Below are 60,948 nucleotides of genomic sequence, written 5' to 3' on the forward strand. Positions count from 1 at the left end.
TAAATGATAGCAGCTGTCTCCCATCAGAAGAGATGTTTTAGAACATAGAGCGAGAAAGATTAGCTGTGGCTTGTTATCAATCTCAGCATTTACAACATTATTTATCCTTTTAACACATCCATGCAGAACAAATCAGCCTGGAGACAATTAACACTGCTCTAAGAAAATGTCACCATTACCGTTTATACATGCATTTTAAACATTGCAGCTATTTTACATATTCATTTTTCCAAGCAATTTGTTAACTGTATTTGAATACTGATTTAGCACATATACAATCCTTATGGGATGCTCAAAATCAGTTCAAGTAAGGAATACTAAATGTCCTGATTCAATAATCTCAAGTCTTTGATTTTCTTTCTAATTAACAAATAAGGACTGTATAACATTTGTGCGTGTAGTGTGCTGACTTCAAAATATCAGCATGCCCACAAATTAAACCACTCATGTTCACTGCACTACAAACATAAATCTTCCCTACTTGCATGTTACAAACCAGAAGGTCTTTTCCCACCAAACGATCCACGTGCTGGGAGGTGGTTTTAACAGCCCAATTCCCTCTCCGTGTTGCATTGCGGGAGGGCTAAAATGAGAGCCTAAAATTTAATCTAGCAGAATAATCCACATTTCATGAATCCTATGTAGTCCATTATCTGCAAAACTAACAAATGTTGTACACTAAACATTTGAGACATCCTATAGGTATGTATTAATTGGCAAATATTTACATATTATGAACATTAGCTATCTATATTCTGTTAATTATAAGCCCAGACTCAAAAAGCATGAGTATCTACTGTTGAAGATACAACTACTACAGCTGGGTGAGGAGGGAGTAGATTCAGTATTTTGGATGGCCTGCAGCAAAGGCAGTAAGTTGTTTGCTTGAGACTTGTATTTAACTCCTGGCCTGCTAACTATTGCTGAGTGTTCCTGAAATGCTATTTATTGGATTAACAGACAAAAAACCAAGAAAGTAAAATTGTAATATTGTGATAATTGAATCTGTTCTGCTGTATAGCAAAGGCCATTAAAAATACCTGGATTAATTATTCTTCGAAATACGGAACTAAAACGGTACTTTTAAATGGCTGTTACAAATTGTTGCATGAGTAATTACAAGTCTGGAAGCCCACCAACTTTTACTTTTGAGATTAGTTTTTATAACCTTCATCTGATTTTGATAGGTCTTTGCGCCTAGATTTTCAAAAATAAGAAATTTGGTGCTTAAATAAGCATAAACCTAACTATTAATGTAACTTTCTTGAAATAAAGGTAGTAAAGATGAAAATATGAGGCAAAGTAAGTTTCAGTCAATTAAATAGGATATTTAATTTTGTTTTTGTAATTTCTATCAGTAGTGAATTCTTAGTGAAAGATATTGGAAAATCGTAAGTTGATGCAAAGAACAAGCATTGCAGGAACAGGCACCATAAAGTCACTGTTAATGCCTCGGTAATGTTTTTTAAACTCCAAGCAAGGAGGACAGCTACTATGTGAGAAAGTAATAATATATCCATGCTCTGTTGAGAAAGTGCTTCATGTACTATTACTGTCATTGGTAATTTTCTGCCAAGATATATAGATATAGATATCTATCTCACACAATCAGCTCTGTTCAGACGATCCACTGTTGTGAGTTAAGAGCAACCTGAGCTGGCTGCAAGAGCCCGTGCGCTAGAGGCAACCCCTTTTATCCCATCACTGCCGTTCTGAACCGTCTACTGACCCAGGCTCGGGTTCCGAGTTTTGGGGGTTTTTCCCCACTCAAATGATGAAAAAAGATCTATATTTTCCCACACACAGGCCAATTCCAGACCGCAGCTCTGGAGGCTTTCAGCGTGGTCGAGTTACCCTACCTGGGGGAGAAACTCAGCATGTTCCTAGTGCTTCCCAGCCACAAAAGAACATCTTTGTCCCAGATTGAGTCTCACCTTTCTGCCAAAACCCTCTGGGCCAACAGCTTAAAGAGAATGAAGATGGACATTTTTCTACCTAGGTAAGCAATATTAATACTGCAAGGTGGCTTCGCTACTTCGGTTGTTGGAATTTTGTGTGATAGTGCTGACACATGCAATGTGTGAGACAAAAATCAAATGAGATACTTTCAGTTTTGGTATTCATCACGTGATCTGAAAAGCTCTAACCTTTTCTTAAGTCATGAAGAGATGAGCTGGGAATGCCAAAACTTTCTGGTGTGCTCTGTACTGTTTTAAAAAACAAGTATTTCAGTTGATCCTACAGCTTTTACTTAAAATTTGTTTGGGGTATAACAATCCTTTAAAGATCTAAAAAGAGAAAAATATTCCCTTGCCCTTTCCCACACTCTGTTTTTCTCTTTGCTTAAGAAGGAGTAAATATATAACCTTCAAAAAAAATTGCAATAGCTTATTTTTACAACTTGCTGGTATACGACAAAAGTACTCTACAAAGAACTTGAGGCCCCCCACCGGTCATACCCATCTTTCAGCACACAGAGCAAGTTTCAGCCATTCATTTTCCACATAAGTCATTTGCTGTCGCTAGCAAATGTGCACGTCCTGGAGGTATTTTCTATCATCTATTCAAATGAAATTGCATAGCAGGAGGAATCAGGTGCTGGAGGGCCTTTTGTGGCTCTACCTATTGTATGGATCAGCATGGAAGGGCTTTGTTACACATCTCTTACAATACCTTCCCCACCTTAATGAAGCGCTGGAAAACAATTTGTACATTAATATTCTTTTTCTCCAAGCTAATCTTTTGCAAATGTTTCAAAGGGCCCTTTGCTACAGATTGTTAAAAAGAGGACACTTGGGGAAACGCAGAGTTCATGTGTCAAGAAGACTGAGAGGCGGTCTGATTGCAATAGATGGAGGCGAGGGATTCCTTCTGTTAACGTCTTCAGGTGAAGATGAGTCGCTTTTCTGCAAAGTACACTTAATCAAACGGAAGGCATTGGGCTCATACAGAAATAGATGGATGAAATGCAAAGGCTTGAAATAAATTACATCTGTTCCACCTTTTAGCTCTCTGAAACTATGAATCCCACATTTAAATAAAATCTACCATATTAATTTCAGGTTCAGTATTCAAAGTCTTTTTGACCTAAAGACAGTTTTTTCTGCCTTGGGAATTAGAGACGCATTTGATCCCATCGCTGCTAATTTTAAAGGTATTTCAGGTAAGAGGCTTGACTGAATAAAAAATGATCACTGGCCCAGTAGCTGTAGACTCTTTGAATGATTCAGTAGACCTAGACCTTCTGAACTGATTGTACTTCCTCCTCTGTGAAACTAAAATACAATTCACACCCAACTGTTCTACTTTATTATCAGCAATTGTATTTTGAGCTCTTGTTCTGTAGGAAAGAGGAATCTGAAAGGGATAGGGTTGGGTTTGGTCTTGCTTTTTTTCCTCTTTTTTTTCTTCCCTTCTTTTTTTAAGATTAAAACTGTAAAGACAGCATAGGCCCGGGAAAATGGTTATTGATTCAGAAATTTAGGATACTTTAGTAAAACTTGCATTCCTATTTATGTTTTTAAATAGTCATTTAACAGTTAGAAATGCTGGTCCAACAAGTCAGTACTCCAACTCCTGACACCACAAACAATATTGATGCTAACAATATTGGCAATGCCTGTGCTATGTTGTCTTGCTAATCCAGTGGCCAGTGATCTAAATTGTATTTTCCCTTCGTTATTGTTATGATTGTAAACTGTCTTGGTTTTGAAAGTCTGAAATTATCCCGCTCCTTGGAAAATTTTTATCCCTATTTAGTATTAAGTACTAAAATAATCCAAATTATCTTCTTTTTTTTTTTTTTACTACTTTAAGCAACACAAATTATTTCAATTTAGTCATTTCTCCTCAAAGCAAAGACTCATAGTGGTAGCTGCTCCTAGAGATGCAGAGAGTTCATGCAATTCTTGCACATGTCAGAAAATAAATGGAGGTATGACAAGAAGTTCCTCCAATTTAGACAAATCTGCTGTCATGGTTTTGCCCCAGTTGGTAACTGAGCACCATGCGGCTGGTCACTCACCACTCTCCCCTCACTGGGATGAGGAAAAAACCTCGTGGGCTGAGATAAAGACAGTTTAATGTGATAATAAAGGATAATAATAATAATAGATAATAATAACAACAACAACAACAACGTGAGGCACAAATGCAATTGCTCACCACCTGCAGAAAAAAACAACCCAATGCCCAGTCTGTTTCCGAGCAGCGATCCCACCGCCCGGCTCGCTTCCCCAGTTCTGTCCGGAGCATGACGCTCTGTGGTGGGGAATGTCCCTTTGGCCAGGCTGGGTCAGCTGTCCTGGCTGTGCTCTCCCAGCTCCCTGTGCACCTGGCAGGGCCTGGGAAGCTGAAGTCCTTGACTGGGTGTAGACACTACAACTACCCAGCAACAACTAAAACACCAGTGTGTTATCAACATTATTCTCATCCTAAATCCAAACCACAGCACTGTACCAGCTACTAGAAAGAAAACTAGCACTGAAACCAAGACACCTGCTTTTACAGAAAAGTTGTTTTTCTGGAACAAACCTCACACATTACTTATGGGGGTTTTATACCCCCTTTAAAATTGAACATAGCATTTTTTTATTGCAGTACATATCTCAGACTGCAGAGATGCACGTTAAAAATAATTTGTTACTGCCCACTTATTTGTTACATGTCTATTGCAAAAACAGTGTTAATACAGTGATACAGTGCACAAGGATGCATTTTATAAAGTTAACATCTATTTAAATAAGATAAATACTTGGAGGAAATTGACTCCATCATAAACAATCTCATTTAGCAGCTTCTTTCCTATGCAACTTGGTGGTTTTCTGCTTCACATCATACAGGATAAGACTTGTAGAAGTATTTGATCCTGCCTGTGGCAGGGTTATGGATTAAAGGATATGTTGAGGCCCTTCTCAGTTTTACTCTTACACAGCCCCACCGCTTCTTCCTGAAGAGTGGGTTTTCTGCAATTTCCCTTCAAACAGTTCCTCAGTTCATTCATTGTCCCCACTACGTTAATTAATTTCTACTCTCATCATGTAACCTTGTCATCCACCACAACCTGGAGACCTCTCAAACTATGAATTCCCATTCAGCATTCAGTCCACTGTTGTCCATAGAGTGGGAAAACAGTCATAAAGATGAAAGAATAGCTAAACGTGGGTAAAAATAAGGGAGAAGAGAGTCACAATGGTGACTTAAGGCTCACTGAAAAGTCCCTCCGTAGTCAAAGAATCAATCAAATGTGTGCATTCTCACTCACATGAGCAAAGGACCTGCCTCCCTCTGTCAGCAATACAGAGATCTGAGACATGCTGTCTTCCCTAGACTAAAGCAAACTAATGTCGCCTTCCTCATGTGTCATCTCCCTTTAAGGATATTCCTATATTGTGTCAAAGCAATGCTCTTCTGTAGCCTGAGTCTGACTCCTGCCACTGGACGTCAGTGGAAATGGGCCAGATTGCACCTGGGTCCATCAGCAGAAACGTGAGGGCACCTCACAGCTCTTCCAGGTTTACACCGATACAAACATGGTCAAAATCTTGTTGTTCCCCCTCCCCCAGATTAGAAAGCAGATTTGAATTACAAGAAGTCAACAGCAGAAATACCTTTAAGCAGAAAAATATTGTAACTTTGCTTTCACAGTAGTGATTCTTTCCCAAGAAATTCACTGCTTGTCTGAAAGTAGGATCCACATTTCATATAGAAGTCAGAGGAACCTGGGCCATCAGGCAGATCCAAGACACACACAAGCGTTTTAGCTTATTCTCCAAGTTGCCTGCATATTAGGTCACGCTGGTCCAAAAGGCATGTAGTTATACTGTCTCAGCTATGTACTGACCTAAAAAGTCCTTAATGTCAAGCTAGCTTAGGTGTTCAGACTACCTATGCTCATCCATATTAGGCATGTGTATGAAAAATCAGGAGCCAAGTAAAAATTAGAACTGAGGATCTTCTAACGTGGAAGCCAGATATAGAAAAAGCAATTAAAAGGCAGGTTTATACTGTGCTGCCTTTCCAAACATGATGTGGTGAAGGAACCAATGGAAGGAATTTGCAACACAAGAAAAGCTAATAAGGTGACATACATTATACTTAGTATGCTGCTATTGAATTAGTAGCCTGGGTGAAATACCTAACAGTTATGTCATTCTTAGATTCTGCAGAAAAAAAGGTAAAAGCATTCTGAATTAAGAAGGAGGAAAAAAAAAAAGGTGTTCTGAATGGACTTCAGAAAATAACTATTAATATTCATTTCTGGGTTTTTTTGCAGAGCAAGGTAGTCTTTATATTTCAGAAGCTATTCACAAAGCAGAAATTGAAGCAACAGAAGATGGTACAAAGGCATCAGGAGCTACAGGTAAATCAAACAAACTTTACTTTTCACTTCTGAAGATTACCACTACAGAAACAACTACTAGTGTTTTATTTAAAACAAACAAACAAAGAAAGCATGGTAGCATTTAAATGTATGCCTAACCTAAATTTAAACTTCTATGTTTAACACACTTCCATTTTGTAATTGTTCATAAAAACTCTTAAAACTCTTCCCTTTCCATGTTTGATCTTAGACTAACATATAAAACTCAAGTGAAAACCAGCTTTACTAGCCCAGAGAAAATCCAGATTAAGAAAGTAAACCACTACTTTTTCTGTTGGTCAAATCTGCTCAGATCATAAAAGCAAAGAATGAAAAAAGTTTACTAATGTTTTGTCCATACCTCCTGAACCATTATGGGGTTTGGTTTTTGAAGATGATCTCTTTGGTAGCATTGAAGGTCATGACAGGGAAGTTTTGTCTTCATGTAGATGAAGACAGGTTTGTTTCCTATGTAGTTTGAGGTGTGACCTTTGTGTGCAGTAGTTTCTGCTAACAGATCATTTCCACATGAGCAGCTGGGGCTGGCTGAGTGGGCACATTCAGAGTAAAATCTCAGCTATAGACTACAGAGCCAATAAATGACCTGCATAAGGTGAATGACATCTCAATAGAAATCCTTCATCACAACTTGCAAAAAACAGGGGAACTAAAATTACTGAACTGTGCAATCCTCATATTTCTTTTCATCACACAAGCTTTATCAAAGGCAGCCCCTGCTTTTTTGTTTCCCTCAGAAGCTTCAGAGATTCTACAACCCTGTGTGAAAGACAGCAGTAGGCCTAGACCTCTGCATGGATTACATAGGCATCACTGCCACTTGCTTCTCTTCAGAAGCTGCGCGTGTCCTCAAGCTGTTCAAAGATCAGCACAACAGAAGGGTGATCGTTAAGCGCATCTCGCATTTCCGCTTCCCTGGGCTGTGCTGACTTGTAGACGTGGCTCCACATACACATTGCAAACGCTAGTGTTTGCACTGCAGATCAGGGCAAGGTCTGGGTCTCTCCCATTTCTCCTGCTTGTCTTCCTTTCTTTCAGAAAGGAATCCAAGAGGCTTGTAGGGAGAAAACCACAGTGCAACTCACTGCAGGGCCCAGGACGTTGGGCTGCTGTAAGGCGCACTTCCCCTCATTGCAGACATCCCATGGTCATGATGCCAAAAGGAATCTGAGCACACCTCATTTGGTGTGGTATTCCTCTAGTAGCAACTTTGAGTAAGACACACACTGTACGTCTCTGGGTGTACAGTGAAAATTTTACATAACTAAGTCAACGTTGCTGCAGAGCTGTACAGTTTTACATTTATGACAATTTTCATCTCTACTGGGGCATTAATATTTTTAGTAATTATTCTGGTAATTCCCACACAAAATAAAAGCTTTTAGGTGGCTTCAATTACATACCAAAGACTCATCATAGAATGGTTTCTGTTGGAAGAGACCTTAAAGATCATCTAGTTCCAATCCCCCTGCCATCGGCAGGGACACCCTCCACTAGACCAGGTTGCCCAAAGCCCCATCCAACCTGGCCTTGAACACTTCCAGGGAGGGGGCATCCACGACTTCTCTGGGCAACTTATTCCAGTGCCTCACCACCCTCACAGTAAAGAACTTCCTTATATCTAATCTAAATCGACCCTCCTTCAGCTTAAGGCCATTACCCCTTGTCCTATCACTACATGCCCTTGTCAACAGTCCCTCTCCAGCTTTCCTGTAGGCTCCCTTTAAGTATTGAAAGGCCACAATTAGATCTCCCCGGAGCCTTCTCTTCTCCAGGCTGAACAAGCCCAACTCTCAGCCTATCTTCACAGGAGAGGTGCTCCAGACCTCTGATCATCTTCATGGCTCTCCTCTGGACTCACTCCAACAGCTCCATGTCTTTCTTGTACTGGGGACCCCAGAGTTGGACACAGTACTCCAGGTGGGGTCCAAGTCCTTCTCCTCAGGGCTGCTTTCAATCCATTCCTCACCCAGCCTATAGTTGTGCTTGGGGTTGCGCCAACCCACATGCAGGACCTTGCACTTGGCCTTGTTGAACTTCATGGGGTTCGCACAGGCCCACCTCTCCAGCCTGTCAAGGTTCCTCTGGATGGCATCCCTTCCCTCCAGCATGTTGACCATACCACACAGCTTGGTGTTGTCGGCAAACTTGCTGAGGGTGCACTCATTCCCGCTGTCAAAGATGTTGAACAGTGCCGGTCCCAATACCAAACCCTGAGGAACACCATTCGTCACTGATCTCCACTTGGACATTGAGACGTTGACCACAACTCTTTGAGTGCAACCATCCAGCCAGTTCCTTATCCACCAAGTGGTCCATCTGTCAAATCCATGTGTCTCCAATTTAGAGGCTGTGTGGGACAGTGTCAAATGCTTTGCACAAGTCCAGGTAGATGACATCAGTTGCTCTTCCCTTATCCGCCAATGCTGTAACTCTGTCACAGAAGGCCATTTGTCAGGCACAATTTGCCCTTAGTGAAGCCATCACCTCCTTATTTTCCATGTGCCTGAACATAGTTTCCAGGAGGGTCTGCTCTATGCTCTTGCCAGGCACAGAGGTGAGACTGACCGACCTGTAGTTCCCTGGGTCTTCCTTTCCTCCCTTTCTAAAAATGAGGGTTACATTTCCTCTTTTCCAGTCAGTGGGAACTTCACCAGACTGCCAGGACTTCTCAAATATGATGGCAAGTGGCCTGGCCACTTCATCCGCCAGTTCCCTCAAGACCCACAGATACATCTCATCAGGTCCCGTGGACTTGTGCACCTTCAGGTTCCTTAGATGGTCTCGAACCTGATCTTCTCCTACAGTGGGTGGTTCTTCATTTGCACAGTCCCTGCCTTTGTCTTCTGTGACTTCGGCAGTGTGGCTGGAGCACTTGCCGAGGAAGACTGAGGCAAAAAGGTCACTGAGTACCTCAGCCTTCTCCATGTCCTGGGTAACCAGGTCTCCCGTTTCCTTCCGGAGAGGGCCCACATTTTCCCTAGTCTTCCTTTTATCACTGATATACATATAGAAGCTTTTGTTGCCCTTGACATCCCTGGTCAGATTTAATTCCACCAGGGCTTTTGCTTTCCTAACCTGATCCCTGGCTGCTCGAACAATTTCCCTGTATTCCTCTCAGGCTACCGGCCCTTGCTTCCAGCCTCTGCAGACTAAGGGCAATAGCAATCAGACATCAGACCTTTATCCTATTGAAACCAATGCCAAAACTTCCCTTAACTTCCTTAACTTACCTTAACTCCAGTCAGACCAAGCTAAGAAGCTGATTTAAAAAGGTATAATTATGTTTTTATTGTTTACTTTAAAAGCTCTGGATCTAGTCACACAGCAGCTTGAAAGCTGAAGTAGGCACTTTTTTTAGGAGCACTGAAATAGTACCACTCAAACTAGTTGTACTGAGTCCTACTTGAATTTTCAATTGAATTCTATTGTTTTAACTGCTCATTAAAAAATAATCCAAATCTGGGTTTTTTTAGTATTGGGGGTTTTTTTTGGACAATGTATTCTTAATACAAGGAAGAATTTTTGTAAACAAGATGTATTTTAAGAATAGCTAAGCCATCATAATTCTTAAGGACTCTTTATTTAAAAATCTAATAATTAACCCACAGCCAGAGAGGGGAAGGACAGTCATAAATTGAGATTGAGGATACTTAGGTTTTGTTGAGAACTCTGACAGAGAAATTCCAGGATGACATAGATATTTCTCTGCTGTTTGTCCCTCATTTAGAAAAGGGACTACATTTGTGCCACGCTTATCTTTTTTACCAGAACAGCATAGCTAGGAATTGTCTAACAGGTTAGGCCATAGCGTGGCATGACTTCAGCAGAGTTAGGGCTGTGATAACAACAGTTACATTACCTTTGAAATCCAAAGCCAGCCAGACTCACTTCAGCAATGAAATACACATGAATCACCTGCATGTAGTCTCACAACACTTGACTTGTTCGTTCACCCAGACTGATTTCATTGTGGGATAAAATTCTTGTTTTACTCTTCAAGCAGAGGAGCAACTGAAAACTCAAGGTACTAAACATCAGAGCTTGAAGGCACTGTACAGAAGATGGAAAGAAGACAGACACATTTTACTAATGTTTTCTTTGTTGCATTACAGCAATGGTATTACTAAAAAGATCTCGAACGCCTATTTTCAAAGCAGACAGACCTTTCACATTTTTCCTGAGACAAGCTAACACAGGTATGCATGCTCTCCGTTTCATTAGCAGAATCCTTCACAGGTAGCACTGAAATTAGTAAGTTCTTTGTGAATAGCATGCCATTCTTCAGTCCAGGAAATTTTAACCATGGAAACAGTGGGGTTACATTTTTTAAAGCATAAAGAATAGTTTAATTTCTTTACAAAGAATGCTTGACAGTCATAGAAGCCAGGGAAGCCAGATTAGCCTCTTCTATGTATATGCAGTATGCGCTCAAAAAGATTTCTACCATAATTACAAGCACTAGAAACATCTTACAGATCTGAAATGCCCCAGGATTAGGGACCAACCTCTGCAGGGCGTTTCAAATTAGATACTAATCCAGCTGATCCAGACCATTTGTAAAGTTAAAATAGAAATCTTCCCTAGAAATGAAACTTATTCATGCCTACACAGATGGCACACAGCAGACTTCTGCCTGTAGGCACCAGGACTCCAGGGCCGGAAACTCCCTGTATTAATTTCTACCTCAGCAATTTCTAGGGGGATGGCTCAGAAATTCTGAAGACCAACAATTTTGCCCAGCCACAGCTCAGAACATGCAGAAGCAAGTTCCTCTTCCCTCACATCTTGAATATCAACACCTTTGAGGAGATAGTTTTACACATCTGGACTCTTCACGACTTAGTATCCTCAGGAGACATTCAGGTTATCAAAAGCCATGGATATTCACTGTATATAATCTGGTACTTTAGCTCGACAAAAAGCCTAACTTGTATCTCCATTTTTGCAAGGAACTGCCAAAAAAAGTGTGTTTCTTTTGCAACTGATAACTTCTTCTTGCAAATGAACTCCCCCAGCCCCCAAACCAAACTGCGGAGTATGTCTGAAAGGATGAAGCAGTGCTCCTTTGGCTTCAGTATTAGACTATAGTCTCATTTCAGATGTCCAATCACAGAAGTTACTCCAGAATATCTGCCAAAGGAAAACACCATATAGCTCCTTGGCAATAATAAAGAATTCATTATGCACCATTCAGCAGGTGTTTGCTCCTTCAAGGCATCAGGCCATCTTTAACAACCTTTACCATTAGCAATGCAGTAAATTTGCACCTTAAGTATTTTCCTAAAATTCCTTCGAACCACCAAGTTTCTCTCTAACTAGGGTCATGCCCATTTAGATTTCCAGGGAACATATAGCCATTTATAGGGTTCAGTAAAACACTGGGGCCTGGCAAGAAGACCAAAGAGAATAATTTTCCTTATCTGCTTCCAAGCAACACACCTTGTTATCTTAGTTGGTGAATAACTGTGTAGGTAACACTGCTTTAAAAACCTGTATCTTACATTTTGACCAAAATGCAAACCTGTCTTTTTAAAGGGAAAAGCACTACCTTGGTGGGGGTTTTGTTTTAAATATGCTTTGGCAATCTAATGATTGTTCAGTGAATAAATACATTTTCACTTAGCAAATGCAGATTAAAAAAGAAGGGCACTAAAATCTGATCTATCCAACCAGAGCCACAGACCCTTCAGGATCAAGAACGTGTGATTTCTGTGAATAAAATTGCTCAGTTTACAGTAAAATATAAAGTATATAAATAGGAAGGAAATCGGATTTTTATATGAAGCATAACAAAATACATACCTTCCAATCAACTCAAAATCAGAAGTACACTTTTGTAATCGAAGTTTTTTACTGCAAAAAGTGAAAACTGAAAACATTCAAAATAATTGTTTGTTCAGACTTAATGACTGAAGTTCTTCAGGTATGAAAAGGGGAAAGGGTAAACAAGATCTACTTTTAACCTAATTAGATGTAACCTAATTAGATGTACTTAAAACTTAGTATCCCCATAAAGCTCACAATGAATCTCCATGTAGACCAAAAGTCTTCACTGCATCAGTCTTCTAGTGATAGCAGAAATACATTTCCCAAGACTTAAAGCAACATAACTCTGTCTGAAATAACTGAAAAAAAGTTCAGAATTTTTAATCAGAATTTCAGTTTTGAACACATCCTCTCTGAAGGACAGGCAAGCTAACAGTAATACAAACAACTGAACCACAAATTCAATCAGAGACAGTGATTTCAGTCAAGGGATTGTAACGATCTCTTCTGTAACTACAACGTCAACACGAATAAATTTAGGCTCTGTTTTGCTTAGTTCAAAAGTGATTCTTTAGCCAATGGTTTGGGTAAGTGTCAGGTTTTCGCAAGTTTCCAACTATTTGGAAAGGCCTTTTTAACACAGAAATACTCAAATTATTCTAAGGCAAGCATGCAGTTGCAGTCAATTTTTCCCTACAAGCAATGAAAGATCACATATCTGCTAGTTCCATGCTTAATTTACGTATTTAAACTGTACTACACTTTGAAAATGTGGTCCCAAACTGAAATAATGTTAATATTGTTTTCATTTACAGGTTCAGTACTCTTTATAGGAAGAGTTACAAATCCTTCATTATAAACACTAGACAAATACATTGTCTTCTGTTCCTTCTATGGTGAGCTTTCCTTCAGTGAAATTAAAGGCTACTTTTTATGTATTTATTAAAACATTGTTTTAAACATTATCACTTTTGCAAGAATAAGAGTGAACAAGTCCTCCACTGCCTTATTACTTTGTACATACTACTGGAAACTTACAGCTGTCTAGGAATCATTAGCACCACAACTACAGCAAAGATAGTAAGTATATGAACATTTGAGGAAAAAACAAATATATTTTGCCACTGAAATTAATATTGGCCAACAGCTTCTGCTTAACTTCACCATGGCTAAAGTCAGCTTGACTGTTGCTGAGTGTGCGGGTCATCTGAAAGAAAGCATCCCAGAAGAAAACTTTGTGATATATGTTATTTTTCAAGACCAACTTTAATTCCCTGTACTAAAGAAAAACCCCACAAAAACCAAAAAACCCCAACATTCCAACTCAAGAAGAAAACGGCAGTTCAGTCTGGTCCCAGACTTAGATATAATCCAACTGAGACAGTAAGGTAACAAGCAAGCAGCAAAATGCTGTGAAAAAGAAATCAAGTTGAGAGGCTGTTTCAAAACTGACAGAACAGGTAGGAAGCAGAAATACCCACTCAATTGGTGACCAACTATTACTGCCAAAAAAAGGAGTAGTACTGCCTTTACTACCTTTTATTGTACTTTTTTTTTTTTTAAATGAACACAGCGTAGAATGGATGTTCCTGAAAAATGCTGAATGAGGTTAAAAGCATCCTTTTTTCAGCATCCTGACAAAAGTTGGGATACAATGAGTGTTTTAGTACAAGATTCAGCAACTCATAGCACAAACATCAGAAATCCAGGCCCATGAAGATTTTGGGTGAAGACTGTAAACAACTGATTCCTAGGAAAAGCATCAGAGGCGAGCTGCTCCCACTGAATCAAAGTTTTCCAGAAGTTAGGAGCATCTAGCGCAGATGAAAGGCATGGCCAATAAAGCATTCAGTGATATTTTGTGTCCTAGAAGCAGCACCTTCTGGCTGTTCCTGCATTTGTAAACATGTAAAAACTTCTGACATATAAAAGCTCTGTGCAGCATTCTTCAAAGGCTACTCACTCCTGCTTTACTACATTGTGTCCTCATAAAACTGTGAGGTTTGTCATTGATGTGGATGTGCATACAGTACATCAGTTTGTTATGCTAGTCACCAAACAGAGAAGCACGAAGTACACAAGGACACAGGGTATCATCCTACCATAGTTGCGATTCAGCATTAGCTTCCTTCCACTCGTTCTCTGATTAAGAACAGAATATCCAGTCATACAAAACTGCTCTTCATTCTTTAACACTGCTGCTAGAACACAGAAGCTCTGGAAAGGGAAGGCAAGATGAACCATCCCAATAAAAACTGTACGCAATCCTACACAAAGATTAAAATAGAGCTTTTATTGATGGAATAACAAAAGTGCTTTTCTTAAATATTTTTCAAAATACATTTATACAACTTACAATAATATATCCAAAATAACTGTATATACAAAACATTACCTTGTTTAATGTATGTGCTTTTTTTTTGTTTTTTTTTGAAAATTACAAAGCAACTTTTTGGCAAAGTTCAACCTTAAGAGGTGATAGTTTTGAAGGTTGGATTAAGAAAAATAGAACCTGAGGGAAAGTGACACTTAAGTCCATGACAAGCAAGAAGTTCTCCATTTAGTTAAATAAAAATGTTTTTGTGATATTTTTCACATTACAAAAATAACAGAAGTGAAGGAAAAAAAAACATGATGGATACTTTTCTCATCATTTTATAGAGCAGCTTCTCATTCTTTCAGGTATAGGAACTCGAGATAAGAGTGCATGTCAAAAATGAATGCAAGTAAGGACAGCAGTGCCCTGCTGTGGCTTTCTCTTGTGTGCAGTGTTTCTTAGCTGCTGTTGATATGGTTGACCTGATTGGATCTGCGATGGATTTCTTCCAGAAAACTCTCAAGCTGTTCTATCAGCATTCGTTTTTTAAACCTGTATTTAAAAGAAAGCATAATAATGGATGCACACAGTAATACATGAGATGTTGTTCACAAAACTTTTACTGAACCCTGGAAACTTCAGTTATTATTTTCAGTCCAGTGCATGATGAGGTATATACGCTGTTCTCCTAAAGTTCTGGTAAACTACTAACTTACTTTTCCATTTAATGACAGAAAACAAAACTATTCTTACAACAGTCTATTCTAGCATGTTGCTGAACATCACTCAGCCCTCAGAAAGCCAGGAAAAGAAGAGTTAAGTGTTTGCTGTTTCCAGAAGTAAAGTTCTGAAGTGCAGAAATAAAATATATGCCAAAAGAACTATAATCCTAAAGTTGGCAACAGCTTTTAGAGATGACTTGCAGGCCTTCATGGGGCATTCACAAAAGTTAAGTGAAGTTGGTACTGGTGAAGGAATAGCCATTACACAGTGTAAAGCAGATTTCCTGACAAGAAAATACAAATTAAAAGTTTAAGAAAAAAATTAAAGAAAATACCGACATAATCCATACCTGGAGTCTCTGCCATTCTATTCCATATTGATTACATAAATTTGAAGAGGAGATCATTTTGTCACCTTTGCTTACACCCCTGCCTCAGCGCACACAGCTCCTTGCTGTTTCCAGCTAGCCCTCCCCCTTGCAACATTTCTGCATCTGAGAAGCCACTTCTGATCGGTGCTTTGGCAGCCGTACACGTACTCAAAGACAAGCAGCAATGAAAAGATCACACACTTTCTCATCATGGTACTATTCTGGACTATGACCTTATTGAACCCCAGCAAAAGCCTCTAGCCCCAGCCACGCCTCCCAGTTCATGTTCTCGGCTCACGGAAACATGGCATCTGCCCTAATTCCCAGCCCACAGACCTCCCCACAATCCCAGCTTGACTATGGGGAAACAAGCTCCCATTTCCAACCACTTACTACCTCATTGAATACCCATGCTCTGGGCCCTTACCCATCCTTCTCATCACAGTTCTCCTCAGTAACCCCACAGAAATCCCACATTTCAAGTACTACTTCCCCTCCATTCTTCCTCATTGCTTTCACAACTGCTCCCTGCTTGTTGAAAAGTATTAACCTGGGAAATAGATAATTATTCCTTCTCGCTCCCTCTAGTAAAAGTCAAATTATTTAAGTTAATAGCAAAGTGCTTTACTATAATACAATCCTAGTGAAAATTTAACATGCTCATATTCTCTGCAAGTGACTGGGCAATGTTACTTTCCCCGAATACCTTCAAGCCCCTCTGAAGCAGCTGTACAAGTTAACAACAGACATTTCCTAGAACTTAAAACCTGGTGGAAGGTGGGGAAAAAACACATTGCTAACTATTCTCAACATTACTGTTGGCACAAGAATTCAGGTTTACAGTGTACTATGGCAAGCCCTTCAGTACATCTCACTGAAAGTTCTTTTTCAAATGCTGAACCCTATGGCAAATAATTTTTTTCAAAGCAACAGAATAAATTTACTAAATTAACTAATATTGTAATTAACAGAATTAAGCATTGACTCTAATTCAACTGTACCTGTAATAATAAAACATCCTTCAGTAGTTCTAGCTATTGAGCATAAAGCTTCACTATTGTTTTCAAATTGGTTGTATTAATCCTTGCCAGCACTTTTATCACAAGTGGGTATTACTCAGCATTTTGTCTTGGTACACAGTTTGGGCTTCACTATGTGTATTAATAGCTTAAAGCTCTTAATTTGAAGAATAAAAGGGAACTGAATTTCTCATATTGAGAAGTTGGTTTATTTGGAGAATGTTGATCTGTGTTTTGTCAGCTTTTGCTCTAGACTATTTAGCAGAAAATATAAAACCCCCACTTACTCTTAGTGCTAGGACCATAAATGGATTGCTATGCCAACTCCAGAAATACTGAAGACCTCTCCACTACATAGGCTAATTCCTTTCAGCCCTTTTCTAAATAACTCTTCTTTTTGTGCATCCATAGGAAGTCATGTCTTGTGTTCCGTAAGAACTCCTTTTAAGCACTAATACTACCCATCCAGGCTGAGCCAAATGTGTATCACTAAGCATAGAAGTCTTTGTCAGAATAGAAATAGCTAAGGATTTGAAATTGAGATGTGGTATCTCCTCATCCTTATTATTTTCATAATCAACTGGAAGAAAAAAAAATCCATTGTCTACCTCATCTTGACTTCTGCCTCTAGAAGTGATAACTTTTCTGCTATCAGAAGAGGAACTGTGGGGCAATCACTTTCCAAAGTAAGCTGAAAACTGTGGATTGTTTTAGAAATCTTCCTCTCGCCTCACACCTCTCTAGTGGATTAATGTCCAGAATTGAATGGGGACTGTTTTTAAACACATACTTTGTTTCCGAAATGCTCAAATTGAAAAAGCATTTTCAAAAATTTTCAAAAGCTCCTTGGAGCAGGGAAAGAGAGCAGGCATCCCAAATTTGAGTTGCATTCCGTGGCATTGCAAAAGTCAGCTATCAGTTCACAAACCAAAACTATCTTGACAACTCTGGAGGGCCTAGAGATGTTTCCTGCAGAGAGCAAGGAACCTTGGTTAAATGTGATAGCTTGCCTGGACAAGGAAAGAAGCAGAGAACTGCGTAGGGGTTGTAGGCAGTGTTATCCACGTGGATAAAGTGAGCACACTACAAAAATCTAACCTAGGAGAGAAGAGGAAGGAGAAAGATTAAGCTGTTCCTACATGCAAACCAGTAAAATTTAACGTTTAACAACAATCAAGAGAAACAGAATTGCGAACTTTTTCCAACAGTAGATACAGAAAACTGTTGGCTATGGTGAGAGACAGGATTTAATTCTGATGCATCCAACAGCAACACTCAACCACTGCCAAATTTGTAGTGAGAGTCAACTCCAGATAACTGGAACAGGGAGGCTGTACAACAGAAATGAGAATTACAGATGATCTAAAGAGCCTAATTTTAGAGACACAAATATTCCAACCCCACAGACTCTAGGAGCAACAGCTTCTGAAATAAGCCTCTAAGTTACAGTTATATTTATGACCCAAGCAAGATGCTGGAATTATTAGTTCACTTCAACTCAAACACTGTTGGTTCCAATCATAATTACATGTTTCTCCTTTCTTTCCTCTTAGTAAACATGTAGAAGGCTAAGCAAGTATGGTCAGTCTAAGGATGCTGTAAGGAACCATTTCTACCTGGATTAACAATAGAGGGTTTAAATCCTCAGCAAGTCTCTCTACTCCAGTGACAAACTACCTCCCATTTCCACAGCCTCAGCCAGGACTACAATATCTCTGAAGGAAATAAATCTGAAGAGCAGACACATACCTTTATGGAGCATACAGGGATCTCAAAAGTATTTTTAGGACAAAATTTTGAGTTGATGCAGAATAATGAATTTCAATTGCTTCTGAAAGCCTAATTCATAGTAATATGCAGTTCCATCAGTTCTTCAAATTAGCAGTATGCTCACACTTAAACTTCGGAGCCTGAATTATTTTCTAAAGTTACCTTCTCTTTCTATACCACTGCCCATCTACATTTATGGTTATTTGGCAGTTACAGTTGCTAGTATTTTTAAGACAAAATCTGAGGCAAAAAGGTAAGCTTGTGCAAACAACACATATCAGGAAGTTTATGTGGTTCTGCTTTCTTCTAGGGAATTATTTTCTTGCAGTGCAAAGCATTGTGTGGCAAGTTTCAAAAAAAGAACTGCATGGTTGTCAAGTATGGCAGTAGACTGTGCAGTTTTATAATACAACTGTAATAATTTATGTATAATACAATAGAGTTACCTACCTTGAAGCTTCTTTAATAATATTTTGTAAAAATATCAGTCGGGTTTGTAAGCTTCCTTGTACATGCTTCAGTAAAAAGAAGATTCTTTCATACTCTTAAAGAGAAGAGCAAAATCACAGTTACTTAAGAAATGCCTCTACAAGTATCTGTTGTAATAGATCTCGGTGAAATGCAAGAGATTTCATTCAGTTTTTGTAAGCTTTTAGGATATATCTCCTACCAACCAGGCTCGTAGCAATGACATACTGTTTAATGAACACTAACGTTAAAAACCACTGGATACTGCAAGTTGAAGATATTACTGGAGCACCTAACAAGCTAATTCTAATACTGATAAAACGTATTACTTTTATGAACACTGATAGGTATAGAAATGTTTAATCACTCATCCATAAAGTTTTTGGCAGAGGTTTTAAAACAAATCTTCTCAGCTTTAAATTTATTTTGCCTCAGTCTCACAGTTCAGTATTTTTCTAAAACAGTGATCTAATATGAACTCTTTGTCTAGCTCTCATGTCAATCATCTGAAAGAAAGATTTGGTATACTTACTCCTTCCTGGTTTTCGGATCTCTTTCATAATTTGTGCTCTTAGGTCTATATTAATCTCTCTGGAACTTCTGCAATGCACTGTTTTTTTCCCTTTGCTTGGTGAAGACATTGGCATGTTCTCTTCGGTACTTTGTTCTTTACTACCTGATTCCTCATGATTCTCCAAAAACCCATCAACATTCAAGTTATTCTGTAAATGTTCATGGCCTACATCCTCTGTAGGAGCTGCCGGTCGATCCAATGAATTGAATGGAGAAGAGGACATTGAAAATTCTGAGTCCACAGTATTTGGGAAAATGTCTGATGAAAGTGGGTCTGTAACATGATTCTCAATTACATCATCCACTGTAACCTCATTATTTGTTTCTGATGCTGAAAAAAACAAAGATTACACTTGCCAGTTTCACATTCTTTATCATCTGATAGAAGTCAGTGAGTCAGTTCAGTATTAAACTCTTGTAGAGCTATGCTCCAGCTTGCGTAGTCTACTGTACATGCTAGGCATAAGAAAACATGTTTGTGGGTTGTAACACTGAGCACATTACTATCTCCTGGCAATTAATGGCTTTAAAAAAAAAAAATAAAATCACAGGTATAGTCCTTATATGAAAAGGGAAATTGCTATATGGACTACCATCAAAAGCACCTGTAAAATACACTTTTATGGCATGCTTGTCTTTCCTCATTGAATTGAGGTGAAGAAGTTTACTTTAGTGCTTAACAGTGACCAAGACTTATACAGCACCTCAGCTCCACACTAAGGGAAATGAATTCACTGCCCTACAGCAAAATCCAAATTAACTTCATGTTGTGATACTTTTGGAGCATCTTAATTCCCAGGCAAAGGAAGAACATCCTTCTGACTGTTTACATTGTCTCCTCATTTAATACAGGAAATACATTGTTTATATTGGGAAGTTCATATGAAAGAGACTTCTATCTGAAAGACTATATTCACTCTTTCTGTAATTGACCCAGATGCACATTTCAATACTTCATTTTCAAAAAATGAGGGTTAAAATGCCATATTTAGGAAATCAGTCAATGGTATTTCTACATAAACAAGTTTTTTGCATAAGTTAAAACCCAAACTCTCTAAAGACGATGAAGATTAACTTACTTTTGTGAATAGGAATAGGTTTAACAAGGTCAGGCTGTGCTTGTGTGACTGGTGTCGGTGGCCCTTTTCCTCCAATGTGGTTATTCACAACTGGAGGAGTTTGCGGTCGACCTCTGAGCAGGGGGGACATACAACGTCGTCTTTTTGGAATCCCTTGCATATTTGGTTCTCCAGGTCTTTTATGTTTATTTTGAGGTCCTGATACAAATTCATCTGCTTCATCTATCATCATTCCCTGTAATTAATTTAATGGAGAGAACTGTTAAACTTTAAGCCAAACCCAAAAAATATAAAATATAATGAATGCTTTGATGTTATGATGATGTTTACCATGTATAAGGCTATTATGTACTACATGCCATTGCGCACTGAATTCTCAACTGTTGAACAAAGTAATAGGGGAGAACAACATCAAATCCTTCCTAGACTAACTCAAGGTGCTTAGGGCCCTTATCCAACAGCCTGCCAAGTTAGACAACTGAGTGGGCTGTCAAACTTCCTTTTCAGTAATTGTAAAAATGACTCAAACATTTAAAAGACCACTTCTAAATTATATTGGTAATTTGGTCAAGTCCAAGAGCAATTTGGTCAAAAGGGAGAGTCTGTGCTCTCAAAATTACTGGAAGCTTTTCACAGGGGAAGTTTGGTAAAGGAAACTTGATTAGGTATTAGCTATACTACAGCAACAAGCCTATTTTGCTTATAATACAATTCAGAGGCATAATACTGGTTTCCAATAAACACTGCCCTCCATAGGATACTACTTACAGAAAAACATCCAAGAGACTTTCTTGTAAGCAGCACTTGTCCAAATATTTCAAAGTGTTTCTCCAAGACACTGCTCTTTGAACGGTCTAATCAGCAATGCACACACTCACAACCCCACTTTTTTTTTTTTTTTAAAGGCATTACAGAAAAAGTCACCTTTTTGTCCAACTTGAATGGATTGCCAAATGTATGGAGCCTTCGTGGTTGATCAGGATCAAGCTCTCGGAGCGGAGAAGGTATTTGCTTTAGATACTCCTGGTAGTTTCCCATTTGTGCTATAGGTACACTGTGAACTTGATCTATCATAACAGAAGGGTTTATTAACATATGACACTGCTCACCTTATGAGAATTTAGTCTATATCCACTTCAAACCTCCAGTTTTCAGTCTTTTATCAAATGCGTTATCAAAATAGACATGGAAAACTCACCATTATTCTTGCCTAATCGGTATTTATAACATCATGTTTTGAGTGCAGAAAACTTGCTTAAACCAATCAGTATGTTTCTTGTGAATTTATCATTACAACACGGAAATAAGTGATAGTTGTCATGCATGGCTCTTAGTTTTCCAGTGTGTCCCATAACTTTTTAACAGGGTAGATAGGTGAAAAAACTGAGACTGGGAACAAATAACTAAAACATTACTACAAACCAAAGCTACATGAATACAAAGTAGTAATGCCACGCTGCGTACAGCTTTGACATAAGTCTACCAAATTTTAGCCACCCAAAATTTAATTGTTGAAACTAGCATTTTCCCAAAGCAATGGTGATTTTTCACCATTGGAATCAACAAGTTATTAAAATCCACAGGACCTGATTCTAAACTTCTTATGAATTTAAAGTTGTCAAGCCTGTGATCAAACAAAACACACTAGCAGAAACAGCAGGAAAAAACCCCACAAACCTAACATAAAAATTATGTGGTTTAACCCCCTCCCCAAAGAGCAATTTCTCTGCATTTCACATTACATTATCACTTGATCACAGATGTTAATCTGACCTAAGTAGTGACAGAACTAATGTAACATACACTTTCATTTGCATTGCCCTTCTCATTTTCTCCATTTATTTTATCATCTTCTGTTTATTAAGAGGCCATAAAGCAGTGCCAGAAGACACAGTAGAAAGGTAAAGGAATAAATTAGCAGATTACTGAACTATTTGCTGTTGGCCTAAAGGGCAAAAGAATCACACTGGCAGCACCCAGTGAGCAAGCTTACTTTTCCTCTGCTCACAATCCACTTTAATAGAGAGAGCGTAATGTTCAGAGCTAACCTGTGATTTTTTTCTCAGATATATCATGAAAGTTGGAAAAAACCAGTGAACAAAGAACCTTATGTAAAACCCCAAGTCTCCTCATATGGACTAAAGGACAGAGCAGTGAATCCACATCTTCTCTATCCTCGCCAGGTTTTCTTCCAGTAAGTTTGGGGGGGGGGAGGGCGGAAATCCCAAAAACCATGCAGTTTAATGGCACTATCAGACATCCACTAAGTTTTAAGAACTATGCTATTTGTTACAGTCTTCATTTTTTTTAGTACCAATCATATGACAGTTAGGCAAAAAATAAACTTATCTAACCTTCATCTTGTCCTTTGAGGAACTTGCGAGTACTCTTCAGTAAATTAGATCTCATTCGCGTTAATTGATCCAAAAGATTTCTTCTGGGTATGTCATAAGCATTTCTAAAAGTCTGAGGTTTCAAATCCTATGGTTCCAGTAAATAAAGTTCCAATTAATACCACGTATGAAACAATATCTAGCATTTCAATGGAAGTATATTGAAAATAACAACATTACACACAGTGGTGCTTACCTTATTCAGCAAAGCTATTTGGAACCCAGCATACTCCTTCATATTGAGGTCTAGAGGTCTATGAGGAATTTCCCCAGTAATCCCCTGTAGCAGATGTTGAAAATCGTTCCTATGTGCCATAGACAGGTTGTGTGATCTGCTTCTGACCTTAATTCCAGTCTCTTGCGCTACCTTTTTGCCTACAGAGCCAATGACTCTATCGGACTCTATTTTGGCCTTAATTTGAAATAAATAAATAAATAAAATTGACAATATGCTCTTAAAAGGATTAGTCAGACTTATTCATTTTAAATTCCTACCTAGAAGATTCAACAATGTGCTAATACACTATGACGACCATAACCAGGCTCAGTGCTTAAGGAGTGCTTAATACAAAACCACTTAATGCTTACTACAATTTCAAATATAGTGAACAGTTTGTGCCTAGGTCTTCTGCATATTTCTCCTCTGCTGCCCATTATGGTATCTAAGCACCAATATGCATGCAATGCTTTTATTTTCATAAAATGCCATAATTTGACTAGTAATTCTCTGCAAATCTATCTGTACTCACATAGACTGCTTTCTACATTAATGGCTAAACACTATAACTCTCAAAAGACCGATTCTCCCACAACTATAGTTGCGATCGGTCACACAATGGTATCAATTTTTTTAAAAGCTCAACACAAATAGTTGTAACATTAATAAATATGTAATACATGATAATACCTGATTCTGTTTGACTAGACAGACCTAACCCCCAATATTATGAGTTGTACAAAAATTAAACATGTTCATAAACACCAGCTTTTTGGCAGAATACAGTTGAACAAAGAGCCAAAAATAATTTAGAAATAAACCTGCCAATGTTGGTTTTGCAGTTTCACATAAATTTATAGACTACTCAAAATCTGAATACATACTTATTAAGAATACTGTCTCTCTACTGGCAGAGCCTTTCAGAAGTTCGAAAAGCTTTAAGTATAATTTGCAGTGCATGTCATTACATTTTAGGAGTCTAAGATGTCTAAATTGAGAGATTAATTCACTTTACAGAATACTGAGCAATATGACTATGATTTAATAGGATATACTGTAAACTTCAAGAGGTTTGCTTCCTCAAATAATCATTTATATTAATGCTTTAGGAAAAAGCTGGTCCATAAGAACTTGTAGCTAAGTTACAAGTACTTCCACTACTGTTTCTTGAAGTTTCAAGCCTACTGCATTATTTTATTACCTTGAACAAGAAAGCTTAACATGCACAGTTCAACAAAATAAAAGTGGAGGTAGCAGGGCAGAAATGCTTTAGCTGGTGCAGGAGACTAGTCAAAGATACGGGCACTATTCTAAACACAGTCAACAGTTTCAAAAGCTCACTTGCCACTTCTACATCTGTATCCTTATTTGAGATTATGAATTATGTCAGTTTACTTTATATTTACTGAACACTTTCCATTTCATTTCACAAGCCAAAGAAAGGACACTTTCTGATTCAGAAGCACAAAGTACAAATGTCTATTTTCTGAAAAAAATACTAGAACATCTTTAATATTTAAGGTAATACAACATGTTTTCTTTTGGACAAAAGTATGTTACTGTCTGTACAAGTAAAAATGCTCCTTAAATAAAAAATAAATCAATATGTACCTCCATATCTATCTATAGTCCAGTCTATAAAGTCTACATTTAAATGTTAAATTTTCCTTCAATTCATAAAACTAAAATGCTTTTTTGCTAATTGCTTATCGGAAGGTATTAACTTGATCTTTCTGCTCTTTTTTCCTTCAAAGCCATTGAACTTGAGTATTTTAAGATTATCCTGATATTAGAATAAGTTTTTACTGCTCTTTTGCTTCAACATTACCTGCTGACTCAACTTTTTGAGATATGAAATGACACTGTAACTAAGTCCATATTCCACATTGTCAGCTATAAGGTTGGGTGCTCCCATCATTCTCACAGCTTTCTTCAAAGGCTGTAACATGGAATATATTGCATAGTCATATTTAACTTCACAAGTTTTGTATACATACTTCAACTAATTGTATCCATATCAAATAGAACCTGAGGTCCTCAAAGTTACAAAAGACAAAACCCAAAGACTTTCAGGGCAGCGTTTTTTGTTGTGAGTTTAAAGCACTGCTCCATTCATACAGAATCAATTATTAACAGAGATATTTATACATGAGTCACAGCTGATGAAATTTTCATAACATTAAGGTCTCAAGCCTTCTACAGGACTCCAGCGAAAACAGTAAGTATCATTATGCATGAAGTTTAGCTATTCTCTCTTAAATTAACATTTATTCTACTTGAAATAGGGAATACATCCATAGTGGAAAGATAACTATAGGTACATAATAAAAATGAAATTTTAACACAGTAAGTCACCTTACCCCAAGATAATAAGGCGGCATTGTCTTCAAATAACTTTCAAATGACTGTCGCCATTTTAACGTAGGCTTTGCCTTGTGTACTTTAAACAAGTCATCTAATGGTTATAAACAGAAAAGAGACAAAATGAAAGGCATGTCTAGCAGCACTGCGTCTTTTTTTCTAATAAAAGAAACTCTCAAAGAAATGCCAATTCCTCAATGCTTAAAGTAATATGTGTAGTTTAACATGTATACAACTAAACTAAATATACGCACACACACAAGATTAATGCTGCAGCCAAAAGATGGAACCTGATAAATCATTTATCAAATTGAATTGGTAATTGAGACAACAGATTAGGAAAAACAACTCCTCAAATAATGAAAGAAGCAAGACCAAAGCATATCTGAAAGAATAATGATTAAATAAATCATCTGACACATTGAGTCTGAGTCATGAAGGTCAGCCAATTGGTGACAAGTGAAACAAGTTACTGATGACAAATACTTTGCTCAACTTTCTACCCTTCTACAGGTGTGTGATTAATACCAGCATTAATTGCAGTAATCTATTTAGATGAGATCAATTTTTCAATTGCCTACCACCTAAGAAAATTTTTATGAAGTGGTATTTACCTAGCAGTGGAAGGAGGACTGGATAATTGTAAGGCATCACAAATAAATTCACACAATTCAGCGCTGTACTAGCTTTCAAGTAACCAAAAGGATGACCAAGTTCACTGTATTTTGCACTATTGCTCACATATACCTGCAATAAAACACATTATATTGTATGTAAATCCAAAATACTGTGTGCTGAAATTTTACATCCTATTTTCATTATACAATAAAATCTATGAAAAACGACACTCTGTAAAGAACTTCAGTTCAGCATGCACTCTACTTGCCTGCCAGCAGGTCTGAGGGGATTTTCTCTCCAGGATAAACTGGGTCAGTGGTGAAGGTTCTAACTCGTATTTATCAAAAGGCAGTTTGTCAATGACCATCGGTTCACAGTCAGTACAGGAGAATTTCACCACAGGATGAGATGTGCGAGGTGGCTAAACATAAGCATTCCACTGTTAGTAAGTCTGCGCAACAATTAAAAAGTAATTGTGCTATGACAACTAAAGTAATACAAGTTCTTTGAAAACAGACTTATGGAAGTATATACTTATCCTATTCAATACAGGATTTGTATTTCTTGTTAATGAGTTCTAAGCAATTAATTTATGTTAGCACTCTCTAAAATCTGAAGGAATATTTTCTAAATAAATGCCAGTTATTTTACCTAGTAAGTCTAGAACAGCATGCAAGTAAAACTTCTTCCATATGCACAAAAACTTTGCAAATGGAACTAAATCCCAGTGGGGACAAAATAAAAAAAAAAATCTTCATTGCTACTGTGGGGCATACGCAGTTTTATTCCCCAGAGAAGCACTTTTGCACTTGCAGACTTCCTCCAACACTTTTCCTTCTTGGCAAATTTAACAGTTACAAAATTCAAACTGAATTATAATGACCAAGAGCAGCATGAATTCAGGAAAAACAAGCTTTAGAAGAAGTCACATTTTAACTAGGCTTGTGAAAAATTATTTCAAGCAAGCTAAGTGTTTGGATTTTAATCTTTTTATTAATCACAGGGAAAAGGCCTTTGTGCCTCAAGTTTCAAGTATAAGTAAACATATTTGAAATTTCTTGTGCTGATAGGGAAAGCTGATTTTTTTTGTGTGTGATGAAAATTGGAGCTGTACATCTTCCACCAAAGGGTTTTCAGGAGAGGAATGTAAACTCTTATACTTACCCTGACCCTTCTCCAAGGCCACTAAAATCTGGAGAAGAGCTCAATTGGGAAGCCTCCTTCCATTTACTCTCTTTACAAGGAGGTAACTAATAAATACATAAGATGAACTAGGGAAACACAGGGTTTCTTGGACCTTCCTACCACCTCACCTTGAAAGTAATTTTTCTACATCTATAAGCTCTAGCCTCTTCCTTTTATGATGAGCCACCCAACTGTTATCTGCTCACAGAGCTGGTCTTGCCTTGAGTGTCTCCTCTCTGAGGAAGGTGTACTGTCCAAGCGCACACAAAACAGGAGGCCCAAACAACTGAAGGACTGCAATTCTCTTCAAAGAAGATGCCTCCAGTAAAGAGTTGTGGAGTTTTTGAGCAAGCCATGAAGCAGTTATACTAGGAATAACAAGGCTGCAAAAGAAGTTGAATGCTAAGACTTGAGAAGTCCAATAACCCTTGGCTGGACAGCAGAACTATTTTTACCCCAGAGCAGTGGGAGCAGCCATTTACATGTTGATCTGCCAACATAATTATTAGCATACTTTCATATACATTTAAGGAAGCCTTGACAGTATCATTACCTACAGTACATGAAACAGTACTTGGGGTAGGACTGTTTGAGACAACTCCACTGTGGATCAAGTAACAGGGAGGAAATGAAAAATATCTAACTATGAACTCTTAAGCACACAAGAGTTACAACATATGCTAAGTTTTAACACTGTATTTTCAGAACAGTACAGAAATACAAGTCTTGAAACATTACCAGCAAACGTAGCTCCCCAACATTGCATAAGGAAGGTTCAATGTGGAATTTCAATTGATGTCAACAGGAATTTAGCTGCACATGCAATAATCCAGTGCCTTATGCAGTATGAGACTTTTTTCTCATCTTCTTGCAATTTAGGTAAGTCAATCTCATGTTTTTAGCAGATTTAGAACAACTCTTCACCTGTCAAGATCTATTTTAGCAATTTCAATCAAGATCTGCAGTAGCAGATGAACTGTATTGAGTCTATACAGTGAATGGCAGTAGATATGCCATTGATAGTGATTACAAGGAGTACATAGGACAGTTTTCCTACAGAGCAGCTTTTTGATATTCAGTACACAATGATGTTTTGGTTTTTAAATGACTATAGAAGATTTACTTTTATTCATATATGCTAGCTTGCTTTGTAGTTCAGAAGGGCATCCACATCCTTCAATGAATGTGGCCGCAGGTGCCAGCAATATCAAACCTGTAAATATGACTAAAATTTCATACTTGTATCACTCCTCAACAACCTCTATTTCAGAGGACTTTATTTTCCAAAGGAGATAAAATTTATTAAAAGTTCAATGAGTTTGCTAGTCAGCACACTAGTTTCAGATCAAAAAAACACAAACATTCAATTAAAATTGTCATGACATATAGGGAACAATTATACAACTGCATTATTTCTACTTTAATGATTTTCAAAGATTAGCAGAAATACAAAAATACATTACACTATACTAATGATTAGTTCAGATCAAACAAAAGGCAGTGGAATACATTCTTTTATGAAAAAGAACACATAAAATTAATTCTATGGATAGTATTTAAATTAAATAAGGTGAGTTTCTCTAGTTGGCATAAATTGAAGGTATGGCTACACTGAACAGCAGAAGAAATTACATTCACCTGCTAGAACAAAGACAGAACTATCACAAGGATTCAAAATTGGGAAGATCTTACTATACCATCTGCAAGTTAATAGGATATGATAGTCTATTATCAAAATGCCACTTTATTTCTGGTTTGATATTTTAACAAATTCAAACCAAAACATTAGGTGCATGTACTAGGTCGACAAATAAATCTGTTACAGGCAGTTTCTTAATGCTTCAAAGTTACTAAAAAGCAAATCCCATAGTATTATTTGCTTATCAGTAATTTATCCAAGGTAACTGCAACACAGGTTTACATTTTTTCTTGCTACAATGAAGTAACTCAAGATTTAAAAAAAAAAATGAATGAATAGGAAATCCTGGAATATGCCCCCATGCACAAACCCTTTGCTTTATCTAACTACAGTACGTACCAGCGTTGGAGAATTTTGATCTGGCCAAAAGGATTCAGGAACAGGCCAATGACCTATAGGAACCCCAGTTTTAGGGTTTGGTCTAACATAAATAAGTTTGTGACAGCTGTGCCAAGGTTGGGGTCCGAAGGGTCTAGATATATCCACTTGCCCATCTACAGAAGAAAAAAGGCTTTATGAGTCAAAATAGCATTAAAACTCAAAAAAAGAGTATTAAAAATAATACTCTTCTGCAAAGAGTTTAAGAACTATACCCCCAGGGAAGCTGTTCCTGCAGTTAATATTATTTCTAAGAATAGCAGATAGTTGTCAGTAAGCATTTCTGCAAAAACCCAAGAAACTATAAGAAACCAAGTGAGCATTGACTGCTTACAGGATCAGAGCTGAGAAAGTCAATTATCTGGAGCCCTTCATAATAATCAGTTTCTTTCTCCTCCCATCATTATTAGCAGATAAACTTCAAATCTCCATGCATAAAAAAAATTGACACACATGACTAATACTGCTGGACTAACTTTTTATTGCAGCAAAGCAGGATTAAAAAAATCCCACAAACACTTCCAAGTAACATTCTAAGAGGGACCTAGCTAAGCCATTTAGAACGAGAAGGCTGCATAGTTGTATTTGCTATTTTAACTCTTAAATGCAGCCACTTTATATGCTTACCCTTTGTTGTTTAATGCAGTAAAGCCAGTATTTTCCTATCGAGCTATTTACATTTCTAGCTGGTTGAAAAATACTGCTTAAAACTCATGAGTCCATTTAACTATGCTTGACGTGAATAACTGTACTTAAGACTACCTGAGTAATATGACCAAATGTAGAGGTTTTACATGGTGTCTAGCAGCTACAGCCAGTATTTTGAAAACGTACAACAGAATTTCGGACATAGGAGGTAATTTTTGTAGCAATGTCTTTTAAATTGCAACAGTTTCACTTTTATTTTGGCAACTATTACTTTAAGTTCACTCAATTATATTGATAGTCATCCCTGCCTTTTCGTATCACAGTGTAAAATATTTCAAGTACCATCAATTGGTGAGGGATCTGGTCCAGCTTTTTCAAAATTTATTACGACTCCACTTTGCACTTTTTGCACCAATGACTCAAGACACTGATTCAGCATTCTTGGAGAGCACACACAATATGATCGACCTAGAACAAAACAGCCAAGGTTAAGGTTGTTCAGTGTTTCTTCCCTTATTTCAACTGGGATCATCCAAAGCCGTTCACCTGCCACACACATGGATTTATGTATGGATCACTGATTTAAAGCCTCTGCCGAACACTCCCTCTTTGTTTAAGCTGCAAGGCAGCCTAGTGAAGCAGTGACATACTCCTCATTGGAAATGTTTGGGTTTTAGTCCCTTAAAGGCTTTTAACTCGAATTCTTGGTTGCATTCATGGAAAATGGGCTCCCCCTTGTGACAGACATCAACACTTAACTGTCCACAAATTTCAGTCAGCACTGTCAATATAGCCTACATTAGAGTCAGAAAGCAGTGGAATCGAATCCTTCTGGAATGCTTTTTAAATCCATTTGCTTGCTTTCTATCATATTCCCTCTGCTGCATCAGAAGAATCATTATGGTTTTAATATGTGATGTAATCAAAAACTTTTACAGACAAATTATAAAATTGATGCCCAAGTTTGATCTGGAATATAATTTAAGTGATTAAGAATATGAGTTATGATGGAGAGAAAAGTATTAAATTTGCAGAATTACTACGCATTCTGCATTGCAGAAATTCTGCATTGCATTCTGCATGCTCTGGAAGAAAAACAAAAAACCACCAACACATTTCCTTCACTTTTGGCTTCTTTAGATCAGAGTATGACAGGAATTTAGCAAAGCTGTACTGCAGAACAGACTCAATTCCTACAATTTCTAATTGCAACACCAAGGTGTGTTAGAAAAAAGCAAGTTTTCTCTTGCTACAGTAGATTCACACTCTTCCAAGACAGGTTACATAAATTTGTCTGTAGCTTTAATGCAATAAGCGTCTTTAATTTTATTATATCAGAGTTGTGAGTTTTCACAAGTAACACAAGAACTTAGAAATACTTATTCCACCACATGTGCATGATTTAGAGCTAAATTGAATTCATATTCATTTTCAAAAGTATTGACTCATCAAAGGAAACCAGGGCACTCACCTCCTGTGACTTCGCACATAGGTGTGATTGCGGAGTCATCCACCGGTACCCCTGTCATCTGCTCCGATTCTGGTGCCGTAATACCAGGCAAACGGAGAACCAAAGCAAATAACCTTTGATCCCATCGAAAGGGTTCCTTAGTCAACTCACTTCCAGGTAGAGGGGAATTGAGAGGTAAATGGAGCTGAAATGGAATTTAAATCTGTGAATATAGTGCTTTAAAAAAAAGTTCAGGTTACATAGTGATGGCAGTTCACTGTATAAAAACACATTTATAAGCTCTCCACAGATATCTATAATTTGATTAAGGTACTGTACATTACAAGAAAGACACCCATCATTTAATGAACACTTCAAACATTTCAAGGCAACATGATGCACAAAGTTGAGAGCTACGAATGAAGTGGGAACAACCACTGTTTAAAAATTATATAAACTTCAAAATCAATAGAATATTTTCTTTAGCATTTCAGCAGTAACAACTGCTTCACTGCAGCGTTCTTTTCTTCAAACAATTTTCTGCAGAACAGGCCCATTCTCAGTTCAGTCTTTTCTTCAGTTCTTCAAGATAAAAGGCACAACTGAATGAAAAGGTAATGTTAATCTGAGACTCCTGCAGAAAAAAAATGTAACTTGGGTATAGTTGCTCAAAAAAAATCTAGCTGCCGTGATCACCTACTCCAAATAACTCAGCTTCAACAAGCAAACTAATGTGGTAGTTATGGTATAGAATCAGAAGGCAGAGATGTTACATAGCTTGAGTATATCCTACAACTAAACTCAGGCCTATGCTTTAAGTGAAAAGCCCAGATTAAGATCAAAATCAACACTGAAATACCAAATGAGTTCTCACTTTTAGGTTATAGATAACAATAGCCACAGCTACCCACACAAGGAAGAATTGCTTGCCATGTGCCATTGCGTTGCCTCCGGGAAGAACTACGCAAAAGTATTAGTTCAAAATATTGAAGATAGCGCCCAGGGACATACAATACAAGCATTTCTTCTTGCTTTAATTCCCAGAAAAGACAGTAAAGAGATTCAAGTTTCAGGCTTCAAGCATGCTGCGTTAAAGATACAGCAATGGTGAGAATATTATTTATTAACCATTAACAGCAACAGCCAGAGAGACTAACAGAGCATTTAAAACTAGTTAACTGAAACAAGGAAAAAAAATGTTTTAGCTTGTAAGGGACAGCACAAGGCATTCAGAAGACTCTAGCCTCTCTTTTTGCGTCTAGATACCTCACACAGAGATTAGTGAAAGCTTATCAAAACATTCAACTACAGAAGCCCTGAAGAGAGAGACTAGACTTATAACAAGTAATTACAAGTTTCAGAAAAATTTGATAGACGCCGGGCTGATGATACCACTGTCAGTACAAGCAAATTTCTCATTTCATCTGGAGCACTGCAGCCATAAAGGGGGAAAAAAAAAAAATCCCCAAAGCAATGAGTCACGTGATGCAAACATTTCCATTACCTGGCCAAATATAAGCGTTAAGCCCAAAAGTTGAAGCAAACTCAACACTTTCTCAAACACTTTCCTTCTCGTGCAGCATTTAAAAAAATCCCAATTCTCAATCTCAGCTCCACGTTAGCAAAGGAAATTATTAGTCTGTTCCAAAACTTGATGCAAGTCCACAAAAGCACCCATGACAAATTAGCTTCATTTTTAGTTCACAGTGGCTAGTTAAGGAGTTTGCACCAAGCTGTCAAAAAAGGTTTTTTTTGTTTGCTTGTTTTTAAGAAACGAACTTGAGAGCATTAAACTTAATTTCCAAACTGGAAACTTCAGCAATTTCTGTTTATGTAATCGCAAGCATCTCATATCAGGAAAAATACACATCTTCAAATTTGAAAAATAATCGATTTATTGATATAATCTCAAAGCCAGGAACACGACAAACCCACTCTCACAAACACGTTCACAACAATCAGAACACTTTGGACTTTTTAGCACACCTGATGCTTTCTCCTGAATTTCTGCTTTTGCAAGCAGACTGCACATGAGAGAAGAGCACTATTTTCCCCAAATGTTTCACAGGAAATTGGTCAAAGGACATTCAGCTATGTATGTACCTGATTTATTACTGATTCACATGCATGTCTTTCCCCTTTTCACACAGAGTCAGCAACGACTGCCTGGCACAGGAAATTGTTAAAAGAATAGCCACAGCCTAGAATCTTTACTACAAGAGGACTCAATTGCAAGCACTACACCATCCTCACTTGGGGCTATCATTAAGGAACACCATGCACCAAACTTTCCCACTTAGATCTGACTGAATAGAAGATTTACTAGCTCTGAAGAGTACACTTCATCTACAAAGCATACCTATGGAACAGCACTGATTTTCTTCAGGCAGTATATATACTTTTTATATATACAAGTATCCCATTAGACTCTGCACCGACACTATCCTGAGTTCAGTTTATCTCAAAATACAAACTCTTTCTTCAGCTCAGCTGTATATATTGAGAGAACCCCAAAACCAAATAGTACTCAGGAGTAGGCCATTGCATTACATAAATATTACTATCAGAAGTGTTTTCAAACTATAAGATGTAAAGCATCAAGTCAAATGTCCTCACTAATCTCACAGTTTAATTCCAGTTAAATTTAACATCCATATTACTAGAGAAGTTGTATGTTCAAACCAGGCCTCATTCTCCACAGACATTAGTAACTTCATATTCTCACCATCAGTTACTTCTTTTTTTTAAACTGGTATTGTATTACCATAGCAAATGCATACCTAGCAGAAAAGAAGATAGGCCTAGAAATGTACATCTCGCATTTCATTTCTCTTTCCCCACACATATTTCAATACGAAGGCAGGCACATCTTTTCCTCTTTGGCCTTCATATTGGTCATTGAGAAAAAGACAGATTCATAGAATGGTTTGGGTTGGAAGGGACCTTAAAGATGATCTAGTTCCAACCCCCCTGCCAGGGGTAGTGACACCCTCCACTACACCAGGCTGCCCAAAGCCCCATCCAACCTGGCCTTGAACACTTCCAGGGAGGGGGCCTCCACAACCTCTCTGGGCAACTTTTTCCAGTGCCTCATCACCCTCATACAGAAGAATTTCTTCCTTATATCTAATCTAAATCTACCCTTCTTCAGTTTAAAGCCACTACCCCCTGTCCTGTCACTCCATGCCCCTGTAAACAGTCCCTCTCCATCTTTCCTGTAGGCCCCTTCAGGTACTGGAAGGCTGCTATAAGGTCTCCCCAAAGTCTCACGAGAGTGGAGTAGAGGGGCAGAATCCCCTCCCTCAACCTGCTGGTCATGCTGCTTTTGATGCAGCCCAGGACACGGTTGGCTTTCTGGGCTGCAAGTGCACATTGCTGGCTCGTGTTGAGATTCTCATCAACCAACACCCCCAAGTCCTTCTCCTCAGGCCTGCTCTCAATCCATTCTCCATCCAGCCTGTAGATGTGCTTGGGATTGCCCCAACCCAGATAGACCGAATAATTTCAAGGGATGTTATTTACCACCTACGGTCTTCAACATGTTGTCTATATATAACCACAGACAAATGTCCTTCCAGCTTAGTACTAAAAACTAGCTCTTTTATCTCAACACTGGTTGTAGGAGCACACACAAACACTAGCATTCCCAAATGCCATAATGCTAAAATAAGATAGCAGCATGTACCTTATGTAGCCCTTCCCTGCCTGTAAATCCACTCAAATGTTCAAGAGCCAAGAAGGGTTGGAGGACAACCTGTTACTGTAGAGATCTTAAAGAATCCTGTTACTGGTGAGCAGGTCTTTTGTTTATTCTGAGTCCTTGTTTCTACATACATTTATGCAATCATAAGAAGCAGCACAGTCTAAAATCTTCAAACAACATCAGAGGACCCTAGAGAACCTAGGCTGAATAAAAGCTAGATCAGCATTCGAGAACTCTGCAGTGGCATGGTAGTTGGTGAAAGAGTGCAATGCTCTTCTAGCCATGACCGCGCATATGGGCTCATACACTACAATGGGCAGCACTAACACTGCTTAAGCTTAAGTACCCAGGTAATTACAGGCAGCTCCATGTTGGGAAATCTCATAAAAGGTTGTCGTGCAATTAGGTACTCAAAAATATTCAGAGACAGTCGACTTCTTTGTCTTTTGTATCTAAAAAAAATCTTAAAAAAAAAAATCTATCTGCAAGTAATCTTCCTTGTAGGCTATTCTGGTAGCCTGTAAAAAGACAAGACACATCTAACATTCCAAGAAAATGCAGCATCTCGTCCTCAGAGGGATGAAGGACTAAGGATGGGCAACAAGATTCAAGCCCAGCTGAGAAAACAAGACCTTGATAGACTGAGAAACTTAAAAATTAACAACAGCATTATGTTTTCCTATCTTTTTACATCCAATCGTATGAAGTTATAACATAGAAAGTCACAAATTGCTCTTCCATAGGAAATAAGATCACAGAGAGACACCATGTCAACAGCATGCTATACTTGGCCATTCTGATGCTAGCATTAACCATGAGCAAGCACACACTGAGTTGATAGTTACACAGAATTCACACATCAAGAGCTCTGGAGCTCAGTGCCAAATGCTGTGATCCTGGCAACTGCTGCTAACAGGAGTAACACAGATGAGGAAGGATGGGAACATACATCTAGTGAGATCTGCCAAATATTTCTTGCAGAATTTGTTTAGAAATCAAGATTTCTAGCTGGAGAAACTATGATTAAAAATATTATGGAGCATTTACAGTTCCTGACTACTCTTGAAAGTAAGCAGGACCTTGCCACTTGTCACAGTTATTACCGCAGGGATGCAAGATGATCAACCCTGGGAACGAGCAATGTGACAATGCCAAACAGTTCTGGGATGAGGAGTCAAAAAAATCATGGATTCCTCCTGTAAGGATCTCTTATAACTGGAAGATCAAACGAATGGTAATATACAGAAGCCAAGCAGCATTGCTCGTGCTTTTTGTTTGGATAATCATTCATCAGAATGTATCAATTGGTCAATAACCAAGTTTGTCTTGCAAACAGGAGTTTAATGCTTCCTCTTAAAACAGAGAGTACGGAGAGAGAAGACAAGGGAACATAGCCCAGCAGCTGCAAAACTGGACAAGCATGACATTTCATTTCCTAATACAAAGAGGAATAAGAGAAATCACCTCAAGCAATTAAACACTTGTTAAAGGAAAGATCAGGAAAGGGCTAAGACCAAATGTGAGGGATTAGGCCAGAAGTGAAAGCCAGCCCAAGAGGAATCCATAGCATGAGACCAATAACGACTGATGGTATTCCAACAGTATCAGCCCATCCCTTCCTCAAGTTATGACCTGGACAAGTTAATCCAGGGAAGAATCTGGTCAACATGCCACGCTGAACACAGAACTGGCACTCTTTAGTACATGACACTGGTGCATTAGAAGTCAGTGCCAGAAGGAACAGGACTAAAAATCCTACTAGCTTGTGCTGGTAGAGATTATAATTGCATAGACTGCATCATTTCTGTCTTCAGTGTGAGGAATGACATCCATCAGAGACCAGGCAGTGCTGAATGGGTAAGGCTCGTTACCTGCAAAACCCGTATTAAATTCCACAAAGGGAGAGGACACCTGAAGAATTCAGCAAGAACTCTGAAACAGGCTTTAAGCTTGACTGCTTCAGACTAGGGCAAATGACAAGGTTCCCATAGTAATAAAGTTGATTTCATTGGTAAGAATGCAAATGCTCGTCTGAATGACAAAGCTTTGAGAAAACTTGCCTCCAGGTTCCATGCTGGCTTCATAGGCTTTCCAAAAACCAAAGTTCTGTTGGTTCTCTTGTACGTAAGTTTTAAAAGAACTAAAAATACACTGCCTTAATCCATGATAAGAACTTTACACAGGAAATAAAAACACTGTTGTCATGGCCAGTGGGATATGATCACTTCCAACACCAATTCTGAAAAGCCTCTCCAAAGTCAAACCCAAAGAACAGAGGAGACATTTGAAAGCGACCGAAAAGCTTTGTTATTCAACAGAAAAGCAACAACGGACTTCTGTATCTCTAGGGTGGTGTTACTGTATTAATTCTGCTTCCTTTCTGCATGCCCAACTTGAGAGGTAACTGTAAAGGACGCTCAAGCTACACTAAGAAAAATTCTGATCAATAGGACATGTGTTGACAAAAGCAAAAGATCATCCCTGAAAGACAGAAGCACTCTTGGATGCTTTGTTCCCCTGCTCTTTGATAGCATTAAGGACGTTCCTACTGGTACAGCTATGGCAAAAGAGAAAAAAAAAAAACAAAACATATTCATTGCTGGGCATGAAATACATACCCTGTAAATACATATGGAAGAGCACTCAAAGAAACTTGCATTTTGTCTTGTAGGAACTAAAAGCAGTGGTCAACTTTCAGTTCTTCTACAATGCAATGCCTTTAAATTTGCTCATTTACCAGGAAATCATTAGCTCACTATCATCAGTAGAGCACATTCTGCATCTCTACAATGTAGTTTAACAATCATCAAATCATTTAAGGGTCAAATTTGGCCCAATATCACAATCATGACACTAAAACTCTGGGTGTAGTGCACACTTATCAGTGAGCACTGCTCATGAGCCAAGCCTAAATTTAGTATATTAAAGCAGCCATCAGAAAACCCATTTTCTCAACATAAATTACAACAATTTCAAGACGTGTGTGAACAAATGGCTGCCTGACCGTAAGAAAATGTCTTCTTGTGAAGACTAAGGTGAAAAAGTTATATCCACATTTGAAGGAAAAGAAACACAAAAAACTTGCTGGCTATAAAAAAATCCTGACTTGTGCTATAAGAAAAAGGGCTTGTGACAGCCAATAGAGCTTTCTTACCTTAATCATTTTGGATAAGTGAACAAGATGAAAGGAAGTGTAATGTAGAATCAGAGAATGGTGTACATTAGAAGGAACATATGAAGATTATACAGTCCAGAGCCTCCCTGACTGCTTAGGGCCCTGTCCAACTCAGTTCTGAGCATCTCCAATAATGGAGATCTCACAACCACTGGACAGCCTATATCAGTGTTCAATCACCCACATAGTTAATTTTTTTTTTTTATAATTTGCAGCTGTTGCCTCTCATCTCAGCCCTGTGCACCTCCAAGAAAAGCCAATCTCCCTCCCCCATTAAGCTCTTGCAGATGGTAGTAAGACACACCCCCCCAGGCTTCTCTGCTAAAAGCTGAACAAACCCAGTTCTCAGCCTCTACCCAGATTCCACTTGCTTCACCCACTGAGCATCTTGGTATCCCCCACCCCAGGATGTCAATGTCAGACTTTACAAATTAGTCATCCGACAGCAGAGAAGTTGCTTGTCCTCAAGAAAGGACTTACACAGCTAAGAGATTACCCAATTAGCTCTTAAAAAAAACAACACAGCATTCTGCTGCTAACAGCACTAAATGTTGTGGAAGTCTCTAAAAGTGTCACACTGCCCTCTGTTTAATTAACACTTGCTCACTGACAATCACTGTAAATACGAGGCTGCTATTCTACTCAGTATTTTAGACCACACTCAATCAATCACTGGATTAAGCTGAAAATAGCTTATGGGGTAAAAAAATATGATGAGTTAGGTTTTACACAGACAGCCTACTTGGTATCATGGATCCAGGCATTCCCTTTCAGTTACTGGCTATGGCTATTTGTTAGTAGCCCACACAGAATTATCGTCATTCAACTTTCTTCCTCTAAGTCAGATACATTACAAAACCACTCAAATACCACTTTCCATACAACTTCTGTAAGTGCTGTAAGAATGTGATACAATAGAATATTAGGAGAAATTCGAGTAACTAATCAACAGCAAAGTATGACAAGTTAATCTGCATAGTCAAATGTGGTGTACCATATGGAAACATCTGAATCCTCCCCTTAAGCTTTAGGACAGACGTTTGGATATTAACCTTTTCTCTGAAAAGGGAATAAGCTTAGCAATTTGTTGTTGTTGGGGTTTTTTTGGTGTTTTGGTTTTTTGGTTTTTTTTTTACTACTGCATGGAATGGGCACTGAGCTGGTCAGACCAACCCTACCCCTAGTGACCTCTTCCACCTTTTTAAGGAAAAAATTCAAAATTGCCAGTAAGTTAAAATAGTTCAGTGCCTCAGCATTTGCTATAGCTCTGAGTTTGCCAGATGTCTCAGCAGGTACTCCAGTATATCTGGTGTTTAAAACTGCTCTACAGATTTAATTTGAAATACATTTCTTCAGCTCTTATCTTGAATTATAAGGACACTACTGATTTGATTATAATTACTGTAAGAGCCCAGTGTGAAATTAGTACCTATTTCACATACTCCCTGGTGGCCACATCCTTCAGGAAATCACTACGTTTACTTGGGTCTATACATAAAGAACTTATATCTAGACCAGTTAAGACATACATGCTTTACAGAAATCAATTTCTTCTGCTATCATATTTGAAAAACCATGAACTCTCTGGACAGAAATAAGAGTCTGCTAAACAGACCAACAGTTGTACTACATGCTTCTGCCACACGTGATAAGGAAGAAGAGCTATTCAGATTTTTGTAGCACTATTGCATAAAATTACCTCAAATTAAAAGGAAAAAACATGCAAATTTAAGCTATTAATGAGCACACTTTTAAGGAGTCATTTATGCTCCTACTGTAAACAGTATTCTAACACAATGTTTAGTACACATCATTGCAAACAGAGGTCAGATCTTACCTCTTCCTGTATCCCACTGGTAGTAGTTAATTTACTTCCATCAGTAACTGTTATAATTATTGCTGGCTCCAGAAAAAAGGGGTTTCGTCCCTAAGGGAAAAAAAGCAATTTCATTTAAAATGCTGTAACAAGTTCATAAGCTTCAGACATTAAACAGCCACTGATAGCCACCAACAAAATGATGAGGGCCCGAGGTATTTATTCTCATGTACTACATAGTACAGTGCTACGGGTTTCAGAATCTTTCTGCAGTTAGGCCATGTAAAGCTAAACACTTAATATATCTGTATTCAATAAATGCATTAAAAAATATGGCAAAAATGGTTAACATAGGACTTCAAGAACAACGTGTACTGCAGTATTCTGATAAACTAGCAGCTGTTTAGAGAAGCAACTGTCTCTTCAAACCAGAGATATTTCCAATTCCCCCTATTCCAGGGCTGATTTTATGCTTGACTTAATTACTGTGAGACCAACTAAAGCATTTGCATAGTACCTTGTAATCATGATCCCTAGGTTAAGAACTAATACTCTATGTATTCAGGAAAACTCTGACATGAATAGTACTAGTTACATTTTGACCAAAGTGGTTCAACCATGCAAGACTTCAGAAACAAATACTTGAAAATTATATAAACTTTCTATACCAATCATTTTCTGTGATCCCACCAAGACATTCAACTAGTTTAGCTGTAACAAAAAAACTTTGTTTACTATTGGCACTTCCTTTTCCTACTGCGAGTATGCTAGGAGCCTTCTGTCCCTCCTGAAAAAGATCCCGAAGTAATCCATGCACACACCAACTCCAAGCCCAGACAGCACATTGCACTCTAGCTAGGGTTAAAGATGGACTGGATAAAAGCCTCCACAAACTCTTGTGTAGTGGGTCCTCCTTCTATTGTCAAGCATTTTTCTTCTTCAGAAAATAATAAAGAAAAATACAACTAAACCCACAGTCTAGTTCTGCTTATAAAGACATACTATCTCATGAATGCTTATAATTTACTCTAAAAACATGGAGAGATTACTAATAGGTTTTAAGAAAAAGATCATTTAAATCCATTTTTTTAGAATCCTTTTAATATAAATTATCATCTACTGATTGTGTGCTTAGAATAGAATATCACCCAACAATTTGAAGTACATTTGGTGAGGAGTGTCCAGTTTGAATTGGCAGCACCACATTTACAGTGATAAATTTACTATATGCTAACAGAAAATTTAAAGTTATTTACTCAATATTTTATCAAACCTTAGAGAAAATCCTAAAATTTTCTTTTAAAATAGCATAACATTACTACAGCCAAAAAAATATGCAAAAATAAAATTAAACAGCAAAGATCAATCTCTCCCATGCAAATTAAGCTAGTTCATAATCCAATTTAAACAATTTCTCAAAAGAATTTAAGACCTCTCAAAATACACTCAATTTTAATTAAAATAATTTCCTAAGAATATTTAGCCTTATTTAATTCTGAAGAACAGTTATGGTATGTTATTCTGCCAACTAGTAGTTCACCACAACTACAAAACATCAGCTGGAAGCTAATTACATTGCACTGAAATAATATTAAAAGCAGGGTTTCTAACGAGAGGAAAAGGATATTGTTCTCATGAATACTGAGCACAAAAATACTTTAATTCTATTTCTAATAAGTTATTGTAAAAATAAATTGACAACTCATAAAAACAACAAGATTTTAGATTTAGAATGTCATAAGCAATGTTCTTTAAGTCAATATTCTGGTCAAATTTGAAATATAAGTGTTAAAAATTTAGCCTCTGACAACCCCTATTAGGCGGATATCCTCATTATCTTACACACTTTTGTGTACCTCAACTATAAACTTTCTCAATTTTACCCCTCTAAAATTTAAGCCTTAAATTTAAACACTTTGGGCACAGAATGATTATGACATAAGGATGGAAACGAGATATTCTAAACTTGAGCACTCCCAGGAAAAATGTCAGAGGGAGAAATTACTTCATCCTCAGTCCATCTTTTATAATTTCACAAGCATTTTACCTGTACAATGGATGATCTCTGACATACTAGATCAAGAATCAGTTCATATAGCAACATATTTACAAAAGCAAGAATCTCTTTTTACCTGAACAAGAACAACATTCATTTGTAGCCAGAGTAACAAATGATTTGAGAAGCTCTGACCCTAAAGACAAAGTAACTCACATTTCCACATGTATCATCCACAGGATAACTGTGGAAACACTGGCAGTGCACTGTTGCAGAACACTTCACACCTGTTTAACTAATAAGGGAAAGTTTGTTTCCCCTTGAAATCTCTTCTTCACTAGCTGCATGTGAAAATACAGTAATCCTGAGTTCATCAACTCATCAATATACCTATAAGTATTATCCTTTCTAGAATTTATGAAACCAAGTCACAGAGTACACAGTTCACCACTGAATTAAAGACAAGTGAACAGAGTTGAGTTCACTTAGCTGCACTTACGTCCGCCTAAAGGAGCAGAACCACAATTAGAATTTATCAAGGAAGAATTTCAGATAAAATGTCTATTATTGAGGTTTACTAATTTTGACTAACAATTTACATATCATTAATTCTTAAAGAACACCACTGACTCTTCTGAACCTACTACTCACCTTAGCTATGTGAAAGCATACAAAACCAGTATTAATTCAGGTATGCCTAAAAAAACCTCCCCCTTATTTATATAAGCTCTCAAAACTCAGAGATATTTCAGTAAATTTAGAAAAATCAAATTTGAGAAGGCTTACACTTACCAATTTTTTTAAATGAAATGTAGCAGTTTTGTCAATTACCATTTATAACTTTATTTCAATCTAATCATTTTCTATTGCTCTTTTAGGAACGCACCATTAAAATAAAACACTAGAAATTTACATGTCTTAGAAACATTATATTCTTCAAAATACATAGCAACACCGTTGACTGTGAATACATATGAAATCACTTCAGCACAGCTCAATTATTTTAGTTATGCAGTGAAACAGTGAGTGACAGAGCATACATTACCAGCTCTTTGGCAGCTTACAGGTATGCTGAAATGCACTGGAAATCAGTTCAGCATACCAAGGTGTAAATAATAAGCCTGTTTACAACTTACTCTGACAACTAACTAATCACCATGAGGTTCTGTTCATTTCAAAAGCAAATATAATCCTGCAGCTAATTTTAGCATCATCTTACATTCCCACACAGGAAAGTCAAACATAGAAAGTGTGAAACCCCGAGTTCTTAAAGTAAATAGGGTAAAGATCAACGCAGCCTCAGTACCAATACCTTGGGAAACATGAGGGCATCACTCACAATTTAAGCTAGCATTATATAGGCCTATTCTAACAAGCATACAAGCAAAGATATTTCTGTTCTTGTGTTAACTGTTTTCAGATAGATTATAACCACTGATAGTGGATAAACATTTCAGAGTCTACAAAGTCAACTGCTATATTTAAATTGTGGCACTTTGAATCCCAATTTACTATGCAGGCTACAGTAAATTAAAAAGTATTTTCAGTTTTTGTTTTAAACTCTTTTTTTAAATAGATTTGCTTATAAACAAGTATTTTGGAAAAACTAAATATTACTTATTTTTCCAGCTGAAAATTCAGTGGCAAGTAGCTCCCATGGGGCCTTCAGCTAATTGCATCACACAGGCAAATTGGCTCATTTGGTATCCTTTTCAGTCTAAATAGCTGCTAGAGTAATCTGACTGCAAATTCCTCTCAATAATATGCTTTTCCCTCTGAAGGTTCCTAGTAGTGGTGAAAAAAGTACTAAGGAAGCACCTAAGGTTTGAATGGCTGATCATCCCATTCAACCATCAAGTTTTGTAAAGTGGTACAAGAGGGTTTTTTCATTCACCTACAATCTGCATTTTCAAGGACAGAAATGTACCAAGGAGGGGGAGGAAAAAAAAAAAAGAGAGAAAGAAAAAAACCCTTTCTTCTTCTTTGTGGAAGAAAATTATTTAAAAATTAGCATCAATACCAAGGCAATCTTGCAAGCTTGCTAGGCTAAAAAGGAGCAAGAGATTCAGAGCCTTAAAACTAACTTATCTGTTACACAATATGCATTCTTTTGAACAATTTGACAGCTTCATGACTATTTGTTCCAAATCACAAAGTCAGGCAGTTACATTGGTTGCCACTTCTTCACAGTCTCCAGCTGAAGTAGTCCTGCGTTCAGACAATACAAAACAAATACAGACCTGTGAGCGCCGCAGAGCTCCACACGGCTCACACAGGGTCACAGTAAGAGGCACAGCCAGCCCACCCCAGCTTGCCTGATGTTCTGAGAGGGCACTTCAGATTGAGCCAGAAGCGCATCAAATTATCAAGACACATTATTGTCTGGTTAAGACTCTCAAAACTAAGAATTCACTTAGCAACAAGTTTCAGCATGACTAATACATTCATGGATTATTTTTTTTCTTCTTCCAAGTGTACAGGTAAAGCAATTCAAGAGCTATTGTGACCTTCAGATGTGCAAGTATACAATGTTATACATGCAGTAAGAGAAAATTGATTTAAAACTACTGTTATCTCAATGCACACATTTAAATATTAATTTTGGAGTCAGAGTGTTGAAAAACTTAAGAAATAGCTGAGGTAGAAACATGACCAAAAAGACGCCACGTCAGAGACTAAAAATGACATGTTCAACAAGCAACTACTATAAAAAGAAATAAGTACAAAAGCTTCATGACCAAGAAAGGCTAGAAGTTGAAAATAAATGTAAACTGAAATAAAGTGCATATTTTTAACAGAGCACATTACTAATCACTGGAAAAAATCTCATTTTCAGATCATGATCAAATGTCTAAAAGGTATGCTTTCATTTGAGTAAATGACAAAATTTAACAGAAGTTGTATTGCACATCCAGCATACATTTTATTATCTCAGCAGAGCCTTTTTATTTTTCAGAAGTATCAGCCCTAATTGCTAGTAAATTTAGTCATCTGACCAGGAAATACAAAAGTCCACTATCGGTTTTTTTGATTCAATCAGGTTTTTTAGAATTTAAAAGGTCAAGATTCTCATAATTGTTCATGAGAATTTGTGAGCATCCATTGCTCAAAAACAATAGTTTAAAATGAAATCTAAAAGTCAGAATGATGGCAAAATTATTAGCTTTAAAGCTGGGGTTTTTTTAATTGATAACAGTTTAAAAAAGTACCAAAAAACCTGAGCTTGAATTTCAACAAAAACAGTTTTCACTTAACTTTTTATACCTTAGGAACTTCAGTTATGCTTTTAGCAAAATCATGAAATGTCTAAAACATTAATTTAACATTTATTAGAGACTTTCCCCTTCACTGCTCAAGGCAGAACACTATCTGTCAAATACACAGAGGTATTTAACAGCTGCTCTATGCTCTGATAGTCAGCTACACAAGAACTGTAGCATCTTGTGCAACTTCTTACTTGTCCCACTTCCATTTTCGGCAGCTTTGACTATTTTCCATTATCCCTGCAGAACTAGGCTATATAGTTTTGAATACCTATAGAATTAATTGTATTTTATGCATTCACACAATTGTTTCCCAAGTCTCACACACAGCTGAATACACTGGCATCATAGCAGTATTTTAGCAAATACATAATTGGCAACATAACTCTTCACAAAAACTACTTCGCCCTCAAGATTTTTTTCAAATGTATGTAGACATGTACCATAAGCATGCACATACATGTACAAACTATAGTACTCAGGAATGAATACGCTTTCTACTTCAGTAGATTAGTAAATTCTTTCCTACTACTTGATAAGAAGCAAAATGTCTTTAAATGGAAGCTTTCCCAGATGAAGCTATGCTGCATATCACCTAATTAATATTTAGCACAAACATAATATGAAACTCTGATCTACCAGAATGCAAGGAAGAATATGCTGGGGGAAAAACCATAAGAAGGGCAGTTGGGTTCTATCAGAACATTTGCTTTCATAAAATCTGACTTCTCACAGGGTATGCCACAAGTGCTCCATGATTCTGTGGCCAGACTGGAAAGGACAGCTTCTGAACTGTATCACGGTGTTATCCAAGTGACTGAACCTGCATGATAAAACAGCTTTGAAATGGTATTTGTTATGGTTATTTTAGAATAGAAATTGACCCCATGAACTGAGGGGAACCACTTAAGTGTCAGAGAGACTTCTATAATTTTAGCCTGAATGAGTAAAAGCTGAAGAATATACTGGAATTCTGTACAGGATTAAGATCTCTGACAAGCCAGGCTTCATGCAAAAAAGTTGCTAACTCATCTCTGTTTTGCTGTCTGTAAGATTTTGACATATTCCCTTGATGCTGTTGATTATTCAATAGATAATGCAGTTTTGCAGTGGTAGCAATTCTGTCTTACTAGTAGATGATCAGATATTTGTACAGTAGATGTATTTCAAGATCACTTTCAGAAGCCTCAGAAGAAAGTTCAATGAAAGCTATACTAACCAGTTTGAATTTTGCACAGGATATAAGTATTTTGAAGTCTGTTATGAAGTTTTCAATTCATAAAAGAAATTTTAATATAAACCAGAAATCTCCCTTGATGCCTGAATAATGGCAAAGATAGATGCCAGATTGGTGTCAGATTGGAATCTTATGAAACAACCTAACGAAACACTATTCCAAGAATTACACTACCACCAAGAAAAAACGCCTGGTGTTTTTCTGAAGGGGCTGCAGGACAGCGGGAGAATTCTTACTATTAACTCTAGTCCACAAACATCTGCAGTATGGACATACATTCTCTATCATAACACTAAAACCTTTTAGCTCTCCCTGCAGTATCCAAGATGGGAGGACTTATGCTCTACCTTCCCTTCATGCTAGGCAGCTAGGAATCCTACCTCAGACACAAAGGCAGGTTTCAGGAAGAACACAGGTAAATTAATCACCTGTTAAAGGTAATTTGAGAGAGTCCCTTAAGACCCAAGAGAGGGCTACATCTTAAGGAGAAAATGACTGCTATCAGAAATGCGGATGATAGTAGCAGGTTTTAGAAGTTCAATGTGTAGTCCTCCAAAGCCTCAAGAACCATAAAGATCTAGTTCCTCTGTATATGAAACAATAAACACACACACAGTGGGTAAAAACACCACATCTTCAAATGAGGGATGAGGGAAAGAAACCAGTTTGACAAATGCCGAAGGAGTCTTGACTGAGCCCATGACAATAACCGCACACCATGGAAACACCAACTCTCAACACCACCACCACTGACTCTCACAAATTAGGACTCACATGGGTTTTGTTGTAGTTTTACCCCCGTAAAAGAGACCTTTATAAATTGATGTTTGGCCAAAATAGCATATCAGAGAGTAGCACCTCGTAAACTTGTATTTTTACTTTGTAATTGGAAAACTAGCCAGTAGAGGGGGCACAAGTTAATAAAATCTAGCCTTGGATGAGGTGATTGAGCAACAAGGAGATAAACGTTAAGGCATACTCTGTTTGAATACTATCTCAAAATACATGGGAACAGGTAAATACTTCTTTCCTGTATGCCTAAAAAACCCTAAATGATTGTATAAGTACAAATAGTAATCAGGCACTAAACCCTAATCTCTTGATATAACTCGTATGTTTAATCCACCAGTTAGTTCATGGTTTCTGACACCAGGGACAGCACACACTATCATTCCACTTTTTTTTTGGTGCTGATTGACCATTTTTTGGAAGGCTCAGCCACAAACATTCAACTGCATTACAGACACCACTCCCTTTTCTTTTGAAGCTAAAAAATAGTATTCTATCTCAAATTATTTTATCTTTTGGAGAAGATCTTAAAAACAGAGTTTTAAGAAAGTCTACTAGAATTTATCAAGGTCCGAACTCACGCTTCCATTAACTCACCATCTTTTCCCCAGTCATGATTTCTCCTGCACTCATTCACACTCTGAAAGTCAGGGTATCAACGGCAATGATTTTGCAGTAAGGATAGCTGCAAAAAAAAGACCCTTCCTCCATGAGGTGAGGAGATTCCAAAACCTAAATTCAGCTATGTACAGCTGTCCTTCCCTATAGGCTACAGCAAGGTTATTATAGGCAAACTAATTTTTCATGTCCTAGACAATTCTTTAGTTCACTACATTACAAATACCTAAGAGTTACTACAACGTCCAAGACATGCACTAATCACAGTTTCTTACTTGGAATGTCTATGGAGGATTACAAGGTAGCTACATAGGTTTTGCTTCATCCCTTACTGGCACTACAGATTAGCTGTACACAAAATTATTTTTGCACAGTCAGTCAGGACATTGATTTGGTGGTATGACTGAAGCTTTCTGTATTTCAGGTGACTGGAACAAATGAGTTGCAGGTTTTAATTAAAAAAAAAAAAACAAACCCCAAAAAAATCCCACACACACCTCCCCCCCAAAAAAACAAAAAAGAAACAGTTAGCAAAAGGCTTTCAAAGCACAAGTGCAACAGCAGACTTTTCCTAAAGCCAAGCCAGAAATTAAACTCCTCGACACACTAGTTGTAAGAATGAAAGGAGTATTTTTGAAACAACCACTATGTCCAGAACACAGGCTACATAAGTTCCACTTAAAAAAAGGAAATTCAAGGTATTTAGGAAAATAAATGGGATAAAAAAAGTTATTTGCTCCTCAGCATTTTGCTCCTAAGCATTTTTTTAAAAATCTTTTAAATAACAACCATTTATGGATTCAATTAACTATTGAAGCTCTACACATATGTCATCCTATAGTTGTCCTGCCCAGTCTGAAAGCCCTACAGCAAAAATCAAAGACCCAGTCAGATATCACTTTTATAATTAAAAATACTACAGACACAAAACAACTGTCAGAATTGGGCAAGAGGCACCAAACCCTTTGTCCAAAAAAAAAAAAAAAAAAAAAAAAAATTTCACAGAAATATATTCAAGCATATCAGCTGCTTGCTTTGCCTCAGCTTGCAAGTTTGTGTTCTATAGGCAATGATTTCATTGCATATCTGTCTGGAAACATGCAACAAAAGAATTCTCTGTGCTTAGTATGATTTTTATAGATGCTCATAACTTTACACATTCTGGGTTTCCAAGGCTGGCACCGAATGTCCTGCTTAAAGACTATTTACTTGCACGACTTCAGTCATTTTGGAATTCTACTCAATAAGTTTGTGCTAAGAACAAAACCGAAACTAACATCAAGAAAACCAAAAAAGCAACCCAAAGCAGCCTGAAAAAGAGATTCAGTGCAAGAAATTATAATTTTGGAATGTAAGATCTCCATATTGAATAGTGCACGTGTGAAAACAGAAGGGATGCGTGTCAAAGAAGCATTTTTAGACTATGGTCATACTGAACAATACAGGAATTATGAATACATGGCAGGATTTACTAAGGCATCAAACATAAAATCTCGAGATACATTGATGTCTTCATGTGCCTAAATCAGAGTTCCCAACATTACTAAGTCACAGAGTTTTAAAAATGCCAGATTAATATAAAGGTTTGTCCTGTTTCTTTCATCTAAGAACAAATTTAATTGAGTTCTAAATACCATATTATATAAGTGATAACTGCTTGATTAACTTCTAAGTGCTCCAATTTAGATGAGGTCCTTGGTAAGTTTCAAAAACAATTCAGTCCTTGAATCTTTCACAATTATGTGACGTTCTCAAAAAAAAAAAATCGACAAACCCCCCCCACAAACATAGGGTGCACTTCATATACAGTGAATTCCAGCAAGTAACTAAACAGTAAAGAACAGCACTGAAATGAAGAAGAACAAAACGCCACTGACATTTGAAACATGTAAGGACTAATATGACAGAGACATGATAATCCCAAAAAGGGAAGAACTTCAAGTTTTCCTTACATTAAGTTAATTGAAATATATAAGCAGCAAAGCAACTGTGATCACAACTTGTACCATATGTTTAAGGTAATGGAAACTGTCAATTAAAACAAGATGCACCTTATCAGTTAGCTACAGATTAGTAAATGAATCACTACTGTAATCACTTGAAATTGGATAAATCAACCAGCAAATTCTGTTGGTTTCCAAAGCTATTTGACTGAATATAGTAAATGCAAGCTGCTAAAAATAGGTTATATTTGAGCTTTTATAAACTTAAAAAAAAGCTAAAATAACCATCCATATCAAACATAACTTTAAAGTGTCAGCCCCAAAGAATCTGGGTTTAAAGATGATTTTGGTCATATTTCCTAAAAATATTTCTGAATGTTTTATTCCAAAAATAACTGACCTTGTCAAGCCCTGGATCAAGTCCCTAATTACTGCAGCCTTTCTGCTTCACAGCATTAACTTCACATAGCTGGTCCTGGCTCACTCAGTGCAATTCAGAGTGCTAAGCCAGGCCTCTGATCTCCATATACTGGAGAAGGGTAATACATCTCACAGTTGCTAGCACACTGAGCAGGGAAACACAAAAAACCCAAGGGGAAAAGCCAGAGTACTGACAAACTGACTGAAAGTTGACTCAATGAACATAGGGCAATTCTTCTGAATAACTGCCCCAAGACTCCTCCACAACTCCCTCCCAGAGTTTATCACCACTACAGCGGGAGCAAGTTAGCTGTTTTAAAACAGATTCTGAACCACTACAGTTCACCTTCCAGCTTATTAAGGATCTGAATCAATCACACTCACAACTTGAAGCAAGTTTGGCACAATTATGAGCACATGAGAGGCCATAAGTTCAGGAGCAGAGCAAGCAGGCAGGCTGGATACATCTTACACATAGATGCACACAATCAAGTCAGCTTGCTGGGATTCGAAGCCCTGGGTGGGGGGCGTACTGGTGGAAGAAAGAGATGGCCACTTTTCACTCATATTCTGTATGTTGAGCATCTAAAAAGAATGTCAGTGCCCTAAATTGAACAAATCCAGTGTATTTGTCATTGGAATCAATGTAGCTTTCTGGCTCAAGAAGACATTGACAAAATGCACAGTGTATTCAGGTAATTTATCCTCAAACATTATTATTGGATGAGATCAGATTAACACCCTGCTCTCCACAAGCAGTAGCAGTTACATGTAGATAGAAAAAAACCCTACAAATTAAAGGAAATGGGCGTGGTTACACTGAGCAGACACCAGGTTCAGGTTAAAGTTTCCTGGCCAAGTCAACAAGACATTAAGCATTATTTTCAATACATATGTCCCTGAATCACTGTAAAAATCCCATACTAGAGACCTCATCTGCACCGCAGTTCCTGCTCCACCAATCTTCTAAAAGACCTCCAATGTTAAAGCCATGGAACTATGTTAGACATAAACACTTATTTATCTGCTATTCTAGCTATGTACCACTGCAGTGCTGCAAGATCCACACTTACCACCCATATTAGAATAACTAGACTAGGATCAGATTTTGACAAATCCTCTTGTCCTCTCATACAACCAGAAGTCTCATCTATTCAGTGTCCCAATCACAGTCATTCAAGGTTCCTGACTAAGGTTAGTATATCTTGCAGCCAGCAAATTCTTACCTATTTTAATTCAGCTATAGGCACTAACCTAGTTTCCCCACTGGAAAAATTTAGGCTTAAATCTATAGTGGACTACAGATTTATGTAAGCTAGGGCAAATCAATTAACTGAGGCAGAGACATTATCTCTAGAATGAAAACAACAGGTGCTTAGATACTTGATTTCTCATTAATGCAAGACTGAAATTGCCTATACATTTTTGAAAAATCTAGTCCATTAGGGGCCAACTTTACGGTACCAGAGTGATTACATACATCCCTCCCATTATTTTTTTTTTTAAATATACAGGCAATAATAAAGAATCTGAAATCCTGTTTGCTGTCAACATTCAGAATTATAATAGTAATAATATGCTGATACATAGAAAATACTTCATGAACATGCGATATCCTTTCTAGACATCAAAGAAATATACTACAGGATCATCAGACACCTCTTATGGCTCACAGGCTAGTTCACTTAAAAAAAAAAAAAAAGGATCTTTTAATACATACAAAAGATTTATCCTAAATAAACATATAACCATTATCTTCTATCTGCAGTATTAATTTTTCTTTAAATGAGACTGTTCTACACTTTGGACCATAATCATGCAATGCAAACTGGACATTTGATAAGAGTTCTATATGAGGTAGATACTAACAGTCACAAGTTATATGAAATTCAGATTTGTTGCATAAACAATAGATGAAAACAACTTGAAAAAAGGGCCAGACAATATGATGCTAAAACTCACAACATGAATTGGAAACATTAAAACATTCTTTAAGAAGGAGATGCAGATATGGGAATATTCTATGAAATAAAACACTATGTTGTGAAAGGTACAGAATGTACTACAAGAAAAAAATTAACAGCAAGCAAGACTCTCAAGCAACACAATCATAGTTTCAACTGAGCCTCAGTAGAATTAAAATTCAGACACATACACAAATAACAGTTCTTCCCTTCAAGCTTCAGAGATATGAACTGTCTACAACAGAAATCCAAGACTGAACATAACTACTCAGTAAGAAAAGTGAAAACAAGCTTAAAGAGAATAAACATAACCATGGAGACACTGGGGAAAAAAAATAAATACTTGTGCTTCACAAGATAAACTCCTGGCTTTTTATCTACATGTATTTGCTTTGCCTCCCTGACAATTGGCTGTGATGAAGTGCAAATACATTTCAAAAAGACAAGCATACTTCAACTATGGGACATGTATCTTTAAGAACCCAAATAAGAAAGCTGGTATATCCAAGGAGTCTATAACGACCTGAGGTAAATAAACTGTTCCAGATAGAAAGTCAAGCTAAGAGATAAAATTTTGGTACTCCTAACTGTCCTCAGACTTTCTCTGATGACTTCAGTGAATTCAAGAATATCAGCCAGAGACAGACAGACATCTGTATCATCTGCTTAAGCTTTAGCAGCATGAATGCACTCACCTGACCCTTAAGAAACAAAGCCACAACACACACATTATGGCACTGTCCCTTCCAAATAAAATTTATTGAAATACTGAGCACTTCAAGATTCAAAGAGGTCAAAGTATATTTGATATTCAGAACATGAAGAAGTATCTCACTTCTTTCTGCCAGTGAAACAGATTAATGAGATCATTTTCATCAGAAAAAATAAAGTACTTTGTGTAAGTTTGTTTTAACTTTTAAATTGTTCTTTAAAAATATACTGGATTAGAACTAGAGAAGTGATTTTAAGAACACTTAAGTTTGATGTGATTATTATTATTATTATTGAGACTTTCAGTGAACTTTGTTGCTCTGGGAAGGCTGAAAAGCATGCCATTCCACCTTGCAACGTGAAAAAAGTTGACAATGCCTGCCGTAGCTCTCATTAAAGGATACTATAAAACAAAACTAAAAATCACAAACATTTCAAAAGCAAACAAGATAGCATGTTTAAAGGTTACATCCTAAAAAGTGTAAATTGGAAACAACATGCTTAATTTCATCATGTGGGAGGTGAGAAAGATTGACTTTCACCAGCACTACACATACAGGTCTTTGACGTTAACAGGCACACAGGTTTATGTTAAAACCATTTCTATTACACAGAAAACAGGAGACTATGAGAAATTCTTTCTTATATGTATTTCTGCCATGACCATGCTTAAGCTTGCTATGTTTTCTACTGCCTGAAATTGTCCCATTTAGTTTTGCTGGGGAAGGTGGGGAAAAAAAAGAATGGAAGAGCTGCTCTAGAAGTGCAAACCTCTGCCTCTACCAACGTGAAAAGCAAACTGCCTGTGCAACCATGCCAGCATGACAAAGCAGGAAATGCTAACCTAAACTTTGGTTCCAAATTTGGATGCACGCTTAACACAGGCCATTCCAGTGCAGTGTTTATGACCCCAGAATACAAAGACAAAAGCCCTGCTCGAAGGATTTTGACTGCTGAAAGCAAGGAAATCCAGTAACAATCCTCAAAAACCAATTGGAAAATGAACCTGCTCAACAATTTAAAGAAAACAGAACGTACCACTGCAAAAGCGTAATGTATGCAATGTCAGGAGATAATATTTCATATTTGTGATTGTTGGGGGTTTTTAAACTCAGCAGATCTTAGACACAGATAAGCACATAAGCAAGGAGTCAGTCTACAGTATGTGACTTAAAGCTGTCATGTGCCTACAAGCACAATTAGACTTGATCTCCCAGGTATGCTATTTACATGTATTTGCAATACTATAGTATTAAGCCATTATGGCAAAACACGCTGATCTCTACAGACTAACGGTAAGTTTTACTGCATGAACACATCAGCAATACTGCTACTGTAGCTACAAGTGGACCTAACCATATATTCAGAGAGAACTATAAAGCAGCAGTTAACCTAAGATTAGACTGTTTGATGGTCATACATGGTATGAATAAAACCCTTGGAGAAAAACTGTGGTGTTCAAAAACAATGCCATTATATGCAGGACACCTTCCAGGTCGGAAATAGGTCTTTCCAGCCCTTAGCATATTTTTAAGTTCCCAAAATATTCTTAATCAGTTGAATTCCATTTGGATTTTAGTTTGTTTCAAAACTGTCTTAGTCACACTTTTGTACGTATGTGAAATGCACTGCAGAAAAAAAGGCTTTTACCAAGACTGCACACAGCCTGGTAAGTCATCAAAACAGTGTTTCTTGTATGATTCTGAATCCAGAGACCACCTTACTTCATCCCTGTGAATGAAAAATAGCTATCCAAGTTCACCTGGATTACAGAAGCATTATGGTTAGCTTTTCTGTTTCAAAACAACTAAGTTAGAATGTGCTTTTGTTGTATCAAATTTGTTTAAAAGTCAAAAACTCATCTTTAAGCCAGTTTTACTATATCAATAATAATTATGATGCTGAAGAGTATGACCAAGATACCCTAGTGAGATAAAAAGCTCATAAAAAGCTTGTTATTGAAAAGCACTGCATCTAGCCACAATATTAAAATGAAATTTCACCTTGAAAAAAAATTTGGAAAAATACCTTGACACATCAACTCAACCACTTTAAAATCTACTCAGATAAGTACATTTTATCCTCTCAAACCTCATTCTATGCAATACTGCTGAAAAAAAAACAGTAAGAGACCGCCATTATGCAAATAACAGGAGGCAAGGTGAAACACATGGGGTATCAGAGAATCAGAGCTTTAGCAATTTCAACCATCCATCAGATTCAAGTTTTGGTAGTGCTACGTTGGTCCTTTGCATGCGAGCAACAGAACACCACTGGTACATGTTTTACCTACCTTGATTCAGAGCTCAGTCTTAGAAACTTCACTACAAACTGTAAATAACTGAAGTACAAGATGGTTCAATTCAACCATTTGTTTACATTTTTGCTGTATAATACTACATTGTTCATGTTTTCTGTTTCCACAGAAAAACACATCTATTAGTATTTAACCCTTTCATCAACTTAACAAGCTGCATGTTTGCCTCAGTCAAAACTCAAAAAAGTCACAGTTAAATTGTGACAATGCATGTACTGCTGAACAAGCCGTAGCTGCAAGATTCAGGAGTGTATTCCAAGAGGACAGAAAATCTGCTAGAAAAAGGCTTGTTATTTCAGACTACCTGTAACAATGGAGAAGCTGAACTGGGGAAAATACAACAAAGAGAAGTCAATTAGCTAAGAGCAAACTGGACTAATGAAGTACAATGTTTTGTGCAATAAGACAGTGAGCCCTTACTGAATTTAATGTGTTTAAATTGCTTTCTTCCTGAAGACATCCAAATCCTGTATTTTTTCCTAAGCTTTCTATAAAAATGCAGAAGGTGAAGAGGACCACTATTTTTAGTGAAGGCTAAAAGCTGACACTATTTGAAGGTTCATTCTTCTGCTATCATAATCAGTAAAAAGCATACTACGGGGGAAAAATCTGTATTATTGGACTCAAGCAATATAATACAGACTTTATCAATCTGAAAGTGCAGTAAAAATTAAAGGCATAGTCACCTTAAGATGTGTGTACTTTCCAAAATCTTTTGTTGTTGAAAAAACCTTCACAAAAATGTGCATGTAACAACCCTAGGTAAGACAAAGGATTTATAAAGCCATACCATAGCAGTAATATCAGAACCAGGTTATGAAAAAAATCTTCCAAGTTCTTGATAATCTAAATGTGTTGACAGTGTCCCTTTAAGATCTGAATGTGAGATACTGTGATCAGCTTATACAGCTGTACACTTGGTAACTCAATCTTCACGAGCAACTGAGTCAGTACTTATTTACTGAAAAAAGTAGTATGATAAATAATCATATTAAAAACCCAAACATTAATGTTGCAAGAAAATATGAAGCAGGAGATTTTCCTCAATTTCAGAATGACCATTCAGCCATCACTCTTGTTCAGGAAGTCAGTTGATGGAGAACTCTGGTCTACTTTGAAAGAAATCAAGTATAGTGAGTCACACTGCCTTTTAAACAAACAGTTCATACTCAGCAGGGGGACAAGACATCATGCCATCTGATGGCATAACCAGACAACCCCATCAAGCTTGTATCATGTCTTGTTATGTGTATGTATAATAAAAATCTGGTTTACAATTCATACATGTGAAACAAGTGGATCTTAGCAAATACCTTAGAAGCTTGTCAATACACCCAAACAACAAGCATGACAGTCAAAATATGTTAAGCCAGAGAAATTTTCCAGAGAAAAGCTTAATAGAAGTTTAGATTTATTACTTCACATAATACCACACCTAAGATCATCTAAATGCTGCATTTTTGTAAAATTATCTTCTCCTCCCACTTTAAGATAGTCTTTCTTCAAAAATCTGTCTGCTATATTTAAGTAAACTACTCAAATATTGTATAGTTTTAATATTTGTAATTGCTTTAAAAAAGTGACTCAGGACTTAATGTTCTGAATGAAAACTATTTCAAATGCAACTGAGCATTCTGATCACTTTTATTATCCTGAATTTATAAGTTTCTCAAACGGTGTACATTTAAATTCACATTTATCTTGAGCAAATTTTAGGTAGTAGAGATGAACAATAGAAAGTTGACAGGGTAACACGACATAGTGCTCAAAGGCCAATGTGAAGTTGAGGAAAGTTAACTGCCGTGGATCTCATCCTGCAATTGCTGAAGGACCAGTTAAGTGCTCCAGAATTTGATATGATTTATGAAAAACACTACTTTGATTAGTAGAGCCAAAATGGGAACCTGTGACTTCAGCAGCAGATGACCTGGCACTTGCAATATATTCATCTATTTTTGCAGACACTAAAGAGAGTTAGAATTTCTATTTAGTCACCTGACTGCACACGTGAACACCTCTTCAACAGCTAGCTCCACATGTGGAACAGAGTAAAAAACATGCATGAGCAAGGATGGGTTCAAGCCCAGATAGAGACTTGCAACCAAAATGGATCAGACAAAGAAAAAGTCATTGTTCCACAGACAAAAGAGCAGCTATCTACAGTAAGGAACACTACTAGTGAGTCAAGAGTCATGACAACTCAACTGCCCACTTGATTGAGTAGTTGAGCACATCTGGTTCACTTAGAGTAAATTATTTGACACGGGTTTAATTAGGGTGTTATAATTATCAGTAGCAATGGGAAAGAGCAAATATTTCGTGTGTGTGCCTACAGTGGCAAGCGTTCAAAAAAGCTTCGTATAGCTCATGTAACTAAACAAAAACATCAGAAAATGGGAAAGATTAGCACACAGATGTATAAGAGGACAGCAGATGGTAATAGACAAAAAAATAACCATGCGTGGAACTAGCACTTTTTTTTTTAAGTTTCATCACTAAACTGGCATTTTAAAAATGTTTAGGCTCACTTGATCACCTAGTGGCAAAGCGATACAATGCAACATGAGAGAGAGAAATTTCCTTCCCAAACAAACATTGCATATTATCACATAGGCTCTGCTTAGACTGGAAAGGGGAGGGGGAGAAAGGGGACTTATTTTCACAACCACATTCACATATTAAATATCAAGAGCAGTAACTAATTCTCAGATAGCAGAGGGAGCATTACATGAGAACAACAAACAAAAAGGGGAGAATCAAGTTAGTACGTCCCATGTGAAAAATACACAATATACTTTGCCCAATATTAATAATGTCCTTTATGCAAAACAAATCCAGCATTTGATCCAGTGCCAGAAAGAACTGGGTACGCTTCCTAAAGCACATGTTTAACCTAGAGTTTCTGTCTTTTAGCAGCTCATACTACTGAGCAAGGGAATGCTGGCTCACCCCAAAAAGAAGTTCTGCTTTAAAGGGACAGCTGCAATATAGACATTAGAAAAGCACAGCTTCTCAAGGTTCTGATACAACAGGCAGGTTAATAAAAATATAGGTACACAGAGAAAAGTTGTAATCTCATTGGAAAGAAAGGGTTTTGAAAAATTTGTGCTCCCTTCAGTATTTTTGGACATGCAGTGTTGTTAGGAAAATGGCTCATCTCCCATACTGTACTTAATTGATTATGCAGCACTGTACAGATAAAACAAAATTTTCATGACCCCACCAGCCTCACAAGCTAAGGTTCTGAAACATAGACTTGATAAAAAAAAAAAAAAAAGGACAACTGAGAAGGTCAACTTGGAGGTTACATCATAGTTTAAAAACTGACGAATATCTGAAGTTTTTTGTAAAAAAAAAAAAAGAAAGAAAAGTTGGCTACCAAACTATAGTAAGTAACTGCATTTCTTCAAACTAACTGAGCTCGCCTTACTTTTGAAGAAGCCCCCATACTGAGTATTTCATGAAGACGCCACTTTGGACAACTAGGTAATTGTTGTCTCTGGGAAGTTTGTGGTTTATGATTTTTCTGCCTATTAATAATCAACCTACCTGCCCATAGTTGTCTATGCCAGTTACTAATCTATTTAAGTTTAATAAATCAAAAGCTGTCCTTAGGGACTGGCCAAGAGTCGTAAGTCCTTCAGCTTGAAGGTTTTTCAGTTCGTTCATAAACGTTGCATGGTTTTCCTTCCAGCCAGCCTGAAAAGAGAAATGTGAGAAGACTTATTCTCCAAATAGGAGCTTTGCTTTCCTGTTAGGCTACAAAGTGCCTTCCTCGTTGCATGCAGCTCACTAGAAATGCTAACAGAACACCTCGAAATTTACTAATGTTTAGTGTCATTCCATAAAGCCTGAAAATATGTACTCCTCTTAAACCTTAGAGCTCCCCATCTGCCCAAATGAAGATTTTTTATTTTGTTCCACAGCACAAATTTCTGTGAAGTCACCGAGGCACAAAACCTTACAGCTATTTACACCGCTCTCCCACTGCTCCTTCTAAGTGGAAGCCGACTGCACTCTGAAGCGACCTCCAACAGGTTCACCGTCCTGTGTCATGTGGACCCACCGCCCCCTTCGCCCCCGCGGTACGCCTCCCCCCGCCCCGGCAGGGGTGAGGGAAGTCCCGTCCCCTTCCGAGTCCGGACACTCCGGGCTGAAGTCGGTCCTTCCCCCGCTCGCCCCTTCCAAGCTGAACTCTCCTTGGAGTTGCTGTCACTTCTCCCAACTTGAATAAATATCCCCCACAGTTCATTGCTGCTCACACACACCACACAGGGAAAAAATGTCGGCCATGTTGATGTCAGCGCTGCTGCCGCCGCCGCCGGAGCCCGTGTGTGCCGAGCTCCCCCGGACCGCCGGCAGCTCGGGCGAGGCGGGCGGGGGGGCGGCAGCCGGCAGCGGGCCGCGGCGGCGCGGAGGGGCCGGAAGGAGGCCGGGGCGGGGGGGGGGAAGCGGCGGAGGGGGGTGCGTGTGGGATGAGCGGGGGTTACCTTGATAGCGTAGGGAGGCTCCTCGAAAGTGACCAGCATGTACCTGTCTCCCCTGCTGGCCGGGTCCCGGGCTCGGAGCTGCGGCGGGGGGGACAAAGCAGAGGGTGAGCCGAGAGGCGGTGGCGCCGCCGGAGCCCCCCGGCTCGGCACGGCCCTGCCCTCCCCTCCCTGCCCGCACACACACGCACTCCCTCCCTCCCGCCCGCCCTCGCCCCGCGCCCCCGGCCCAGGCAGCCCCCCGCGCCCTGCCTCCCCCTCCCCTCCCCGCGCAGTCACTCTCGCTCTCTCTCGCCTCCTCTCGCAAGGCAGAGCCGGTACCTTCATGAAAGTCTCTACAGCGCCTTTGGCTATGTCCAGATAGGTGGTGCCCAGATGGGTGCGCTGGTTCATGGAGGCGGACGTGTCTATCAGGAAGAGTAAGATGGGCATAGTGCGGAGGGGCCGGCGGCCGGGCGGCTACATGGACAGCGGGCGGGGGGCTGAGGGGAGAACCGCGGGGCGGGGTAGGAGGAAGGGGGGGAAGAGAAGATAAGAAGAAGACGGGGGACAGGAGAGGAGTAAGTGGCTGTGAGTGCTCTGCACGGGGAAGGGCGCCTCCCCGCTGCCCCTCTGCCGAGGCGGGGGGGAAGGGGGGGCAGCCCTGCCTGCCCTGCCCTCCTTTGTGTGAGGGGCCTGCTCAGCCCAACACAGGCTGGTTTATGAGGGAGAGGCGGATAGGGCTGCACTGCTGCTAACCTTCCCCCCCACCACCTTCCTCCACCGCCGCCCGCCCTCCCCTCCCCCTGTTGATGTTACTCAGAAGTTTCAGGCGGAGCAGCCGCAGCCCCGCCACCCCGGCACTTTCTCTCTCTGACTGAGGCGCTTCCTCGCTCGCCGCCCGCTTTTAAGGGAGCCTGGGCAGGTCGGGGCCCGCCTCTGAAGGACACGTCCCCGCCCCACGTGACCGCCTCCCAGCCCCACCATAGGGCTCCCAGTAACCGCCTCATTAGCATATTCAAATCGCTGGGGGAGGGCGGCTGGAGCCGCTGAGGGAGAGGGAAGGGGGGTGAGCGGGTGGCGGAGCTCCGCTGCCGCGCATGCGCAGTGGCCG

General features: G+C 38.2%; 2 protein-coding genes across 3 annotated transcripts in view; one reads left to right on the plus strand and one right to left on the minus strand.

Moving 5' to 3' along the window:
• SERPINE3 (serpin family E member 3) overlaps window positions 1–13,007 on the plus strand; it is a 22,276-nt gene extending 9,269 nt beyond the window's left edge. Inside the window, exons 4-8 of the mRNA XM_054823989.1 lie at window positions 1,807–1,999; window positions 3,063–3,163; window positions 6,275–6,361; window positions 10,495–10,578; window positions 12,964–13,007. Of these exons, the coding sequence (XP_054679964.1) occupies window positions 1,807–1,999; window positions 3,063–3,163; window positions 6,275–6,361; window positions 10,495–10,578; window positions 12,964–13,007 (509 nt within the window). The remainder of the gene's footprint in view (window positions 1–1,806; window positions 2,000–3,062; window positions 3,164–6,274; window positions 6,362–10,494; window positions 10,579–12,963) is intronic.
• Window positions 13,008–14,476: 1,469 nt separating this feature from the next.
• Window positions 14,477–60,713, minus strand: INTS6 (integrator complex subunit 6). Of its 2 annotated transcripts, XM_054835522.1 has the most exons (19): window positions 60,654–60,713; window positions 60,177–60,337; window positions 59,859–59,936; window positions 58,918–59,067; window positions 40,132–40,221; window positions 31,438–31,621; window positions 30,309–30,434; window positions 29,280–29,434; window positions 26,325–26,477; window positions 26,053–26,185; window positions 25,438–25,532; window positions 24,906–25,016; window positions 23,057–23,272; window positions 22,822–22,948; window positions 21,392–21,534; window positions 20,468–20,702; window positions 19,348–19,719; window positions 18,798–18,891; window positions 14,477–15,017 (listed from the first exon to the last, which is right to left on the minus strand). In XM_054835522.1, the coding sequence occupies exons 2-19, from the start codon at window positions 60,285–60,287 to the stop codon at window positions 14,924–14,926; spliced, it is 2,667 nt and encodes an 888-aa protein (XP_054691497.1). In that variant the 5' UTR covers window positions 60,288–60,337; window positions 60,654–60,713; the 3' UTR covers window positions 14,477–14,923. The 2 variants fall into 2 exon arrangements, with proteins under 2 accessions (XP_054691497.1, XP_054691507.1); XM_054835532.1 differs by lacking the exons at window positions 23,057–23,272; window positions 60,654–60,713 and having other exon boundaries at window positions 60,177–60,621.
• Between the last annotated feature and the right edge of the window lie 235 nt (window positions 60,714–60,948).

Source organism: Grus americana, chromosome 1 (genome assembly GCF_028858705.1).
Source record: "Grus americana isolate bGruAme1 chromosome 1, bGruAme1.mat, whole genome shotgun sequence".
Taxonomy (NCBI): Eukaryota; Metazoa; Chordata; class Aves; order Gruiformes; family Gruidae; genus Grus; species Grus americana.

Bases quoted from the DNA above. Each gene is read 5' to 3' on its own strand.
- INTS6 (XM_054835522.1), bottom strand. From the start codon at position 60,287: ATGCCCATCTTACTCTTCCTGATAGACACGTCCGCCTCCATGAACCAG. The intron at 40,222-58,917 runs GTAGGTTGATTA...TTTTTCCCTTAG, and splicing joins GCATAGACAACTATGGGCAG to GGACGAAACCCCTTTTTTCT. The intron at 21,535-22,821 runs GTTAGATAAGTT...CTGTTATGATAG, and splicing joins CCTCAAAGGACAAGATGAAG to ATCAAGTTCACAGTGTACCT.